Below are 71841 nucleotides of genomic sequence, written 5' to 3'. Positions count from 1 at the left end.
ATCTGGGGTTGAAGCGATGTTAGCCTCGTTCTTCCAAGGGTGGAGTCCTGGTCGGCCCCGCCTCGCACTCCTACAGTCCCACAGGTAGCCAGCTGGGCAGGGCCTGGAAACAAAGTCAGGGAGGCTGAACTCCTGCTCGCCAGTCGCCAGCCAGGAGCCTTGGAGCCGCCACCATGGGTACGTGTGCATGGGCTGCTGGGGCGGGGTCTCCGGGAGCGGGCACACTTCTGTCGCGGGGCGCCAGGGCGAGATTAAGGAGCAGGAGCCACCGGGCGGGATATGACTCCGCACTAGAGGCAGGGAGCTCACTGGCTGGAGGCTGGAAACCTAGGCGTAAAGTTTGAAATTCCCTCCTAGGTGGTCAGACGCCAAGGAATAAACGCAATACCCACCACCGGCCTGGTCTTAGAGACTCCGGTTTTCATTCTCCCGGTGCCAAGTGGCTGTGGCCTTGGGGTTGGGCTGAGTTCTGCCGGTGATGGCAGGAAGGGGCGGTGCTGGGGGGGCCTCGTGGGGGCTTTTGCTCTGCGGTTGCCTCTAGCTGAGAGGGTGACCCTGGAATTCTCAAGGAAATCCCTGGCCCCAGGGTAAGTCAAGCCGCCTCTCTGTGCCTTCTTCAGGTTCTTTCACAGTCCTCAGGTTTAAAAGACTCACAAACCAGTAGCCCATTCTTGAGCAGTCTGGGGGAGTAGGCCTGCCCTGCTTCAAAGTAAGCCGGCTGTGGAAGTGACTAGAACCTCAGACAGGCCCTGAGGCCACCTGTGCCCTTAAAGCTGGCATAATGAGCTGACTCCTCCAAAACCCTGCTCTGATCCGTCAGCCGCTGCTTTTCAGGCTGCAAGGCACAGGCAGCTGAGAACCAGCGTGACCTGCTCACATTGTGTTCATTTTACCTCGCTACCCTTGTCCTGCCTCACTTCCTACCGGACCAAACCAGGAGTGTTAGAAATAGTAGCAAGGGAGTGGGTCATACATTGAACGCCAGCTGCAGCAAAGTTCTGTTCCGGAAAGATTTTTCGTGTCATCTAGATGGAGAGCATCAGACTATGTACGGTACCCAGCTTCTAAGAGGAGCTCCGGACCCCAGTCCTCTTGTAACATTGCTGAGAACTGCCTTGAGCTGCTTATGTTGGACTCTGATGTCGGGTGCCTGGGTTATCACAGGATTCGCGTTGTGTGAGATGTGTTTCGGCCTCCTAACAGATAGCTCCGGTGAGGACAGTTCTCAAAAACCTGGGAGAAAAGAATTTAGAATTGGCTTTAGAAGCATAGTGCTCCAAAGCAATGGGCATTTCCTAGTTTATAAGCTTCCTCAACTGGAGTTTTGCAGCAGGGGTTGGCATAGCATGAGACTAATAACCAGTGATTTATATTCAAACCAGGGTTTGACTTGTAGACATCTCAACTTTTCCATATCAAGAACAAGGAGATGGAAGAGATAGTTATAAAAAGAAAGTGTTGCCCTCTTGAAAATAATTGTTGGCAGTTAGATTGTGTCAAACTATTTCAGGTGCTGTGTGATGGGCCATGACACTAGGAACACTTGGTGAGCGAAATCAAAGAGCAGAGAGTGGTTCTTAGAGAAAAAAGCTGCTCTGAGCCACTGGCTTCTTCCCTGTGTGGTTCAAAGCAGGGTTCACACCAGGGACCCTCCCTCCCCCTGGGAATCCAGGGGTAGCAGTAATGAATGACCAAGAAGGAGGGACGTGTAAATCTGTAACCTCAGACTTGTTTTTAAGCAGAGATCCACAGTCTTTCCTAAGCAGGACCATGGTAGTGACACCTGGGCTCTGTCCTTGGGGTGTAGAAACAGCCGCAGACACTCTGTAAACACGTGGGTGGAGCTGTCCCAATAAAACCAGTTATAAGCACAGACAGTCTAGTTTTGTATGGTTCTCTTTTCCCTTTCAGTTGTCCTTTTTTTTTTAATGTTCCTTTTCAGTTTTCACAGAGTTTTATTTGTTTCTCGTGTATGTGTGTGTGCACACATCTCGTCCACCCTTGTGTGTTTTTGAGATGGAGTCTCCTTCTGTAGCTCACACTGCCCTGGACCTTAGCACTGCAACCAGCAGGGTTAAGCAGCACACTCCTGCTTAAACTCCCAGGTGCTGGGATCACAAGTGTGAGCCAACACACCTTGCCTTTATATAATTTTCTACATACTCACAAAATAGCCTTCAATTTTTTTTTTTTGAATCAGTTAAAAATAATACATCAGGCTTAGCTGGATGCAGCCCTGAGCCCGTGTTTGCTGACGGTTGGCTTAAGGTATACATACTGGAAGAGAGACTGTTTCCATGCTGGCCTCTTCGGGCTGTCTTATGGAGAGAGGTCTCTGGACAACAGAAACTCACACACACACACACACACACACACACACACGGGAGACGCCTCAGGAGATAGCAGCCATATCACCTTTGGGAGGCCGAGGAGACGAGAGACTCGTTCTCTTTCCTGTCGTCACTCTTATGTAAAACTTTGCAGAAGCCTATGCTGGAGCTGATGAGGCTATAAAATGCATTTCACACTTCAGTTCACTCATAAACTGGACTCTGACAATTAGGTACAAGAGTCAAGCTCTAAGAAGGAAGCTCCGGCTACTTGAGAAGTCTGCTTCCTTAGTGAAGCGTGCTCTACCACACGCCTTCCTCAGATCTCAGCCTTGTTTGAGTGGGTGTCTTAGGAGCTTTTCCAAGTCAGCCTCTTGCTTGGGTGTGAAGGGATGAGCCAGCCTTGCCCTCCCTCCCACCTGAGCATTTGAAAGTCCTTCCTCGTTCTGTCCAGCATGAAGGGCCAAAGTGCTGGGGAAGCTGGCATTCTGCTCCAAGCTAGGAGTGAGCCCCTGGCAGCTGAGGTTTCTACTCGTGGATAGCAATCTCTGGCTAGCAGTAAGAAATGAGAGGTGTCAAGCTGGGCTGGTGTATTTCTAATTTTATTCTTACCTTTTTTTTTGAGTGGGGGTCTCGGTTCAAATGCTTTGTACCTGAAAATGGCCTTGAACTTCTAATCCGCCTGCCTCCACTTCCCAAGTGTTGGGACTACAGGTGTGCACCGCCAATTTTATGTGGTGTGCAAGATCAAATCAAAGACTTTGTTCATGATAGGCAGGCAGTCTACCTACTGTGCTCTGTCCCTAGGTGGCTTCCTAGCTTTAGTACATGTGAACTCACCTGCATGGGCACCAATCCTAGGTCCCTGGGTCCGTGGAACTGGGATGGGAGCCAAGGATGGCCTTGTGCACAAGTTCTCGGGATGCCCCTACAGCTGGTCCCAGGACCATACTCTGAGAATGTTGATTTGCAATGACTCTAAGTGATCAGAACTGACCGTGCCCTCTCTTCTCCTTGATTCTTACCCATGTTTAAATGCTGCTATTGTGTCCTAGAAATTAGATTGTGGTAATAATTAGTCTGGCCTGCCCCCTGGGTACGTGTGAGTACATGTCCGATGTGATGGGCAGATTTGTGGCAGTTTGGAAAATGACTGTGGAGGCAGGGAGCAGCAATGTGAGTTGATGGTTCACCAGGGCAGGCAGAGTGGGCCTAAGGTACCTGACTTATACAGATGTTTACTTTCCATGGAAAGCCATAGAACATTCCCTCCTGAAAGTGAATCATATCCGCGGGGCAGGAACCAAAATTCCTAGAAGCCTTTCCGACCTCTGGATTGCTGCTGAGACATTAGAGCAGAGGAAGCTGCAGTGAGGATGGAGTTTATAGAAGACGAAGGCATTGCCATCTTCCTGCTAATCCTTGGCTTTGCTGCCCACACTTCCACAGAGCCTCCTGAGTGGGGAAATCACCCTTCTCATTTTCTCAGGCTTTCTGATTTTTTTCACTTTCCTTTGGCCCTTGAAATTCCTGAGGCATCTGTCGAGGTTCACAGAGATGACTCTGCTTCATCTTGGCTTCAAGTCAGAGAGTTCAAAACTATCCTTACTCTTCCAAGGTTGAAGTCATAAGACCTAAAGGTCTAAGGCATGGCTACTATAGGATGTTTGGTCGTAGCTGTATCTAAATAACAAGAGACTTGCTCTGATCTCTTCCTTGGTGTCTTTACCTGTTGTTTCTCAATCCACACTCCCCCTCTCACGAGTTAATACAGACCTGTCCCACAAAGTGAGGCTGCCAGAGATGGGCTACCACAGATGGCTGCAACAGGCGTCCTGTGAAGAGCAGAGAGCAGATTTAGGTCTTTTGACTGGTCCAGCTTCCAGGGAACTTCCCAGAGAAGAGAATGCTGGCATTCTGTTCTCAAGGGACAGCCACTTGGGACAGAATGACCACATAGCTTGGAATCATGCTTAGAGGCAGGGACTTCTTAGCCCTGCTGTGTTCCCACTCTGGGGCCAGAGCTCCATAGCACAGTGACAAGTGGATTCTATCCCTGGCAAGAGGGAAAGTGGGTAGGTTTCTCAGGTGAGCTGATAAAGACATAAAAACAAGGGTGAGTCCTGAGGGCCATCTGCACATTCCTCCCCGATGAGAGAGACAAGGAAGGAGCAATATTATCAGGAGCCAGTGACAATGATTGACTCAGAAAGCCAATCACTGTAATGCTGAGGTTGCAACACGGAAGCAGAGAATCTCTGTTTTGTAACTGTGCCCCTTTTTTACAAGCACAGCTGCTATAGAGGTGAAGCCCATCTCAGAACTTGGAAAATGCTGTTGCTGGGACTGGGAAGATGGCTCGGCAGTGATGAGCACCTTCTGCTTTTCCAGAGGACCCCAGTTTGGTTCCCAGCATCCACATTAAACACCACCTGTAATTCCAGCTCCAGGGGACTCTACCGCTATCTGTTGGAGTCTGTGGGCACCTGCACTCACATGACATTCATATATTCTCTCTCTCTCTCTCTCTCTCTCTCTCTCTCTCTCTCTCTCTCTCTCTCTCTCTCTCTCTCTCTCTCTCTCTCTCTCACACACACACACACACACACACTTTTGTAAAAACAGAAGAAAATACACTGTTGTCGGGGCTCCAGAGGCGGAAGGTACAGAGGCCTGCAGTTCCTGTACAGTTTACCGGGTTCTCACCGCTGGGAAGGTTTCCATCCACTGAAGAGAGTGTGGGTGGAGCCTATAATGAGTGTGCCCCTTACCTGGCTAGGAGGTTTTGGTTCAAGAATCAGAGTCAGGACCAGAAAGGATACAAAGTATTGTTAGGTAGGAAGATGCAGCCCACTTTAAGGAATCAGAGTCAGGATTAGAAAGGATACAGAGTATTCTTAGGAAGACACAGCCCGCATTCTCAAACCAAACCGTTTAAAATGCCTGCAGTCTGCCCACAGTGACAAACCTCTGTAACAAGCTCTGTTGGAATCCAACAGAGGCTCGTTTGTAAATTTGAGACATTCTTGAGGAAAAGAATCCTCTCTGTTGAACCCAAACCTATGAACTCACGTGGTATGCTCCTTTCCCAGGGCTCCCATAACTGAAGTGTTCTAAAACAACATGAGTGTGTTTCCTCACAGATACGGGAGCTGAGAGTTCAAAGTCAAGGTGTTAGGAGGCAGTGCTCGTCTGAATGCTCTGGGAGTGTCGGGGGAGGGGGCTTTTCTCTTGACTTCTGGTGACACTGAAGCCATTGGCTCAGAGACATTGCTTCAGTATCTAGCTATGGTCACATGGCCATCTTCCTCCTGTCACTCACGTTGGATTAACACTCCACCCTTCTCCCACTGGACCTCACCTAGGTGAATTATCCTGTAGCAAGCCTATTCGCAAAAGGCCATATATTGTGAGATTATGGAAAGCACTGTACACATACAAATTAAGCTGTAATGTGTTAGATTGCAAGCATACGGAATTAAGTTGTAATAGGTATAGCATATAAAGATGTCTGTATTGGGCTCAAAAGCAGCATCCCAGGTGCCATCTTGGATGGCCAGTGATATAGACTTTTGTGTCACAGTCCCAATTAATCCTAAGCAACCCACATAGTAATGAAAAGGTATGGGAAAAATCACCCCATGATATAGGTGACATCATATGACATCAGTGTGGGGTGTCGTGGTGCATACCTTTAATCCCAATACTCAGGAAGTAAAGGTGCACAGATCTCTGTGAGTTCGAGACCAGCCTAATCTACATAGTAAGTTCCAGGACAGCCAGGGCTACAGAGTGAGAGCCTGTCTCAACTCTAGCAGAAATGCATCAGGTAGAAGCAGGAATCACTTAAAGTGATGAGGTAAATGCAGGCAACTTATCTCTTTATACTAAAGCTCAGAGCCTTACTCTATTGACACTGTGTTAGGGGTAGGCTGGCAGGGGTAAAGTCCCCAGGCGTCTATGCATAATGCTCTGTCATTTTTACACTTTTTATCTTCAAAGTAGCCATTTCTTCCACAATTGTTCATCCCCAGATTATAAAACTGGGAACAAAAATTACTTAACACTTACATGGAGCATTACTAGGCAATATGTAACAAGATTTCAAAAGCACACATTTTACCAACATTTACTTCTAGAACATTCTTATCTTTTCATATTAGCAATGAGGCATGTGCAATCTCAATGTCAGTAAGGAAAGCATTTTTATTCTGTCTCGAGCCTTTTGGATTAATTTTGCAGTAGTAAAGTAGATTTTTGTTTTCTAGTCCTGACTTCTCATCTTAAGAAAAGAAAACATTGTGTGTGAAAGTTGTAGTCTCAGTTGTCTTCAAAACAAACTACCCAAAACACCAAAGCTAATTCCTTTTAATTTAGCAATATATAGATGGTGTGGGTCTTGTTCTCCCCTGTGAGAATACACAAGATCACATGTGGATCCAAAAAGTATCCCCACACACATCCTTGCTGTTAGCAGGCAAGTTTCTGTCCCCTGTTGGGAATCTCCCAACTTGAGCTGGACAGGATGTGTTGCCTAGGAGGCTGGCAGCCACCTCTCATGCTTCCCTCCATCTCCCTCCAAAGGTCTCTTCTAAGAAGGGTGTCTTAATCAAGGAATACAGACGTCTCTTCTGTGTCAGCCTCAAGCATTTAAAATAAGCCTTGGGCTAAGTCCTGACCCAAGAGTGTTCTGCAGTAAAATATCCAAGTGGAGATAAAGAAACCAGCTTGGAGATCAAGGATTATGTCAGTTACTTTCTATTGCTGTGACCTAGCACCAATACCAAGGCAACTTATGAAAAACAGCATTTAAGCTGGGTGTTGGTGGTGCTCGCCTTTAGTCTCAGCACTTGGGAGGCAGAGGCAAGTGGATCTCAGTGAGTTGGAGGCCAGCCTGGTCTACAGAACAGGCTCCAAAGCTACAGAGAGAAACCCTGTCTCAAACAAATAAACAACAAACAAACAAACAAACAAACAAACAAAAAACAACATTTATCTGGGATCCACAGTTCCAGAGGGTTAGAGAGGGGAGATTGGTGGTAGGCAGGTAGGTATGGGTCTGAAGTGGTAGGTGAGAGTTTACATCTCCATCCACAGGAGTGAAAAATGGGGGAAGGGATGAAGGGGGAAGGAAAGGAGGGAAAGAGAGAGAGAGAGAAACTAACTGGGATGGTTTGGGCTTTTAAAACCTCAAAGCCCACCCCTAGTGACACCCCTCCTCCTCCAAGGCCACACCTCCTAATCCTTCCCAAACAGTTCCACCAACAGGGTACCAAGCATTCAAATATATGAGCCTGTAGGGGCCACTCTCATTCAGACCATCATAGTTTACCATTGTGGTGCTTAGGGAAACCTGCTTAGCTGAGCACATGGTCCCTGTCTATATCTGGGCAGAATTTAGGACTACTTCCCCGGTTTTGTTTTGTTACATACTAACTCTGACCTGCTGATCTTTCTCTGCAATTTGGGATTGAATGGTCTCTGATCTTGCCCAAAGACAGCTGGATCCTGTGGCCCACCAAGACCCTGGGTGCAGAATCATAACAGAAGGTGTGTTCAGAGAGTCATGCCTGGTTATAAAACAAGACTGTGCATGCAGGCACACAACATGTGTTGATGTCAAGTACCTTTTGTGCTTGTAGTTTTCAGGTTTGTTTATGTGAGACAAGGTATTACTATGTAGCTTTGGAGCCTATTCTGGCACTCACTCTAGAGACCAGGCTGGCCTCAAACTCACAGAGACCCACCTTCCCCTGCCTCTCAAGTGTTGGGATTAAAGGGGTGTACCACAAAGCCTAACAATGTCAAGTGTCTTCACTAATCTCTCTCCACCTTATTGTTTGAAACAGTCTCTCTGTCTCACCAGTTTATCAGACGGCTGGCCAGTGAGCTTCAGAGGTCCCCCGTCTCTGCCTCCTCAGTACCAAGATTTAAGCGCTGTTTGTCATGCCTGGCTTTTCCTTCAAATACTGAACTCAGGTCCTTTAGAAACCATTTTAAAGGGTAGGTGAATGTTGCAACATAAAGTAACAAGTAGTACATAGTAAAGAGCCTGTGGCCCTTATGGACTGGAATGTGTATCCCCAAAGTTCACACACAGAGAAGTCCAGGCCCCCAGTAACCAGAATGTGATGCCTCTAAAGACCAAGGCAGTTGCAAATGTGACTAATTAAGATGAAACCTTTGTGAGAGGGGCAAATGTGGGCATAGATACACACATGAGAAGGACTCTGTGTGGGCACGGAGGTAATAGAAGGCAATGCTTCTATATACTGAGGAACATCGGTTTCTATATACTGAGAAACCCCCAGACAGGCCCAGAACATTCTCCCTCTCAGGCACAGAACACAAAATCTCTGACAACACTTTGATCTGAGACCTCTAGCTTCCAGGACTGTGAAGCAATGGACCTAGGCTGTTTTTGAGCCACCAGCATCATTCAGTACTTTGGATTATAACTCTACGAAATGCATATGCTGTCCAGGAGCTGAGCCCCAAGCCTAAGCTGTGGATGCCAAGTTAAGAAGGCAAAGACCCAGCTATGGAGCATACATGAGACCAAACTTGGCCTGACTGACAGATGAGAATGATGCAAGACCACATTATCACTTAAGCAGGTCACAGGAAGAGTGTCCTGGCATCTGGCCTGCAACACAGATATGTCAGGGGCTGCTGATGGTGTCATGGGAAGTGTGGTAGGCAGCAGCTAAGTGGGTTTATACTCCATGTCTGTCTCCTGAGGACCTGTATGGATACCCATCACACTGTTGAGACGCAGGAGGTGCATGGGGTACGGACTCATCACAGGCCTCTTCTCCTGTGTCCCAAGAGGACCACAGACTCTGCCAGGACTCGGATCAAGTCTTTGGTAAGGTCCCTAGCACTGGGCCAATCCTTTTAGTATTTAGGTTGCTTTCTTTAATCTTGGGGTGTTTGTTTTTGTTTAAGACAAGGTCTCCCTGTATAATACTGGCTGTCCTAGAACTCACTATGGAGACCAGGTTGGCCTTGAACTCACAGAGATCTGCCTGCCCAGTGCTGGGACCACAGTGGCTGACTTCACTTGCTTTGACAGTCAGTGGTACAGAAGGGACGATCCCTGATCCGTCATCATGCCATCTCTTCTTTGTATGGTATATTCGCCCACTGAGTAACTCAAGATACAAGTCCATATTCAAGATATGAAATGATACCAGCAAAGCCCCCTTCTCCATGGACAGAAAGATGCCCAGAGGGTAGGATTCAGGTGTTTTTAGAAGTGGTAGGAAATAGTTCTTTCTCCATCTGAAAGTAGAGGTTCCTTTCTCAGACCTCAGCAAATGCTTTGATCTTCTAAGATCCCAAATCCAACTTCTGGAAGTTCACTGCATGGCCCGAGTGTTTTGAGGCATCTCAGCTAAGGGCCGTATGATTTTCTGACTGTGGATGGAGCCATGCCCACAAGATTGCACTATACTGCAGGCCTGTGATAGGCTGTACCTTCCAGGTTTGTGTAAATACACTCTGTGATGTTTGAACAAGGATGAAAATGTCATCGTGATCCTTGCCATCAATGACAAAATGCATTTCTCAGAACATTTCCCATTGGGCATCCCTCACTGTATTGACTGTTAGGTAACAAAACATCACTTAAGAGATTCTAACCCTTCGTGGTTTAAAATACACTCTGCATAAACCACATGAAATGACCTTGCTGACGACGAAATGCTTCTAAGTGATGGGTCTCACCAGAGCCTCACTCTCCCCCCCCCACCTTCTCTGTCCCTCTACAGCGTCCCAAAGTTAGTAATGACAGAAATGCAGAATAAATACTGACTGTTATTAAATTCTGTCTAAAATTTTTTTAGACAGCAGAAAGTCAAAATCTATTAGACATAATAATAGCCAGTGATTAGACACACTGGCACCACTGAGATTTCTAGATAAGGGAGTCTGGAGTCTAGATGTGGCTGTGATCATGCTTGCATCTCCACGAGCTGTGCCTGAAACATGGAGCACTCCAGCATGCTGACCAAGTATAATAACCAGGACTAAAGTACCACACCATGGACTAAAGTAAACAAGCCTCGCTGAAGCTGAAATCTGAGTTCACATCAAATCAGAACTTGGAGCCCCTGGTTCTGAACTTGGCCTTTCTATTATAGCAGCCCTGTTGACACAGGTACATCCAGATAAGAAACGCTGACTTTGGTGTACGGCCAGCAGATAGCTCTGGATTCTATAAAAAGAGCTGAGTGACCTCTGCCCCGGAATACTGAAGGCAGTTCTTGGGAATGCACACCTTTCAAAACACAAAATGCTTCCCGTAGAATGGCTGGGTCCCACATCTCAGGCTTATGCTTCAGGGAGATTGGACTCTTTCTTTTCCATGATGAAATTCTGGTCAACTAAGGCCTCAGCCAGCTACACATTTCCCTTAACCATATATACATTTTATGAAAATCAGTGCTGTAATAAAACTCACCCTGGCTCTGTGGAGTCTGAGCTGCAGCCCTCCCTTGTCAGAACATCCTGGGCCTCTGTGTCAGTCTCTCTCATCACTCCATGGGGAGGTTTAAGTAGATAGAGCATCAGGGGGCACTGCTATTTCTTCAAGAACACAAGCCGCCCTGCAATAAATCATGGCTGAAGAACTCCCACAGCCTGGTTTGCCTCCTCTGTCCTTGTCCCGGGTCATTAAGACTCATCCTTGTGTAGGGCTGGACAATGACAGTAGAGAGTGTCTGTAGCTAATATATTGTATTATTATGGTTCTGTCAAGAATAAAGTGGCATAGGAGGTAATGTACCCCAAAGACCAGGCAAGGGTGGAAGATGAGAAACCACAGAGCAGGTATCCTTGGGAGACCCCTCAAACACCAAATGTGATGGAGAGGAAGACACCAAAACTTGAGTTATGGAGCTGTGCAGAGGACTGACCTCAGAGCACCAATGACTGTCACTGGAGGCTACAGCTAAACTGGAGTGATACCATAGGGATGGCTTTAGGAAAACTTCCCTCCTCCTCATCTACCTCATCCTTATAGGCCGAGCACAGCCGGAGCTGTCAGGTCCTAGGGGAAACAGATGGAGAATGCTCAGCCAGAAAGTGGACAGTCAGTTAGGGGTGGAGGGTGAGGGGGTGGGGATGAGGGGGTAGGGAGGGAGGGGTTGGGGAGGAGAAGGGGAGTGGGGAGTGTCTCACTGCTGTGACAAAGTACATGAAAAAATAAGCTGAAGGCAGGGAGGGTTTATGCAGGCTGTCTGAGTGTATGGTCCATCGCTGCAGGAAAGTCAGGACAGCAAAATCACAGTCACGTGTCTTCCAGGACAGGAAGTAGACAGAGATGACATCTGGTGCTCAGCTCGGCTTCCCCTTGCTCAATCTAGGACCTATCCAGAGGGTGAGGGTGCCATTCATACTCAGGATGTGTCGAACCTCTCTGCAAACACTCTCTTGGCATGCCCAGGGATTTGTCTCCATAGTGACTGTAAATCCAACCAAGACAGAAGTTAAGATCAACCATCTCCTAGATGATCAGGGTCAGGATCTGAACTCTGTACTTGAAGATTGAGACATGGGACTCTTTGGAGACCTACTCGGTGAATGGTTTCAGGACAGTGCCATTCAAGGTTGAAGATTCCAGGATGGTAGCATCTCTGATTTACTAATGCATGAAGCTGGGAAGAGAAACCTTCATGTAAACTCTTTTTTTTTTTTACACTGTGTATGTATGTGTGTGTGTGTTCATGTGCAAGCATGTTTGTATCAGTCAGAAGAAAACTTGCAGAAGTCCATTCTCCTAACAGATTCTGTGAATTGAACCCAAGTCTTCAGCCTCGGCATCAGTGCTGGCACTGTTTATCTTCAATCCATTATCCCGTTCGTTATCCAGGCTTGCCCAGGCCCCCAGATGCCAGCTGGCAGAACGGAGGTTCAACCTCAGGTCTGACCCCTTGGCTCTCGTTTTATTCACGGCACCTTGAAGCGACCTCTTCCATCAAAGAACTCTTAACTGTGGAAAAACCCTGTTTGTCTATGGTGTGGACTCTTTGGCTCTAGCTTCAACAGAAAGAAGAATTGGGAACTGGAGTCCTAGGGGCTCCGGATGGTGCATTTCCTTCCTTGGAGCAAGGACTTAAATAACATCAATCATACTCTGAAGTGGGCAAAAACGCAAGGCCATCCGGTGTGATGCCTGGAGTCACAGCTGAGCTGGGCAAGTGGAAAGGGCCCAGCTCAGATGACAGGAATGGGGAGAGATGTACCTGCCAGGGGTCGGGGGCTGATTTGGGGAGATCCATACGGTCTAGGTAAAAACAAAAAGTTCCTCTTGCAGAACTGGGGTTTTGCTTATTTCAGGACAGATCTGGGAGTTACTCAGACCGACAGTAAACATGGTAATTCTGGGGAAGAGAGCTGTGAACGGGGAACAAGAGACCGAGGCACAGAGCTGGAGCAGATCAGTACCGGCCCAGCTTCTTTCTGCCTTTGCTTCCTGCCCTGGGTAGCTAGCTGGGCTTCCTGGTTCTCAGGACCAGAGAAGTGGCCATCTTCAAGCGCATATGGAGATCTGTCAGGCAGCAAGATACCAACTTATATGTGCTTCTCAGAGTGTGAAGTCCCTGGACCACAGCATCCATGTCACCTTGGAACTTGTTTGATAGGCAGATCTTGCCTAAGTCTTGATACAAGGCACAATGACAAGTGTGGGTTCCAGCAGAGCTGTCTCCAGAGAGTTCACTTTGCTGCAGGGCAGGGCTCAGGGGGCCACAACCGGGGCTTAACGATTACTCAGGATTCTCCAGTGCAGCGGTTTTCAAAGCATGCCACCCTGCGACTGGATAGAAAATGCAGTCATATGTGTCTGCCAGGCCTACAGAGTCAGCAGCTCTGATTCCCCACCCAGCTGTCTGTCCTCACAAGCCCCTGGAGAGTCTCAGGAACAGTCTAGCTTGTAACTATGACTTCTGAGCCATTGGCTCCTAACAGAGGCAGGGGAGCCTCAGGAGCCCCACAACCAAGAACTCTGAGACCAAGGGGGGCTGGGAAACAGGAAGAAGGTGTGTTCTCTCACCCCTGAAAAGGGACACAGGGGTGACAGGCAGTGATCAGTATGGAGCAATACATAGGTATAGGAAGCAGAAAAGGTCTAGTGAAGACCAGAGACAAAGGTGCAGGATACCCCAAATTCAGAGGTCTCTGTTTCGGAGGCCATGGGACTGAAGGGCACTCCTCAGAATTAGGTGGTAGAAAACTACACTAGGTTTGGATTCTCGTGTTTTGATTTGTACTTGCTGTCTTCTAATTTGTTCTTCTAGCAATAGCTGTGCTCACGGTACCTACTGTACAAGAGACAGGGATGTTAAGATGCGTAGCATGTTTCTTCCATTGAGAGACTCAGTCTAGAGGGGAGGCAGAACATGAGTGACCCATCATCACACCATACTGTGTGAAGGGAATGTCAACACTGATGCTAAAACTTGAGTGGAAAAGGTAGGGCTGCCAGCATCAGGTGGCCATCTCAAGAGAACATACCGTGTATTCAGTGAACAAACAAAACAGTTGGGTATCACGGGGTGGTTGCACGGGGAAGGGCTGGAAGGAAGACACGGTTAGGAACTGGAAAGAGTGGTTGTGTCCTCACCCTGGATTAGGCACCCCAAGGCATGCTACACCTCAATGGTTTGACCCTCACCGGACCCCAGTGAAAAATACACCACAGTGCTTGGGTTTTAGGCAGAGGTAGCCTTTGAAGCATTTGAGGAGGAAATGGTTAGGGCACTGCTTTGTTCTCACCCTGAATGATCACAAGCATTGCCTGAGGACGTTCAGCCCACACTGACCTCCTCAGATGTGAGAGCCCTGGCCTGGGATCCCAGAGGGTGCCAAAGCTAATTGTTAAGGGAAACCAGGGAAGCTGTAACATCCTCCTTCAGAGGAAGACACAACTTTAACATTGGTGTTTTGTTTTTCTTTTAGGGATGTCCAAGTCACGGGTGAGTATCCTTTATCTGTCTCCTGTGCCTTCATCCTGGAAATTATACAATGTTTGGTTACTCAGTGGCCATAAATGCGCTTTATTCTCTTGACACATAATGTGCTTAGGGCATAAGGAATGGTCGGAGGGTCTGTATGAGGTGTCCTTGCCTTAAGAAATGCTGTTTTATTTCCTCTCGTGCTAGTTGATTTATTTCATGGCAGTCTTTATGTAGGAATGACTGACATGGGCTATAAAAACTGCAAAACTCAAGATCCTAGGTCCTAACGGAACTGAGAATTTGTTAAGTGTGTGGGAATCTTTGTCCACTGCTGGTGTGTGGGGTGTGGAGCATGATGAGCGTGTGTGGGGTGTGGACCCACGATGAGCATGTCTGGATATTATTTTCCTTTTCGTCAGAGTTGCTTTGGCTACCCCTTGAGCATCTTCTTTATTGTGGTCAATGAATTCTGTGAGAGATTCTCCTACTATGGGATGCGAGGTAAGTTTCGGGCTCACCCTGCCCTTCTGTGAGAGCGTGTGTTCCCTTAGCCAGCCCTAACTTGGTTCCTCTCTCCTGCCTGCCCCCCCTCGGAAAGCACTCCTGGTCCTGTACTTCAGAAACTTCATTGGCTGGGACGACGATCTGTCCACGGCTATCTATCATACATTCGCTGCCCTGTGCTACCTGACTCCAATTCTCGGAGCCCTGATCGCAGACTCATGGCTGGGGAAGTTCAAGTGAGTGATTGGGACGTGGTCAACCACACGAGCAGAGATGTTCACTGTGAGCTTTGTGGTTTGCAATAATAGACTAGGAGAAGGAAGACTCGAGGAAAAGAAACTTGGACATCCGTGGCCTTGTTTCTGCTTAATATCCTATTCCTAACACTTAGCCCTGTGATTTCAAGAAGGTTCTGGTTTTGTCATGGTTGTTTTGTTTCTTTATGCCTAACCCCAACCAAACTGTATCACTCTGAAATCGTGACAGGGGCATGCTGCCTCTCCCTGGTAAGACTCGGCTTTCAGAGCTGGGAAAACAAAGACTGCCTGTTGCACAAGCCTGGCCGCTGCAGACTCAAGTGGCTTGGTGGATGGGAAGCCACTGTGAGCGTTCACCCAGCCAGGGGACATCTCAAAGTTTCCTGGAACTTTGCAGAGAAGGGGGATGCACAGCACAGGCAAGAGCAAGAGCAGTCATTCCTTTAAAGAAGTTGGTAGAGTTAGTCTCATGTCCACTCCTAGCCAGCCAGTGCTACCGGGCACAAGACTAGAAACTCCCTTTTTTAATTGTTTGAAAATTTCATACATGTATATAACGTGTTTTGATCAAGTTCACCCTGAATTCTCTCCATCTAATTCCTCCCCTACCCCACCATGCATTCTTTCCTGAGGTTGTGTTTGCTTGCTTGCTTGCTTGTTTTAACCCCTGAGTCCACTCAGTGCTGTCAGGATTAGTAAGGCTTATTGTCCAAAGCTATAAATGCTAATTTCTGTGGTAGCAGAGGTGGGGGTGGAGGGAAGGTAGAGGTAGGGCTCCCCCCTTCTATGCTCCTATGCCATCCGTCCTGAGAGTTCATGTTTTGAGAACAGGTGGATGGATCTGTGACTGGACAGTGTGAAGTTTTGCAGGAAGGAAAATGGAAACGGACAACTGTTGGGCAATTAACCAGGTCTCTCTCACCTTTCTGAACACAGGACAATTATTTCATTATCCATCGTCTACACTATCGGACAAGCAGTCATCGCAGTAAGCTCGATTAATGACCTCACAGACCACGACCACAATGGCACTCCTGACAGCCTTCCTGTGCATGTGTGAGTCAATGGCCACTGCTGCCCCGCCCCCTCACCGCTTGCTTACTAGGTGCTCTGATGATTTATCTTGTTCATCGATGTCCCCAAGAGAGAGCCGGGAGGTTTTGCCTCCCTCCTCAGTAACACCGAGAAGGCAGCTCAATGGGCTAAAAGTTGTGTCCTTAGGGTGCTGCCATCCAATTTTAAAAGTCCTGCAGTCCTTAAAAATATAAACTCTTAAAAAAGTTCAGTCTCTATCCAGGTGTGGTGGTGCTCACCTCTAATCTCAGTACTCAGCAGCAGAGGCAGGCAGAGTTCTGCGAGTTCAAAGCCAGCCTGACCTACATAATGAGTTCCAAGACAGCCGGAACTACATAGTGAGATCTTGTCTCAGAAAAGAAAAGAGTTCAAAGCTTCTTTAAAATATCCAAACTTTCTTTCCAAATCCAAAGTCTTTGTAGAACTCCAAAACCTTTTTAAAGGTTTAAAAATTGGTTTTGTGTTCTGTTTGTACTTCAGCTTCTTAATGTGGGAGTAAGCCATCTCGTGGGTTGTAAACACTGACATTTAAGTTAGTAGCTATAATGCCCACGGAAAGTCTCTGACTTTGCGGTTGAACACATTTGTATCCAGAGGACAGTCCTCTGCCTGATGCCCCAAAAGAGCAGTGTTGATGAGGAGACAGTGGGCAGCACAGACTACTAGTCTCAAACAGGCTTCCCCACACAACACCAGGGTCACCTGGGGCGAGCTGTCTTCTCCAAAGCATGGGGGCATCTGGGGCTGGAGAGATGGGTCATAAGATAAAGTACTTGCCATGAAAGCCTGAGAACCTGAGTTCAAATCCCCATAGCCCAAAAGTAGGCATGCAGCATGCATCTGTAACCCCAACCTTGGAGGAGCAGAGACGGACAGACCCTGGGGGCTTACTGGACAGCAGTGTAGCCAACAGGAAGAACCCCAGATTAAAGAGAGACCGTACACATCTCATTTTTAAATGTTTTAAGCAACATTAACAGCCAAGAAGGTAGCTTTTACAAAGCTCCAGATTTATAGTACCTAATTCCTAGCAAAACTCTAAAATCACAAATGCTATGGGTTTTCTCTTTTCCGATAGTTGTTTAGGTCAGCATACAAAGTGATGAGCTCCATGACGGTATCTTCATACAGGTGTCATTATACTTTGTCTTAATTCTCCCTGCTGCCCCATGATTTTTTTTTAATTCAAGAGGTAAAATGCTTGCAGATAACCTGGACAATAGCAAAAATTAAAATAAATAGCCCTTAGTCCCACAACCTAGTCATTATAATATATCATTTGTTTTATTTCTTTCCATCCTTTTCCACATAAGCAGATGGAGATCATAGTTCCTAGCCAGATGTTCTGCTTTGCAATTAAATCATGTTTCCAATGTTGTTAAATGACTATTACAAGTCCATTTCAATTGAGACAAGACTGACGTTTGTTCGACTGGGATGTGTGTGTCTGCGTGTGTGCTGAGAACTAAACTGTGCACACTAAACATTTACTCCACCACTGAGCTATGCCCTGGGCCCCTTAACTAAAATCTCATTCTTTTATTACAAATGATGAGGCTACCCACAATTCCACATGTGAATCTTTGTACAGATTACAGGCTATTTCTAATGTCATGGGTGACAAATGATTAGACGATGATGATGACTGCAGGGCCCATGGTGTTGTTTCCACACAATGCTCAGCCTGTGTTCTTACGTATTAACTTCTCGTTGTAACTGCACCTCTGTGTTGCTGCTGCAGCTCCTCTATGCGACTGCTGCTGCTCCTCTATGTGACTGCTGCAGCTCTCTATGCGACTGCTGCTGCTCCTCTATGCAACTGCTGCAGCTCCTCCATGCGACTGCTGCTGCACCTCTATGCAACTGCTGCAGCTCTCTATGCGACCGCTGCTGCTCCTCTATGCGACTGCTGCTGCTCCTCTATGCGACCGCTGCAGCTCTCTATGCGACCGCTGCAGCTCCTCTATGCGATTGCTGCTGCTCTCTATGCGACTGCTGCTGCTCCTCTATGTGACTGCTGCAGCTCCTCTATGCGACTGCGGCAGCTCCTCTATGCGACCGCTGCAGCTCCTCTATGCGACTGCTGCAGCTCCTCTATGCGACCGCTGCTGCTCTCTACGCGACCGCTGCTGCTCCTCTACGCGACCACTGCAGCTCCTCTATGCGACCGCTGCTGCTCCTCTATGCGACCGCTGCAGCTCCTCTACCCGACCGCTGCTGCTCCTCTACGTGACCGCTGCAGCTCCTCTACGCGACCGCTGCAGCTCCTCTGCTGCAGCTCCTCTATGCGACTGCTGCAGCTCCTCTATGCGACTGCTGCTGCTCCTCGACTGCTGCAGCTCCTCTATGCGACTGCAGCTCCTCTATGCTGCACTGCGCTGCTGCAGCTCCTCTATGCGACTGCGACCGCTGCTGCTCCTCTACGCGACCGCTGCTGCTCCTCTACGCGACCACTGCAGCTCCTCTATGCGACCGCTGCTGCTCCTCTATGCGACCGCTGCAGCTCCTCTGCTGCAGCTCCTCTACGCGACCGCTGCAGCTCCTCTACGCGACCGCTGCAGCTCCTCTATGCGACTGCTGCAGCTCCTCTACGCGACCGCTGCAGCTCCTCTATGAGACCGCTGCAGCTCCTCTACCCGACCGCTGCTGCTCCTCTACGCGACCGCTGCAGCTCCTCTATGCGACCGCTGCAGCTCCTCTACCCGACCGCTGCTGCTCCTCTACGCGACCGCTGCAGCTCCTCTACGCGACCGCTGCAGCTCCTCCGACCGCTGCAGCTCCTCTATGCTGCAGCTCCTCTACGCGACCGCTGCAGCTCCTCGACCGCTGCAGCTCCTCTACCCGACCGCTGCTGCTCCTCTACGCGACCGCTGCAGCTCCTCTATGCGACTGCTGCAGCTCCTCTATGCGACCGCTGCTGCTCCTCTATGCGACCGCTGCAGCTCCTCTATGTGGCGCCGCTGCAGCTCCTCTATGCGACCGCTGCTGCTTCTCTATGCGACTGCTGCAGCTCCTCTATGCGACTGCTGCAGCTCCTCTATGCAACTGCTGCTGCTCCTCTATGCAACTGCTGCTGCTCCTCTATGCGACTGCTGCTTCTCTACGCGACCGCTGCTGCTCCTCTACGCGACCGCTGCTGCTCCTCTATGCGACTGCTGCTGCTCCTCTATGCGACCGCTGCAGCTCCTCTATGTGGCTGCTGCAGCTCCTCTGTGCGATGATTGCTGCTGCACCTCTGTGCGATGATTGCTGCTGCGCCTGGTCCTTGCAGGGAGACTGTGGGGGAGGCTCCTGCCGCTGAGGACCCGCCACCTCCCCTTACACCACTCCTTCCCTCCCGCAGAGCACTGTCCATGATCGGCCTGGTCCTGATAGCCTTTGGAACGGGAGGAATCAAGCCCTGTGTGTCTGCATTTGGTGGTGATCAGTTTGAAGAGGGCCAGGTAAGAACTCCAGCTCTACAGGGGCCCCGTGGTTGACTGACAGCCCTCTAGTGATCAAATCTCGGGAAGGAGTCCCGTCTCTGTCCCATTCTTCTCCAGGATAAAGTAAGATACTAACCAAACTAAGTCAGAAGTGAGTTCAGCTCTGAGCTCCACCATCTCCCAGGGTTCCCAGCCAATTGTCAGACTCTAACTTTGTCCATTCCACGGCAGGAAAAACAGAGAAACCAGTTCTTTTCCATCTTTTACTTGGCCATCAATGCTGGAAGCCTGCTCTCCACGATTATCACTCCCATACTTAGGGGTAAGAACCATCGAGAAGGAACTTGGGTTTCCTCTTTTTAATTATGAGAAAGTCAGGTAAAGAGGCCAAGTCTTCCAGGTGCGGTGGCACACACCTTTAACCACAGCACTGGGGAGGCAGAAGCAGGGGGAGCCCTGTGAGTTGAAGGCTAATCCCGTCTGTACAGAGAGTTCTGGCCCAGCCAGAGCTGCTCAGTAAGACCCTGTCTCAAAACAAAGGCTAAGTCCTTGTCTTGTTGGTTTTGTTTTGTCCCCTTTTCCTCTAATGACCAAGCTGCCACAAGTGTTGGGATATTTGTCAAAATCTAAACTGTGAACTCCCTTGCACATTTTACCTCCCTCCAATCTCTCTTGACTCCCCTATTTATTCTACGACCACTGGAGATGCCAAGTCATCCTTCTCACATGGTGATTCTCTCTCTAACATTTGACGTTTTTCATGGGCAAAGATACCATCCAAAGCTATGTTTGGGAAGACAGATAGGAGGCTATAGTTGACTTTTGGCCCTTTGCTCTTTGTTTCCCTGTGGTGTTTCAGTGAGTTGGGAAGAACTTAGTGGACAAGTTTTGTCCTTTGGTTTCTAAAAGAACTTCCCAGAAGTGTGAGAGGCGTGGCATATGCTTATAATCCAAGCAATTGGAAAGTAGAAGCAGGAGGCTGTGAGTTCAAGGCTAACCTAGGGTGTACAGTGAAACCCTGCCTCACAGAACCAAGGGTGTATAAAAAGAAATACCCCCAAAATACCCAAGAGAAATACCAGAGGCGAATATCAATAGCTCTCTACAATCCACTGAGAGTTGGTGAAGTCTCAAAGCAGAATGGACAAACTAACAAAGCCACAGTGTCTTTGATTGAATTTGATTAAATTGTGAAATTAGGGTCATAGTTTGAAGATGACAGAAAACTAAGCCCCCCCTAATTTGGTTTTTATTCTTTTATTGTGTTTCCTCACCTCGTCTCCCACCTCCAGGTTCTTTGGAAGAATGTGCAATGCATGTTTGAACTATAGACTGTGTCAAGGGAGTGATTTCTTAAAGTAAAATTATGTCTGCACACACATAATAAAGTGAATATGTGAAGGGTTCCTATCACTTCATTAGTGAAGAACTGGGGAGCCACAACCCCTCAAACGAGTATTTGATTGACAGTGCTTGAGGAACAGGGACTTCAGCTTTGTCATGAATGGGAACCACGTGTGCAGTCATGAGCAGGGACATTTAGCCAACCACTAGTTAGCTCTTTTCTCTACGGGATTTATGGGATTCTGAAACCCCTAGTTTAGGGCAAGAGCAAAATTACTGGGAGATCCAGGCCTTCCAGGAGGCACCAACATCTCTCTGAAAGAGATGTGTGGGTCCCCTGTTGCCTTCACAAAGCCTTAATGCTTTTGCTTACCAAACTGAGGATCTCTGATCTCTGCCCTCAGTCAGAGGTGGCAAACTATGGGTCACATCCCGGAACCCGGATATAGCCATCATTTAAATCTGATTGCTTCCCCTATGAAGGCAGAGTTGAGTTATGACCAAAGCCAAATGGACCCTAAAGCCTGAAATAGCTATTGTCTGACCTTTGCCAGCTCACCTGACACATAGCCACCACACTGACAGGACACTTGCAATATCGAATTGGTGGTATTAATTCACTGAGTCCCACATATTCGAGTTAGAGTGTCCAGGTCACAGTTATATCCACTAGTTAGAAAACTCAAGACAAGGGACCAGTGAGGGAGGGAAGCAGGTTAAGGTGCTGACTGTGAGTCCCGGCAACCTGAGTTTGATTCCTAGACCCACATGGTGGAAGGAGAGAATGGAAACCTGCAAGCTGCCCTTTGACCTCTAGATGCACTCCATCTCACACAGAGACAGACAGACAGACAGACAGACAGACAGAATAAATGAATATAAAAATTTGAAAAGAAAACCCACAGAACAAGCTGTGGAGATAGTTGTGGCAATGGCAACATTAAAGCAAACAGCGAAGTCCAGAACATTAAGCAAAAGCAATGTGGTTTAATCAGGGAGGGTTTTTAAGAAATGGGAGCAATATATGCATTAAAAAAACTTGATGCATTTTAATCATTATTTCTCCGCAGTTCAACAATGTGGAATCCACAGTCAGCAAGCTTGTTACCCACTGGCCTTTGGGGTTCCAGCAGCTCTCATGGCTGTCTCCCTAAGTAAGTAGAAGTCTGTTGACCTGACACAAGGCCAGGCCCATGTCAGGCTTCATATTATCATGGCTAAGTTTTTTAAGCCCATGTGCCAAGTTACAAAACAAAAACTATCATGAGGACCTGCATTTAGGAGAAGGAGAAAGTGGGGTGGCTGTATTATATGAGGAAACAGGATCTTAAAGGGTGTGGGAAGAGGGGCCCCCGATGACTTGGACACTAGATTTGGGTCTATGTAAGCATTGGAGCAGAGGTGATGGAGTCAGCTAGCTTAGCCAGCCCAGGATTGAAGGCTTCTACTGTCGCCAATATGTGTCAGCTGCAGCTTGAGTAAAGAAATCTGGTTCACTGGCCACTGAATACTTCTGCTAGGATCTAAGTCCCCATTATTACATCACCCCAAGGGTTTCTACAGGACCCTTTCCTGCTAAAGGATGGTATGTACATAGTGGTTATATTTATTTGCACGTGTGTTTTTATGCCAGCAGCTGTTATTTCTCATTAGATTACTTTTAGCTGGAATGCAGAAGTTTCATTATGACATTCTCATGTATAGTTACCATTGTGTCTTTTTCATGTTCACTTCCTCATTACCTGTCCCAGTCCTTTCTCGTTCTTCTTGCTGCTCCCCTTCCTCCCCAGAAACAGCCCCCTCTGCTTTCAGGAGATGGATGATAGATGAATGGATGGATAGATAGATAGATAGATAGATAGATAGATAGATAGACAGATGATACATGGGTGGATGGACAGATGGATGGATGGATGGATGGATGGATGGATGGACAGAATCTAGATTGCACACATGTGCATTAGTTTTGAGTAGTTCTTTTTTCTTAAGAAATACAAAGCTGGGGTGTTCTGAGTAGAAAGTTGGCATGAGAAAGACCTGGCCAATGGTCTCCTCAAGCCTCCATGGCTTCCTCACTCTTTCTCCGGGGCTTGTCTTCAGGTCTTACCAGTACCAAATAGAACCACTTTTTCACCTCTTTTTCTCATATTGAAACAATTTTGCTTTGTTTTTACCATTACATAAGCGCTGCCCTTGCCCCCTTTTTAACATCTCTTCTCTCCCATAATTCTTCAAAGATGGCCACAGTCTTCTAAAGGGCTAATGTATGCTTTTCCCAATTCTGAATTGAAAAAGGCACTTCAGGTAAAACCTCAATTAATCTGTATAAGTCATTCTTTAAAAGATTCTGTATCTTCCTATGAAGGAATTAAGACCACAGCTTTTCTAGAAATTTCTGTGCTTGAGTTAGGCTTCAGTTTATTAAAAATCAGGTTACAATAGCAGTCAGCAAAGGGAAATGCTGACTCAGCCTGCTGGGACCCTTCACCACCCGTGTTTGTCAGGGCATTGGGCATGAGCATGAGTCAGGGTCGGACAGTTGGCCATGAATGGCATCCATAGAACAGTTACAAACAAGACCCTGAGGGCAAGTAGCTGTCAACACCTGGGGCCTTCACCAGGAGAAGCACGTTGATGCTCTTAAGTTATCCAATAATGCCATGGGGTGATCTGGAAACCTAATGTAGGGTCTCCTGCAGAAGTGCTGTCTTTGAGGGTCATTTTCACAAGATGCCTACTGTTAATAAAATCCACAAAAGAATAATAGCCTCATTGAAAAGGTTCTCTCATGTTTATCAAAGCCACTGCAGAGACAATGAATTTATAGCCGTACTTCTGTACGATAACTGGGGGTGGGGTGGGGATTCCACCATTGATGATTAAGTAAACCTTTCAACAGATTAATCCCTCTCTCCTGAATATTAAGGGCAAGAAGAAAATAAATCTTGCTGTCAAAGCCAAGAATATTAGCACTGTATTTATTGTCTTTGTAAAGTAATGTATTCCTATGGCATGCGAAAGCTCCTGTGCCCTTGATCTCCTTTGGGGGCATTGATAGACGGTGTTAGGATTCGGCGTTCGTGTATTGCAGCATAAGCATCCCGATCCCAGAGGCCCTTGTGGCTTCTAGAATCAGAAGCAGTTCCTCACCTGTGAGGCAGGGAAACAATGCTATACGCAATCCCATACTTCCAGACAAGGGGACGATGCAGGTAGATGAGCACCTTTCAGAGCACAGGGAGCTCTGTCGAACACCGCAGTGACCCCTCCTCTTCTGCCCTGTGCAGTTGTGTTTGTCCTTGGCAGTGGAATGTACAAGAAGTTCCAGCCCCAAGGCAACGTCATGAGCAAAGTGGCCAAGTGCATTGGTGTAAGTGCTCCCTTCCTCCCCTCCTCCCTCTCGTTAAATCCCTCCAGAACTCCCCATCTGCCTTCCTCCTCCTTTAAATCAAAGTTCAATTTTTAAAAAAGGAAGAAAAATTCAACAGAGTTTTGATTTCCCCCCTTTGGGTGATTTTTTGGGGGGTGAGTTTTTTGTTGTTGTTTTCTCTAAACAACCTACCCAAATAGAGGCAGGTGATGGTGGCACGCACCTTTAATCCCAGCAGACATGAAGGATCATGAAGGAGGCAGAGGCAGGCATATGTTTAAATTCAAAGCTAGCCTGATCTACAGAGCGAGTTCCAGGACAGCCAGAACTACAACAGAGAAACCCTGGGGTAGGGGTGGGGGGGCACTTTTACATATTTTGTTTTTACTTGTTAATTGGCTATTGGAAAATTTAAACACAAATGTATTGTTGCATTTCTATTGAACATGCTTTTCTAGACGGGCAAAGGGGTGAAACTCTGACAATGGGACCCCAACACAGGCATCTGGATTAGAAAGGCTGTAGACAAATGGACCCTGTTGTACATTCAGCAAATGGGCCATGCCAGCTAGTATCTGCTAGTTAAAAATGTGTTTTTTTCTCTCTCATGCTTGTCCATTAAAAGGGAATTCATTGAAATGTATTTTTTCTGCTATAGTTGATTCTCTTTTAAAATCTAGTTTTTCTTTCTTCCTTTCAGTTTGCCATCAAAAACAGATTCAGGCATCGAAGTAAGGCATTCCCCAAGAGGGAACACTGGCTGGACTGGGCTAAAGAGAAATACGACGTAAGTCACTGTTCCGGTCACAGTGTCCCTGGCTACTCCAGGAAGCGGGCATGGAAAGAAAGCAGAATGCAGAGTGTTAGCTACATGGACAACACCCTCAGCCGTGTCTGCCTAACACTTAATAGCATGTGGAATACCACTACACACGGCTGCTTTGAAAAGACTTTAAAACAATGGTTATCATTGATCAGGGAGCAGTGTGAGCCTGTCACAGCGGTCCACATGAGTCATCTTCCATTGCTTTCATCAGAGGAGCTGGGGTGGTGGTAACCTTGAGATGGGCATGCAGTAAGCTCTGGCGGCTGTCCTCCTGCCAAACAGCTGCTCTCCTGAGCGTCCTCACTTGCTCAGAACGTCCTGGTTTCCTAAAGACACCTGTGAACATGTTTAGACTGAATAACCCCCACCCCCAGATGCAAATATCCCGACTTTGCGACAGAGCAGCAACTGCTGTTGACTCCAGCCCTGGCTGATTTGTCTTCCCGCAGGAGCGGCTAATCTCACAAATTAAGATGGTCATGAAGGTGATGTTCCTGTACATCCCACTCCCCATGTTCTGGGCCTTGTTTGACCAGCAGGTAACGTCTCTCGTTTCACCAGTAGGTAGTAAGTACTGCTAGTCACCCTGGATGTTCAACTCCTAAAAACATTCCCTTCCAGTTTCTCTTATTATGCTGATTTAATTGTTGCATCATATTGCATTTGTTGGTTAAAACATATCCTAAAAGGTTCCATCCACGTGTCTGTTGTGAATCAATGAAGAAAACGAGGTTCGTTTACACAGAGTAACCCCGGGGAGATTTCCTCAGAGCATCTGGGACCCTTGCCAGTCGGAACTGAGGGCAGTGTTTGTTCTACTGACCCAGTATGGTAGGAAGGTTTGCCTCTGAAGAGATGCGTAGAATGTTGTACATAAAGGGGCTTGTTGCAAATCTCCCACTTAAAAATAGAATAGTGAGCCGTAACAGACTTGTGGCTTTGTTCTTTCTTTTTTAAGAACAGCCGTACACTTACACAGTGTGTTTTGATCATATCCATACACCATTACCTCCTTCCAGCTGCCGCCACCCCAGTCCCTCTCAACTTCATGTCTTCCTCTATTGTTGTGATGATAACCCGGGCCCAGATAACGTTTTCATGTGCACAAGATTGGGTGTGAGGCCATGTGTAGGACGCACACTGGGGACTACACAATCGTGTCAGAAAACCCAGTGCACGGTACTTACTAGTCACACAAGGAGAAGAGACTGAACAGCTATGTGTCACTGTACAGACAGGACTGGTGGAAGGCAGGGTGACCCCTGGAGACCATGTGACCATGACACATCTCGTTGTCCGCAGTGCGAAGTACAGAGCATCCCGGTGGCACAAAGGAACCACTTTGCACAGTGGTGGTGGGAGTCTAACTGGGTTCAGACTTGCGTGAGAAATACAGGCGTCACTGACAGCTGGGTGACTTAGGCTCAGGACTCAGAACTCTTCTGAACACGTTTGTCCTGACCACCCACCTACACTGTGAGGCCCCAACTAGACCTGTATACGAGGTCCTCAGTAACTGGTACATAGTAAGATCTCAAACATGCAAGCTCTGCTGCTTTCCGTGTTGTCTTCACCATGGAGTTGATGGATTCATGTTGATCCATTGAGTTGATCCATTGATGCATTATATTCATCATCACATCCTATAAGAAGCAGATGAACTGCAATTAGGCTGCCCAGATTTTAAGGCCACCGCTGCCTTTGTTGAGAAGCATTTAAACCCCCTCCCTAGCTTGCAAAAGACGGTTCTTTGCAATTGTGATGTTCTAGATATTGACACCAGAATACCTAGAACCCAGTGCCTTGAAGAGCTCACCCTGAGAGGTGGTACCATGTATTCGCACAGCCTTGTGCTTTCGATGATACCCTCTGTCTCAGGTCCTTCATGCAACCCGGGGTGGAGTTAGGGTTGTCGGCATACAACCGGTCTCTGTCTTCATAGTATTGTGACGGAGCTGAGAGGCCAACTGGGTGCTTATGGCAGCCTCAAATCCCATTAGCATTTCGCTCCTGCTTTAGAGGGTTCAGTGGGGAGTCATCACATTCTAAAAAGCCACAGGCCCCCATGACACACGCAATCAATGTGCTCATTTCTCAGGGCTCCAGATGGACACTGCAAGCAACAACCATGAGTGGGAAGATTGTAAGTTTGCCTTTCCTGCTGGTTCTTCTGCTCTGGCCACCACTTCTTCGCTTAGTCCCTTAGCGCCCTTTCTCCTTTCCTTTCGTGGCATTTTTTTTCCAGTAATTTTTGCCTCCTCTTTTTTAGGGAGCTATTGAAATTCAGCCAGACCAGATGCAGGTAGGAGAAAACACCAGGGTCATTTCCCAAGGCCCAAGTGCTTCACTGCAACAGCACTGACAGCCCTCTCCACTTCCTCTGCAGACCGTGAATGCCATCTTGATCGTCATCATGGTCCCCATTATGGATGCTGTGGTGTACCCTCTCATTGCAAAATGCGGCCTCAATTTCACGTAGGTAGCTGCTTGATTTGGATCAGGGTTCCCCAAATGTTGTGCTTCCAGAAGCATCCACCTAGGCCAGCATTTTTCAACCTGTGGGCCGTGACCTCTTTGGGGTGGGAGCCAAACAACCCTCTCACAGGGGTCACCTGAGGCCATCAAAAAACACAGCAATTCTTAGTATGATCCATAACAGTGGCAATATTACAGTTACGAGGTAGCAAGGAAAATAATTTTCTGGTTGGGGGTTACCACCATATGAGGATTGGTATTAAAGGGTGGCGGTGTTAGAAGGTTGAGAACCACTGACCGAGAGGGTGGACGTTTATTTATTTTATGTTTGCAGTACTGGGGATTGAATGGAGGGAATTTCACACATGCTAGACAAATGTTCTTAAACTGATGTAGAACCCCAAGCTTCTCTTTTCCTTTCTATTTTGAGACAAGGCTAGCCTGAAACTCACTCTGCAGCCCGTGTAGGCTCTGAACCTGCAAGCCACCCAAGGGAGTGAGATTATAGGCTGTGCTACAAGGTCTGGCTCGTGGTGAAGGCTTTAAAGAAATCAAGTTAAGCGATTTTGGGGGCCATGGGGGATATCTCACTGGGTAACAGCGCTTGCTGTGCAAGCCTGGAGATCTTGGTTCGGACCCCTAGGACCTGTGTAAAAAGCCAGGCATGGCCATGTGCACCCATAACTTAGGCTGAGACAGGCAGATCCCTGGCGCTCATAGGGTAGCCAGCTTAGCCAAACATGATGAGCTACTGATCTCACCGAGATGTCCTGCCTCATTGAAATAAGATGGGCAGGGTTAGGAGATACCTGACATCCTATGGCTGCCTCGTGTGCACACATGGGCTTGTACATACCCATACTCATTTGCATACGACACACACACATTCGTACACAGCTTTAAAGGAGATGTTCCTATGCAGTGTTTTTGAAAAATCCTCTTAACTATGAATAAAAATGCTCTTAATGAAAGCCTGAAGAAAGCTGGCAGTCAAGGCTCTCATGCGTATATACCTGACAGAAATATCAACTGTGGCCATAGGATTTCTAGAAATTAAATTCGATAACACAAATAAGGGTTGTACTTGCCCTTGATAGTTCCAGCCATGAATAACAGCAGAAAGGGACTCGGAGATGGCTCAGCAGCTAAGAAGCTTGCTTCTCAAGCACACACACTAGAGTACCCACATGAAGCAGCTCACAAATCCCTGTGGCTGCTGCTCCAGGGGATCTGACATCATCTTCTGGCCCTCACGCCCATACTACATACACTCACATACACGTATGCACGCGTGTAAATAAAATTAAAGCCCTAAAACAGTGACAGCCCCAGAAGTGGCCTCCAGGACAGCTGTCTCTGCAGGGAAGCAGCTGGGATGGGAGATGCTGAGGGTTTCCTTTGGGGCTCTCTCTTGGTGAGACAGGCTGATATTTGCTTTCCTCCTGTCCCTGTCAGGTCCCTAAAGAAGATGACCGTTGGGATGTTCCTGGCTTCCATGGCCTTCGTGGCAGCTGCCATTGTGCAGGTGGAAATTGATGTGAGTTTGCTTTCTCTGGGGCTGGGAGGGTTAGAGGAGACCAGGGGGCTCTCCACACACACAGTTGGAATCCCTGCAGTGAAGGGCAGTGGGAAGCTGGGGTGGCACACCGGGTTCCGTCATGGCAGGACACAGGAGGTCTTGGAGCTGAGGGGCAGGTTTCATTAGTTGGAAAGATGGCATGAGCAGCTTCTGCCTATGATACAGTTTCCGTAATAGGGGATGAGTTCATGAATTGTTTTGAACTCTTTGGTGAGAAGAGGCTTACCATTCACAGACAGGCACGTCAGAAATATGTACACTGTCCTCTTCATGGAAAAGCACATTTTGGGTTTTAATATATCTACTAAGGGCTAACCCCTAAACAGATCTAATATCTGCTGGGTGCACTTTTTCTAACCCAGCCCAATGCTCCCTAGTGGAGATAAGACTTTAGTTCTAGAGGCAAGGACTACATGATCCATAAAACTAGAAGAGGAGACTCTGTCTGTCTGTCTGTCTGTCACACACACACACACACACACACACACACACACACACACAAAATTCATGGCAGTGAACATACACAAATACATTTTCCTTTTTTTTTTTTTTTTGAGACAGGGTTTCTCTGTGTAGCTTTGGAGCCTATCCTGGCACTCGCTCTGGAGACCAGGCTGGCCTCGAACTCACAGAGATCTGCCTGCTTCTGCCTCCCAAGTGCTGGGATTAAAGGTGTGCACCACCAACGCCCAGCACATTTTCCCATCTTAACCATTTCTGAGCATGCAGCTCAGCACAGTTCCATTTACTGTGGAGCCCACACCACACATACTTCCAGAAATCATCCACCTTCCCAAATGAAACCTCTGTGACATTCAGAGCTAACTTCCTTATTTGTCTCTCCAAGGCAGGCGCTGTTCTAAAATCTGTCTCTTGATTCTGTGCCAAGCATCACATGATCATAACCATGGAGCATTTTTCCTTTTGTGGTTGGCTTCTTGTATAATGCCCTCAAGGTTCACCCTTTTCAGAGGATATGAAAAGATCACCTTTGGCCGGGCATTGGTGGCACATGCCTTTAATCCCAGCACTCGAGAGGCAGAGGCAGGGGGATCTCTGTGAGTTCGAGGCCAGCCTGGTCTCCAGAGCGAGTGCCAGGATAGGCTCCAAAGCTACACAGAGAAACCCTGTCTCGAAAAATCAAAGAAAGAAAGAAAGAAAGAAAGAAAGAAAGAAAGAAAGGAAGGAAGAAGGAAAGAAAGAAAGGAAGAAAAGATCACCTTTGTTTTGAAGGCTAAATCATGTTTCGTTGCCATGCCGAACGTAACCGGTAGACCAGTAGGCTTATCCAGGTGTTTGTCATGTCTCCCTGGAGGAAGCTATAGACTGTAGAGGGAAGTGTCTCCAGAGCCAGGGTGACCGTGACCACACGTAGAAGTCCTCACTGTTGATTTCCTTTTCTTTTTCCAGAAAACCCTTCCAGTCTTCCCTGGAGGAAATGAAGTTCAAATTAAGGCCTTGAATATAGGGGACAATAATATGACTGTGTATTTTCCTGGATCAAGTGTGACACTTGATCAAATGTCTCAGGTAAGCGAGAGGGAGCACCGCCTCCTGTCTCAGTGACTTACACCACAACTAACACGGCCTCCCGTCTCACCTTCTCACCTGACTTTCACCACAACTAACACGGCCTCCTGTCTCACCTTCTCACCTGACTTTCACCACAACTAACACGGCCTCCTGTCTCATCTTCTCACCTGACTTACACCACAACTAACACGGCCTCCTGTCTCAGTGACTTACACCACAACTAACACGGCCTCCTGTCTCACCTTCTCACCTGACTTTTACACCACAACTAACACGGCCTCCTGTCTCACCTTCTCACCTGACTTACACCACAACTAACACGGCCTCCTGTCTCACCTTCTCACCTGACTTTTACACCACAACTAACACGGCCTCCTGTCTCACCTTCTCACCTGACTTTCACCACAACTAACACGGCCTCCTGTCTCAGCTTCTCACCTGACTTTTACACCACAACTAACACGGCCTCCTGTCTCATCTTCTCACCTGACTTACACCACAACCAACACGGCCTCCTGTCTCAGCTTCTCACCTGACTTACACCACAACTAACACGGCCTCCTGTCTCACCTTCTCACCTGACTTACACCACAACCAACACGGCCTCCTGTCTCACCTTCTCACCTGACTTTTACACCACAACTAACACGGCCTCCTGTCTCATCTTCTCACCTGACTTACACCACAACTCACAGGAGCCATTCTTATGGGTCCTTGTATGAATCCCAAAGCCAGGCTAAGACTGACAGGTGGTGACTCTCTGGACCAGTGGGCCTCTGACTTGAATGTGGGTTACTCATCGCTCTAGTGCCCTGGAGAGTGCAGACTGGATCTGTAGAGCAGAAATACTGCGTCTCTATAGGTCCATGTGCTGCTGCCAAAGGAAACTGCACTTCCAACAGCAGGGAAGGTCCCATGGTGTCCCTGGAGATGTTGAACAGTCTCTACAGATGATTCTCGGTTGTTAGAAACTAAGAGTGTGCCACTGGCATTTCATCAATGGAAGCCAGAGGTGAGGGCACTCAGCCTCCACAGGGAAGTATTATCGGCCCTGGTAAATGCAGTGCTGATGTCAGAAACCCTACTCTGGAGATCACTGTCCCTGAATGCTGGTTCCCAGCCTTGAGTCTGGTCACTTGGAGAACCTTGAGGTCCGGACCCCACTGTGGTGGGTTCATCTATTCTCATTCCTGGTTCACCACCGGCAGAGCAGTGAACTTAGGCCTTGAAGAAGGTGTCAGGAGTTTGGCTCCTGGTTGCCAGGGTGCCCCATATTGATTTTCACCAGAACGGTTGCTTTCCCTCTGGAGGTTTTTTTTGGGGGGGGGTTGTTTTTTTAATGTGTATAGGTGTCTTGCCTACATTATGTGCCTGTTTTCCATGTGTGTGCCTGGTGCCCTCACAGGCCAGAAGAGGGTGTCAAATTCCTTGGAAATGGAATTATAGGTGGTTGCAATCCACCGTATGAACGCTGGGAATCAAACCTAGATCCTCTGGAAGAGCAGCCACTTATCTGTTAAGCCATCTCTCCAGCTCCAGTCCCTGTACTGCTCTTTACAAAGTACTATAGCTGATTTTACAGAATGTGTTTCCCTAGACAAAAAAAAATTAAAGTGTTTGGTGAACAATATGATCCCTGTGGCAATACAGAAAGAACCGTAGGGAAGTGTCCATGGGCATGGGAGGCCAAGGGTTAAATCGCTACAAAGTATTTTGGATGTATGTGAACATGGGATACCATGTATCGTGGCATTACAGTGTTCAAATGCACAGCACTGACTCTGCCTCCCCTCCCCCATCCAGACAAACAATTTCATGACTTTTGATGCAGACAAGCTGACAAGCATAAACATATCTTCTCCTGGGTCTCCTTCGGTCACTACAGTAGTTTACAACTTTGAGACAGGCCATCGCTACACCCTTCTAGTATGGGGCCCCAGTAATTTCTTTGTGGTAAGTAGTTGATACTTACAGCTTTCTATAAGCTGAATGCAATATTAGAGATATGGCTTTTAAAATGTTTAGATTTTATTTTGTGTTTGAGTGTTTTACCCATGTGCACCCCATGGGTACCCAGTGTCTGAGGAGGTCAGAGAAGGCATCAGATCCCCTGTAACTGGAGTTATGGATAATTATAAACCACCATGTAGGTGCTGGGAACAAAACTCAGGTCTCTGCAAGAGCAGCAGAGTCACCTCTCCAGCCTCAGGGCACAGCTGTTTCTTGGTGTGACATTTCTTTATCTATATAGAGTACTATGCTAGGCAATCTTCAGATTCTTCTTTCTTGAGGAACACAGGTTATTTGACCTCCAGTGAAGGTTTGTCTGGTGGATAAGGACGATTGCTATTAATTAAAACTTTTAAAAGAAAACTAGGAGCCAGGTGTGGTGGCCCACACCTATTTCTCCAGCTCTCGGGAGGCAGATGCTAGCCTGGACTGTTAGCAAGGCCCTTCTTAGCTAGGCATAGCATTGCACACCTCTAATCCCAGCAGTCAGGAAGCAGACACAGGAGGCTCTCTTTGAGTTCCAGGCCAGCCAGAAAGACAGAGCAGGACCCTGACTCAAAAAAGCAAAAATAATAAAAATGTAAAGGTAAATAACTAAAAATAAAACTGTTTGTGTTGTGGTGAGTGTGTGCCCATGTGCTCTTTAATGGATGTGTGTGAATCACATGGATACATGGCATACTTCGCAGAGGCCTTTTGAGGTAAATTGCTTAACATAACTTTATTTGTATTAATCTTTTAATATGTAGTTAATTAGAGCAGTCTAACAAAAATATGTCACCTGTATCAAACACAAGGCATACAATGCATATGAAATACTGTTGACAAAATGCAGACGTGTCATTTGGCACACAAAGAGGGAAGGTGTAGGTGAACTGAATGAAGTCAGTCAGTCGGGGGAATCTGAGTAAGAACATATGAAAAAAATCAAAGTCCAATTAATTGGTCATTTGCTTAATTGGGAAGCTGTTGAGTGACTTGTTTTTTCAGGTGTGTCCAGCCTGTGGCAGGAAGGATACACCCCAGAGTAGCTCTGAGCGTGACCCAGCACAAATGTACTTCCTTGAAGCCTTAAAGCGTTATGAGCTCTTATTTTGCAATAATTTTCCCAACTCGTCTGCACGGTCCTCACACATGAACTTTGTGTTGGCACCTCGGTGTTGCAATGTACGAAGGTCGGACGATCTGAATTGTTGGAGAGTCATACTCTTTGGAATCACTGACAATCAGGGATCAATAACAGCAATAACGTGTGTTAGCCTGGAGGGAGAGCAGGGATGAAGAAATGGAGCACTTATCTCCTAGGACAAGGACCAGTATCGTTCACTCAAAGTCTGAAGTGTTAGTGTGAATTGATCCTAATGAGATAAATGTCAGGAAGTTATTTATTTTATTTTGTTCCGTGTGTGTGTGTGTGTGTGTGTGTGTGTGTGTGTGTGTGTGTGTGTGTGTGTGTGTGAGTCTTCCTCTGTCCCACTAGCCAGCTCCCAAATAATGACATGGAGAGACATATGCTAATTATGAAAGCTCAGCCTCTAGCTTAGGTTTGTTTCAGCTTGCTCTTGTGACTTAGATTTATATTAATCTGTATTCTGCTCCAAGGTGTTACTTCTCTATCATCTTACACCTCCTGCTTGTTCTGCATTTCCTCATGTTCCTGCCTTTCTTCTTCCCAGTATACTCTCTGCCCTGAAAATCTGCCTAGCTATTGGCCATTCAGCTTTTTATTAAACCAGAGAGACACGACTTCCCAGTGTACAAAAAGATTGTTCCACAACATTTTCCAAAACCCTTTTTGTCTAAATAAAAATGAAAGGTTTTAAGTATAACATTGTAAAACTATATACAATAAGAACAATTATCAAGTATTGTCTAAATAGAAAGGAAAGGTATTAACTTTAACAAATGAAGCTATATCCAATAAGAACAATTATCAAGTAAGAACTATATTCACAATGTCCAGTCCATTTGTATTTGGCATATTCAGTGAAAAAAACTCTATTATCTATCTTATCTTGATGAATTTAAAGTTTTATACCTAAAACATTTTATTATAAATTGTATTACCATCTTAAAAGTATCTTTTTAGACCTCAAAATGTTTTTTAGGTAAATAATTTAAGCTTTTATGTCTCTCAAACTTATAAACGTTATATCTCCTATGTAAGTTTATTTTCTGAATTTGGTAACAAGGAAAATTGTAAAACTGTAACTATCTAGCCTTCAGCCTCCATCTGAGACCCAAGAAGCACAAAATATTTCCTGAATAAACAGTAAGTGCAGAGCAAACAACTTCCAAAACTATAGAAATGACAGAAACAGCTGGCTGCCCGGACAGTCACCCAAGGTTCCTCTGTAATGTCAGAGCATCTGTCTTTGGGCTACAGCCTAGAATGTCTAAAAATGTTTTTGTGAAGCGGGAATTTTGAAGGACTGTTCTGCCTTGTCTTGACCAAGTTTGGCAGTTGCCTTCTTTTGTGTCCTGGCTGTTCGGTTTGGACAGCAGCCTGTCAGCAGTCAAGGCAAGGGCAGCTTCTCGACCAAATGTACCTTTGCCACATAGAAAGCAAACTCCTTGTGGAAGTTCTTCATGCCCATCATCCTTTTCTGATTGTGTTTCCATCTCACTGTCATGAAAAGCCTAGTTATTAAAATTTTAATTAAATTGTTTAATTCATGTTCTATAGCTCTTTGAAGTGTTTGAAGACCATTTAATTGAAATATATCTGTTTGACTTAAAAACATACCTAACATGACTATAAGTTTGGTTGTTATAGATGACTAACTGCTAAGCTGTATTTTTTATTATCCTAAATAGCTTTCAAGGACTAGAACTTTGCATTGCATTTTTAAATGAGCTACATGGGTGCAATACCTTTCTACAAAAGTAGAAATATGTACACAGTATAACACAAATAACCTTGAATTTGTATCAATATACAAAAATCAATATCAATGTAAAATATTTGAGATTAGTAGTTGTTCAAAAGTAGACTCCACAATCTATTGTTTTATCCCATCATTTCTGTTATATCTGTCTTATCCCCTTCAGAAAGAGATTGCTGAATCTAGTCTCCTTTGCTTAGCCTTTTTCCTAACCATGGCCAATAGCAACTTGTAGCCACCACCCCAAATGATGACAAACATCCATAAACCACTGTAACCATAACCACGAACCACCAAACCCCATCCTTCCCACTTCTTAGGAATGTGGGCATCATGTTCTCTAGACTGCCTCCTGTTGTCTGGGGGCGCTGGCATCTTTAGGGGACTCTGAGAAAATTGGGATAATGATCAAGTCCCGGAAGAAGTATCTGTATTACCTTTTATTTAGTCTCTGTGTGATGGGGAAGGGTAGAGGTTGTCTGAAGTCTTGGCTGGAGTAGTCTGAGGCTGGACCATCTTACCTGGCCATGTTGAAGTTGCTCTAGATGCAGAATTTTGGGGAAACTGCAACAGAGGCATGACGAGAGGCTGGATCACCTGGGTTACTTGTCTTCATTGGTGTCTGCTCCTTTTATATTTCCAAAAACACACAGACTTTCAAAGGTAGCATGTATATCTGTTTTAACCCAAGTATGGAATGTTCAGTGTACACAAGTCATTTAAAGATGATCTTTTTGTTCTATGTTTGAGCAGGTGAAAGGCACCTGCTAACTTTGTTTCTTTGGACTGTATAATCAAACCTCTACCCATGCCATATGAAAGGGTGGCCAACAAGGCTTATCATGTCTCATCCAGTCTCAGAGCTGTTCCCATAGCAGAGGGGTCAGCATATGCACCACCAGTCCTGTAGTCTTTCTTGGCTTTGTCCATCATGTCTGTAGCCAGGATCCTCAGGAAGTCTCCCCCGATCAAACCTGATCTTCATCAATTTTGGAGAGAACCCTAACTTTTTGTTTCCCATAGAAACAAACGCATAACCTCTCTCCCAATGCAACATATTTTCTGACTTCCATTTTTAAGTTAAGACATTCTTAAAATATATAGGTTGGTTTAATCTAGCAGCAGTTTCTGTAATCCAGTGCCTCTCAAGTAGCTATTGTTTTTTATACACTAGCATTTAAGAAATTCAAAGTCAATGAAGCTTCATACAGATCCAGATACCCTGTGTATTTCCCACCTTTATGTGGCTTATTCTTTTTATATTAACTACTCTCTCTTTCAAGAATTTATAATTTTTAAGCTGTTTTTTCTATGACTATATGCATTTTCTTTTCTTTCTTCAGCATCTAAGCACAGTTTAAAACATACTGTACCTTTTTGGAGGCATTCTATGTCTGGCCCTGGCTTTACTGAGAACCTTCAGCATTCTCTGGCTGTGTGAGACAAATCTTAAACTGCCATGTCACTGCCGCTTGGCTCAGCTTAGTGCATGGCACCAACATATGGATGCAGCCCACAGGCAATGTCTGGGAGCTGCATCTCTGTGTGATACCCCAGCCTACCTGAAAGCCTGCAGGATGAGGAATCCTCATCCGACTCCTTGTCCAGAACTTTTCTTAGCTTCCACGGGCCCTATGTTTGGATATTTGAACCTCTATGTTGGATGCCACATGTACCAAGTCATTCTCTGTGCTGCCAGCCAGTTCCCAAATAATGACACAGACTTATACTAATTATGAAAGCTCTGCCCTTATTTGTTTGTTTATTTGTTTGTTTATTGAGACAAGATTTCTCAGTGTAGCGTTGGCTGTCCTAGAAGTCTGTCTCTGTAGACCAGGCTGACCTCAAACTCACAGAGATCCACCTGCCTCTGCCTCCCAAGTGCTGGGATTAACGGAGCGCGCCACCATCACCTGGCAAAAGCTCAGACTTTAGCTTAAGCTTGTCTCAGCTCGTTCTTATAACTTAAATTAACTCATTTATGTTAAGCTGCATTCTGCCACATGGCAGTACCTCACTTTCATCTTGCACTTCCTGCTTGTCCTGTGTCTCCTCCTGTCCCCACCCTGACTTCTTCCCTTCATCCTCTCTGCTTCAAAAATCTGCTTAGCTATGGGCCATTCAGCCTTTTCTTAAAGTGCTCAGGGTTGTTAAACACATCTTCATAGTAAACAAAAAGGTTATTCCGCAAGAGATATGTTTGTGTGTATATGTGTGTGTATGCATGTGTATGTGTGTTTGTGTATATGTGTGTGCATATATCTGTATGTCTGTGTGTTATGTGTGTGTATATATCTGTATGTCTGTGTGTTATGTGTGTGTATATATCTGTATGTCTGTATGTTATGTGTGTGTATAGTGTGTGTATATATCTGTATGTCTGTGTGTTATGTGTGTGTATATCTGTATGTCTGTGTGTTATGTGTGTGTATATATCTGTATGTCTGTGTGTTATGTGTGTGTATATATCTGTATGTCTGTGTGTTATGTGTGTGTATATATCTGTATGTCTGTGTGTTATGTGTGTGTGTATATCTGTATGTCTGTGGTTATGTGTGTGTGTTATGTGTGTATATATCTGTATGTCTGTGTGTTATGTGTGTGTATATCTATATGTCTGTGTGTTATGTGTATGTATGTTATGTGTGTATATCTCTATGTCTATGTGTTATGTGTGTGTGTATATCTGTATGTCTGTGTGTTATGTGTGTGTACATCTGTATGTCTGTGTGTTATGTGTGTGTACATCTGTATGTCTGTGTGTTATGTGTATGTATGTTATGTGTGTATATCTCTGTCTATGTGTTATATGTGTGTGTATATCTGTATGTCTGTGTGTTATGTGTGTGTACATCCGTATGTCTGTGTGTTATGTGTGTGTGTGTTATGTGTATATATATCTATATGTCTGAGTATTATGTGTGTGTGTATGTGCATGTGTACATGATGGGCAAATAAGAGAGCAGAGCATGCATGCCACAGTGTATGTATAAAGGTGAGAAGACAACTGAGAAGTGAGTTCTCTCCTTCCACCTTTCCATGGGTTCCAGGGATTGCCTCAGAGAGACGGGCTTGCACAGCAAGGCCTTTATACACTGAGCTATCTCACTGGCTCGGGAATATTTTTATATTATCTTTTTCTTTCTCTTAGGTAAAAGATGGGCTTAACCAGAAGCCAGAAAAAGGAGAAAATGGAATCAGGTATGGAGATTTCTTTTGTTTGTTTGTTTGTTTTATTTTTCAAGACAGGGTTTCTCTGTGAAATAGTCCTGACTGTCCAAGAACTCATTCAGTAGACCAGGCTGGTCTTGAACTCACAGAGATCCACTTGCCTCTGCCTCCTGAGTGCTGGGATAAAGGCGTGCACAACCACCACTGCCCTACTTTTTTTTTTTTTTTGAGATTTCTTTTGAAACTGTTCTGTCAGCTTCCAACAGAGCTTGACACATCCCCTTAATCAAGTCTGTCTGTAACAAGGGTATGAAAGTGTCACATTTGCACCAAGAATGGAAGGCTGGTTCAGCCAGCACAATTCACCATCTTAATAAACTAGAGAAGAAAGTCCATTTATCACTGATGTAGAAAATAATCTGATAGAATTCAGGATTCATTCATTCATGACACACACAAAAATGTTAGCCTTTACTGGTCACCAAGTCTCTAGCTCTTAGAGTTACAGGGCTCAGGGTGTCATCCCCCTCTCTGGAGCCAGTTTTCCTCGATGTGCCCTGTGACCTAAGGGAAGGGCGTGCTCTGTCCTCCCCCAGACCCTGTCCTCAGAAGAAACTTCCCCACTGGGCCCAGGTGAAGGCCTTCTTTCCTGGACTCCATGGTATCTTTCTCACTGGCCTTTTGGGTTCTAGTCACTAAACTGGGATCTTCTGAAAGAGTGGTACCTAGTCTTAACTGCCAGAAGCTTGGTGAGAAATTGGTTGTGATAAGTGGATGCCCTTAAGCCAGGACCACCAGGGAAGTCTCCAGAACTCTAGGAATGAACCAAACAAAAGAGGACGTGCTGTGCACTGAATAGCTTCTTTTGCTTAGTAAGGTGTGTGGACAGAGGCTACAGAAAAACAAAAGTCAAGCAATTTACAGCTGCCTACAACTCCAGTTCCAAGTTATCTGATGTCCTTTACTGGCCTCTGAGCGCACCTGCATGCAACACACACACACACACACACACACACACACACACACACACACACACTAAATGTTAATGTGGTATCCTTTAAAAATTACTTGTGGCCAGGCAGTGGTGGCATAGCCTTTAATGCCAGCACTCGGGAGGCAGAGGCAGAGGCAGGCAGATCCCTGTGACTCAAGCCAGCCTGGTCTCCAGAGTGAGTTCCAGGACAGCCAGGGCTACGCAGAGAAACCCTGTCTCAAAATTTAAAAAATAATAATATTTGTGTATATATAGACTATTCTGTCAAATAAATATATTCCATGAAGCTGATGAAAGTGGGCCGTATATTTTAGGGGTACAATGGTTAGGTTGTCCTTTACAGCACTTAGATGTCCATTGTTATTGCCTCCTATTCTGCGTATTGAACAATCCACTGTAACTGTCACCTGTGTGTTTGGTGGACAAAACAAACACCTGATCTCCCTTGGGGACAGCAAGATGCTCTTCCCTAGGACAGTATAAGAACCTCAGGGTCTTCTATAGCATAGAGCCTTCAAAGAAACATCTGTAGCCCAACATTCTGTATGGTCCTAGGAAGACAAGCATCTCACCTGCTTCCTCCTGAGGTTTAAACAAGAGGACTTGTCAAGGCTAGAAGCCTTGGGACTTAGGGCTGAGGCTTTTGGTGTCCACTCGAGAGACACAGAGTCCCCTATCTGAAGGCAGTCACTTAGGAAAGCCTCTTCTTATTGGATTAGCTAACTTTTTCCTCTCCGATCTTGCATCCCACCCCCGCCCCAGGCTCTCAGAAGTAACTGAAATGTCAGGCTCTCCACCTCCAGAGGGAGCCCTGCTTGGGGCTGTCATCCAGCAACGTTTTTATTGTTTTTGGCCCTTCACCTGTTAAACTCTGAAACTCTCCACACAAGCAGCACAAACAAAGCTTAGCTGCCTTCTAAAAAGAAAAGGAGTTGGTCCCTGTTTCCATGCCTCGTTAACTAATGCCCCTCAATGTCAGTAAGCTAAACAGTTCCCGGTGTACACACAGTTAGGTGAATTCTTTTGAGGGTGTTCTCATGAATGGGTGGACAGGAACAACCGTAAGATAGCTAACTGCCTGCCTCTAGACCCCAGGAATTTTCTGTATGCATCTTAAATTCCTTCACAAGGGATATGACCTAACATTGGTGCCCGACCTGTGATGGAGGACACATTATTCCATGGCTTGGTTACAAGACAGACGGTTTTCTTTTCCAGATTTGTCAACACCCTCAATGAGATGCTTAGCATCACGATGAGTGGGAAAGTGTTTGAAAACATCCCCACTAACAATGCCAGCAGTTATCAGTTTTTTCCTTCTGGCGTGTAAGTACCTTTTCTGGGCAACTCACTCCTAAATTCAAGATTGTCTGGTATTTTTATTTAAAAAAAATGGAGATTTTAATACCCAAGAGCTGTAACCACTGTTGTTCTTTCTTTTAATAGAAAGGACTTCACAATAAATGGCACAGAGATCGGGCCAAACTGTCCACGTGACTTTAAATCTTCCAACCTCGACTTTGGCAGTGCGTACACCTACGTGATCAGAAGGATGGTCAGTAGCTCATTCCACCCCAGCAGACAGCCCATTTGACCTCGGCTGGCATGAGTCCTCACAGACACTTAGGATATGCTCATGATTAACTAGAGGGGCTAGGCTTTCCAAATGGGCTTAGAACTAATTCACCTCACCACTAATTCCTTTTTCTTTTTCTTAATTGTGCAAGAGCACATGCACGCACGTGTGTGTGTGTGTGTGTGTGTGTGTGTGTGTGTGTGTGTGTGTGTGTGTAATTAGGTAAAACCTATAGGAGTCCATCCTCTCTTTCCACCGTGTGGGTCACAGAGTTCAAACTCAGGTTGTTAGGGTTGACGGCAAGCCCCTTTCCCCACTGAGCCATCTCACTGGCCCATCACGGATTCATTCTCTCTAACTTATTGTTGACTTATATTGACTGTAGAATAAAACCCAGGAGACTCAGCCACACGCTAGTTAAACATTGCTGTTGAGCAGTGTTTGATGCTTCCTTACAGACTGTTGACGTTAGGATTTAATGTTTAAAGGGTGCAGGGTTTTAACTAACAGGCTTCCAACATTGCACAGCTACATTTAAAATGGGCACTGACTTTGTAAGTTGCCTGATTTAGCCTTAGAACGTCAACTCAGTCTGTCTGTATGAGCAGTTGTTATTCTAAAAGGTATCTCTGCCTCCTTCTCAACCTCCTGCCTGTTGCTTTGATGGTCTAGAGTAATGGCTGCCTGGAAGTGAAGGAATTTGAAGACATCCCACCCAACACGGTGAACATGGCGCTGCAGATTCCACAGTATTTCCTTCTCACCTGTGGCGAAGTGGTCTTCTCTGTCACGGGACTGGAGTTCTCATATTCCCAGGTCTCTTGTTTCTTCCTCCCATCTGCTCCCTGTAGTCCTCAGAAAAGTGCTGAGGGAACTTGGTTTGAATCAGGGATGCCCATACGCTTAGAGTCTCTTCTGTCTTGCTGGTTGTGTTAAGACAGGTCTTAGTATGAAGCCCAGGCTATCCTCCGGCCTCTGGCTTTCAAGCACTGGAGTAGTAGACACACACCACCACTTATGGCTTGTTTATAGCATAATGTATCATTATGGTGCTCTGTCTGTTCTTTCTGTGAAACTGTTGTGTTATGTTAGTGACTCTTTCTTGCTGTGATGAGATACCAGGACTAACAGCAACTTACAGAAAGAAGGGTTTACAGGGCTGTGGTTGTGATCAGTGTAAATCATGGTAGCACTAGGCAGGTGCACAGTAGCCAAGGCAGGAAGCTGAGAGCTCACATCTTGAATTGCAAGCACAAAGCAGTGAGAGAGGTATGAGGTTTTAAACGCTCAAAGCCCACCTCCAGCAAGGCCATACCTCCCCTGAGCAGCCACTCAGGCCACGTATAAATGCCCGATATTACATGGGGTGTTTCTCATTCAGACAACCGCAGGTGTCTGGCACAGAGCAAGGACTATAAGGTCAACAAGATCTTTACTCCGTGGCAATGCTGTCCTGTCAGGTTTTAGGAGCCATATATAATATCCAAAAGGCACAAGCTGTGCACAGAAGTACTTGTCTATAGGTCTGTGTTCTGGTTGCATTCAAGGTCCAGTTGACATCTCTCTGTCATTCCCGGTGATTACACCAAATCAGATCTACTGCTAAGAACAAGTATAACACCTTTACTCTCATTTGATCAGATGCTTGTCTAGCATGCATGCAGCCATGGTTTCAATGTCCAGCACTGTCTGAAAACAGGTGTGGTGGTGCACTCCTCTAGTCCTTCCCTGGGGAAGCACAGGCAAGGAAGGTCAGAAGTTCAAGACAATCCTTGCAACACACTAAGTCTGAGGTCAGCAGTTAGGGTTTCTATTGTTGTAGAGAGACACCATGGCCACGAAGCTCTTATAAAGAAAACATTTAGTTGAGGTGGTGGTTTTCAGTTTCAGAGGTTCAGCCCATTATCATCACAGCAGGGAGCATGCAGCTGGGAGAATGGCAGCTCACAGGCAGACATGGTGCTGGGGAAGGAGCTGAGAGTTCCACATCTTGATCCAAAGGCAACAGGAAGTGAACTGAGTCACATTGAGCATAGCTTGAGCAAAAGAGACCTCAAAGCCTAACCCCACAGTGACACACTTCCTCCAACAAGGCCACACCTCCTAGTAGTGTCACTCCCTATGAGCTTATAGGGGTCAATTTCTTTCAAACCACCACAGCTAATTAGACAAATTTTATTGGGACCCCAATTAGAGCTTGATGTCTAAGCATTTGGCAGAGCCACAGTTAAAGCCAGTGCACCTTGGCATATTTTCCTTCAGTATCTGTGATGGTCAGCATGGGTGGGTCACCGCTGTCTGTGGTGACCACACTGTCTGACAAACACCATGGCTGTGACATAGGTGGTCAGAGCTTGAGGAAGGACATGGCAGGAAAGCTACAGAAGGGTAAGTTTGCAGCCCAGAGCTTTGGGGAGAACATGCCCCAGATGGCTTTGCCTAGAAGCTTGTGAGCAAAGTCCATCTGCCTGTAGATCTGCAACGGTTACTAAGGCAACACTCGTAAGTGTAAGTCTGCATCAGGAGGGTTTGTAGGTCTCCTCACAAAAGTGATGCCCTCCTTATATTGTACATGACCTGACATTTTTGTTTTTTATTTGCCTATGTACTTGTTTATATTTAGAGCAGGGTTGTGTTGCGGCCAAGCGTGTCCTCAAACTTGAGGTCTCTGTGCTCAGCCTCCCAAACGCTGGGATTATAGGTGTAAGATACCACACCTGACTAAACCCGACCTCTGATCTGCACGTCCACGGTGCTTGGTGCATTGAGCGGTGGGTGGTGCTCTCCTGGCTGAAGCGGGAATCTCGTTGTGACCCATTCTGCTTTGCTTCCACAGGCTCCGTCTAACATGAAGTCGGTGCTTCAGGCAGGCTGGCTTTTGACAGTGGCCGTTGGCAACATTATCGTTCTCATTGTGGCAGGGGCGGGCCACTTTGAGAAACAGGTAGGAGGGGAAAGGAGGTCGGATACGCCTATTTTTTTTCCTGTACTTTTTTGAGACAGGGTCTTATGTAGCTTCAACCCTACATTGTAGCTAAGAATGAGTTTGAATGTCTAACCTTCCTGGTTATTAATGGTAATCACCATGACCCTCCCTAGCTACCTATAAGTATGTATCCATTTGAGTCAATGGCTACCCACCAGCTGGAACTGCCACAGTGGTGCAGGGCAGAGTCTCTCCTGGCTCTTATTGCTTGGAAACCAACACCAGACTAACCACACCGAGTTAAAGTTCCTACACCCAATGGGGTCTACTGTCAAAGGAAACATCTGTCATCCATCCATTCTGTGAGTTCAGCTCAAGAGCCCCAAACTAGACATGTGGGCAGGGGTATGGCTCCACAGTAGAGCCCTTGCCATTCATGCACAAGGCTCTGGGTTCTAGTACCAGCATGGGAAGGAGGAAAAAGAAAAGAAAACCAGATTCCTTGTGCAGAAACTTCACAACAGCTTAAAGACATTCTTTAAATGGCTGTAGCTTTCCGTTTAAAGTAAAACAAAACCCTAGCTTGTCTAATGCTCACAGTTTTTGCTCAGCCTTGTTGCACACAAGGACAACTTGATAGCTTCCTCTCACTACAGCAGTTAGGTTGTTTCCTGTGTCAGGAATGGCCTGAGGGCTTCATGCTCCCAAGCTCAGGTACTGTCAAGAGATATATATGTATGAGTATGTATATGTGTGTATGCATATGTATTATAATTACGTATATGTATATACATATGTGTAACTAAGTATGTGTGTATATACATGTGTGTGCGTATGTGTATATATATGCATATATGTGAGTGTATGTATGTGTACCCTGTACCTGCAGCTGCCCATGGAAGCCAGAAGAGCACTGGGTCCCCTGGGCTGGAGTTTTGGGGTTTGTGGGTGTTCTGAGAACCCAACCAGATGCCTCTGGCAGACGCTCAGAAGCTCGACACCATCTCTCCTGCCCATGTTCAGCACTCTGTCCTGCAAGGTTACTGCTTGGGCTTTGCAGTTTCTCATCCTTCTAGCACCAGCCATAAACCTTAAGAATTTTAGAAATGCACTGGGCGGTGGTGATGCATGCCTTCCAGCACTTGGGAGACAGAGGCAGGCAGATCTCTCTGAGTTTCAGGCCAGCCTGGTCTTCAGAGTGAGAGCCAGGACAGCCAGAACCACACCAAGAAACTCTGCCTAAAAAAAAAAAAAAAAAATCAGAAAATTTCCCTCATTTTCCCAAAAGCCTTGTGTTTCCACACCCCATATTAGTAAGAGAATGTCACCTGTTCCTTGGACGTTTGAGAAGAGCCAGTGTGTGTCTCTATTGGGTGCCCCACATTCCCCACTCCAGAGTGCCGTCTGCCTAGAAGTAGCAAGAAGACATGCGTGCAATATTATGCCAATGTGACCTGTGGTTCTTTTGTTTGTTTTCTTGCTCCAACTCCGACCCTCCCAAGTGGGCTGAGTACATTCTGTTCGCCTCGTTGCTTCTGGTGGTCTGTGTGATATTCGCCATCATGGCTCGATTCTACACCTATGTCAACCCAGCAGAGGTTGAAGCACAGTTTGATGAGGACGAGAAGAAAAAGAACTTAGAAAAGGACAATCCGTATGCCACCTTGGAACCTGTCAAGCAGACAAATATGTGAGGGTCTGGAGGCCAACCTCCACCCCCAGGGCCAGGAGGGTGTACTGCATAGCCTTGATGGAGAAGGCTTCAGCATTGTGAACCAAAACAATAACAAAGCTGTTTTCTATGCTGCCAGCTGTGAATCTGGAACTCTAGTCGGAGCCTTTTAATTTTTTTATGGGGGGGTTGGGTTTCAAGACAGAGTTTCTCTGTGTAGCGATGGCTACACAAACACTCACTCTGTAGTCCAGGCTGGCCTTGAACTCAGAGATCCGCCTGCCTCTGCCTCCCAGGTGAGTGCCAGAATAAAGGTGTGCACCACCACTGCCCGGCTTTGTTCAAAGCCCACATTTTCTTTTTAACACTGGGCCATGTCTTGCATTTCTGCCACAGAAGTGAACTTAGTTCAGACTAACTTAATTTTGAAAAGGTAACTACTGTTTTTTTTTTCTAATGCTTTTATGAAACCAATGTTGAATTTACAGAGGGCTTTTTTAAAAAATGGTATGTAATGAATATCAGCTAGTTTAAGCTGATAACTTTACTTGGGTTGTTTGTTTCTCTGTTTTTTTTTCCCTGCCTTTTTAAATTATGTGTAACTCAAAAGACCATCAAGTGAAAGCCAGTCATGAGCTGCGAAGTGTCACTGCTGTGAAATAAATTCTTGTTCTGAAGAGTGTACTTATGTGTCTTTGGGTAGAGTGAGAAACCTCACTGTGCTATCTGGTTATTAAATACATGCTCATTAAGATGTCTTCAGAAGTTAATAAACACATTAGCAAAACCAATATCCACATAGGGGGAAATCAGGGACATGAAACACCAGCTTATTTCTTCCTAGTCCTTCTCCCCCCCCCCCAGGGAAATAAAAAAAAACTATCTTTTACTACTAACATCTTTCTATGCGCACATATATGTACATCTCATTTTGTTTTTTCTTGACTTGTTGAATATTCTCTACTTGAAATTGAGGTTCCTTCTAAAATATTATAAATACTTATTGCCTAATTCATCCTACAGATATCCTGTGCGGTATTTGTTTTGTTTTGCTTCGTTTCTCGAGACAGGGTTTCTCTGTGTAGCCATGGCTATACTGGAACTCACTTTGTAGTCCAGGAACTCACAGAGGTCTGCCTGCTTCTGCCTCCCAAGTGAGCGCTGAGATTAAAGGTGTGCGCCACCACTGCCCAGCTTGTTTGTTTTAAACTTTCACTCTCTTCTTTATGGGTACCTCTCTTTTATTAGTATGTGTGTTTGTCATCTGTGTGTGTGTGTGTGTGTGTGTCTGCCGTGTGTATCTGTTGTGAGTGGTAATACACACAAATTTACCATTTGTTAGAGCTTGCCTGAGGATTCAGAAAGCAAGGTGTTGGTACACACCTTTAATCCCACCACTTGGGAGGTAGAGGTACACAGATCTCTGTTAGTTCAAGGCCACACTGAGCTACAAGAAATCAAGTCCTAAAGAGAAACAGCTCACACAAAGATGACCTCAGCACCTGGGCTCACACGCCTTTATCCAAGGACTCATGGGAGGTATTTAAGACAGGAACAGGGTCTCAAAGCTGGAGTTTATTCTCCAGGAACACTGAAGAGAGGAAGACATTGAAGTCTCAGGATTCCCGGCTACACTGAGGAGAGGAGAGGCAACAGTCTGAGGTTTGGGAGAGCTAGGATCACCTTTCAGTCTGAGCTGGGGATGAGAGCTAGTGGCCGGCTGCTTTGCTTTTCTGATCTTCAGCTTAAAGCTTGAACCCCAATGTCAGTCTCTGGGTCATTTTTCATGCTACATGTTTCTGTGTCTGCTGTGTGTGTGTCTGTGTCTGTCTGTCTGTCTGTTTGCCTGTCTGTCTTCTGCAGATTCTGTCAGCCTGTACACTGAAGATGAATACCCAACATTGCAGAGGAACTTTGGGCAACTGTCCAGGCAGCCAGATGTCTCTGTTGTTAGATAATGTTACATCCTTCTGGGGTCTTTGATGGAGTTAAAGACTAAATAGAGTTATAATTTTCCTTAATTAGGCATAAAACTTTAGAATCACTAAGATAACAGTACTTTCTCTAAATTTGCTAAATACAGATGGACTGAGTATTGTAAATGTGATTCTTGATATTTGCTTTTGTTGTATATAGTTTCACTATGTTAAAGTTAAAACATCTCCTTTTTATTTATACAAAAAGGAGGAAATGTTGTAGACTCTTAGTTGTAAGATGTGTTATGTTTGTTTACGCTGTGGAACATTTGTTTAATGATGCAAAGATGTGTTACATTCTTCCTTTTTGTTGCATTTGCTTAACTCTGTGAAGCTGTGTTGCTTTGCCTGGTGGTCTAATAAGGAGCTGAGCAGCCAATAGCGAGGCAGGAGAGAGGATAGGCAGGGCTGGCAGACAGAGAGAATAAATAGAAGGAGCAATCTGAGAAGATAGAGAGGAGGACATGAGGACATCAGGGGTCAGCCACCCAGCTACACAGCAAGCCACAGATAAGTAAAGAAAGGTATACAGAATAGAGAAAGATAAAAGCCCAGAGGCAAAGGGTAGATAGAATAATTTAAGGAAAGCTGGCTAGGAATAAGCCAAGCTAAGGCCGGGTATTCATAAGAAAAAATAAGACTGTGTGTTTACTTGGGAGCTGGGTGGCGGGCCCCCCAAAGAGTGAAGAGAAAAAACAACTCCACATTACAGCCCTCTTCCTTCATTTCTCTCCACTCCCTGCAGGAGTTTGGCTGATATCGCTCCCTCACACATCAGGTGCCATTGCCTCTCTGAGTTCCCAAAATGCCAGAGGGTTCCCAGTTGTCTCTCTCAGCTCTGGGAGCATCATCTTGTTCACCATCTCCCCACGTGCTGATCCTCTGCTGAGTAAATGCTTTTGACTTCTCAGGCCTCGTTCTTGCCGCTACTGCCTTGTTCCTTGGACTTAAACTGTGCCTGACGACGACTCTAGTGTAAAAGCCTAGGCCTGAGGGGACGCTAACTCTGCTGCTTTGCCTTCACCTGGCTTTTCCCTCTCCCCACCTGCCTCCTGCCTTTCTCTAAATTCCATGCCTGTATCCCAAACAATGCACTGCCCAACTGTGTAAGTGCTGTTCTACATGGAGAGAGAGACGCTAGAACAAACTTCACACCTTAACCCAAAATCCAGAACACTGTCAGTAGTTTTCACAGCATGGGATGCTATGATGCTTTGGTCTAGTGCTGGCTGCACAAGACCCATGTGTGCTTTTTGTTTGTTTTCATTCTGCAGGTGAAATTTGTGTCTAAGTAAAGTGTTTATCTTTAAGTCAGTTTTAAACTTTAAAAATACTTGAGAAAATTTTCAAGTTTGACTATTGGCTATTTTAACCATTATGGATTCTACAAAAAAAAATTATATTCTCACATTTTGTGATAACCAACTGAACACTGGGAGCATACAGACAGTGGGGCTCAGCAGTCTTCTGAATTACCTACAAGTGTGTGATCCAGCAACCATCCGGTAGTGCGGTTACTATTATTCTGCTCATGGGAGACAAAGGAAAATCGAGTAACCCACTCAAGACCATCCCCACATCTGCCACCTACTGCAAGGAGTGCATCAGCCTTAATCCTATAGCAACAAGAAAGGTTCCATGACCTTCATTTTGGAGACAGGAAACCTGAGGAGAGGCCTGGAAAGAAGCCAGCCACTTAGATCTTTTGCTGCTCTGGCAGAGGACCCAGGTTTGATTCCCAGTAGCTCACAGCATCTGTAACTCCAGTTCCAGGTGATCTGGCGCCCTCTTCTGGCCTCTGTGGGCTGGTCACATATGCACATGCAGGCAAAAAACTCGCACATGTAAAGTAAAATAAATCTAAATCTTAAAGGAAAAATAACAAAACAAAAACATTGTTTTAAACTGAGGAAGAGGAAACTTGAATAACTTGCCTCAGCCACATTCCTGGTGACTGAGCAAGATTTGAACCCAAGTATAACTGAGTCTTTTCCCAGGAGGCTGCAGTACCTGACGCTCACCACAGCCTGCCTGACCTTGAAATTGTAGCAGCTGTCACGTAACACAGTAAAACTGATGGTCAAGGTCATGGGAAGGGAACCAGGGCAAGGCCTGTGGATGATGGAGCCTTAGAGACCAGGGCTCACCAGCACCTGGGACGGACACCCATCTTGGCCTAGATAGGGACCGTGACTAGAAGGACAAACCAAGGAAACAGAACTACCTTTACCATCTCAGAGGGGGCTGGGGCTCTCGCCAGACAGCCCTGCTGACACTTTTACTTCCTCTGGACAAACCTGACTGGAGACATCCCCACTGCCAAGAGAGGTCATGGAGGAAAACTCTGATCTCACCAGGAAGAAGGCAGAGGCAGGGATGTGGGGAGCAGGGACAGAGAGGTGGGACCCTGGACCAGTGAGACCACAGGAGGAGAACAGTCGGTGGCAGTCCTGAAGAACAGTGTGGCCAGATCCCGTGCCCACCAGGATGGACAGCAGGACACTTCATTTATCTAATTGCTAAGTTGTCGTAGAGTAACAGGAAGGGCACAGAACCTTGGCATCAACACTACTGTGCAGCTACCTCTTCTGTGAGTCTTCAAGATACCTGTAAGCCCTGCAGAACTGAAAATCTGCGTCCATTGAACAATAGCCCCCGATTCCCTCTTCCAGGCCACCAGAGCGAAGAAACTCAAAGACCAATCTCCTGTGGCTTCTACTTCCACTCGCCTGCACCCCGTGACACTGACCTTGGGCAGCTTTCTGGAGAGTCCTAGTGTCAGGGCTTCTGTGTCAATCCTAACCAGTGTCCACTGCAAGCAGGGACCATCCTGTGGGGGCTGGCAATTTCAGAGCCACGTGAGTTTTCATTTGATTTAATGCCTGGCTTGTCTAATAAGACTTCTTGGCTCCGCAGTTTAAAGGCTCAAACGGAACAGGAACTGAGTGTGGCAGGCTGCTATTCTGGTGCCTGGAGCAAAGCTCACTTTCTAGGGCTGAGTGTCCTGAGAGAAACAAGGGTACCCTAAAAGCTGTCTGCTTAGTGGGAACCTAAGACAGGCCTGTGTACTGGGGGGGAGGGGGAGGGGTTGACGTTCTAGGCCATCCTTAGCACTGAGCCTAGTGCTTAGGCCCTGGTCTCCATGCTCACAGAAAGGCCAGGCGGCTCAGAACCTGGGCTGACAGACTACACAATGACCAGCAGAGGGAGCCAACAGTCCCACATTGTGCCTGTGAGCAGAAGTAACTTTGTTGTTTTGTTTTACTTTGTTTTGGCTTTTGGTTGTTTTTGTTTGTTTGGTTTGGTTTTTTTTTGTTTTGTTTTGCTATTTTGAGAGGGGGTTTCTCTGTGTATCCCTGGCTGTCCTGGATTGCACTGTAGACCAGGCTGGCATTGAACTCATAAATTCTCCTGCCTTGGTCTCCCAAGTGCTGGGATTAAAGGCGTGCACTTCCACTGCCCAGTTTGGTTTTATTTGTTCAGTTGGTTGATTGGTTTTGTTTTTGGTTTTTGGTTTTTGTTTTTGTGTTTTTGATTCAGGGTCTGGCTATATAGCCTTGGCTGGTCTGGAATTCACTAAATAGACCAACCTCGAACTCACAGAGCTCTTCCTGCCTCTCTGCCACCTGAGATCATAGGTGTGAGGTACCATGCCTGAAGAGAAGTGACTCCCAAATTCAGCAGCCCCTGTCACAGCTGACTATCAGTGGCCCAAACAAACTTCAGTAAGTCATGAAAAGTTTTACCAGGGTTCTTGATACAGTTTATAAACCTAAGCAGAATTCAGGACAGGTCCCAAAACAACAACCCGTGTGTATTCAATAATTAGTTAACTAAGAACCACTCGGGCTCCAGGAGAGAGTGGGGTGAAAGCCAGCTGGATAGTAAACAGTGAGGTGGATGAGGAGAGAGGGAGAGAGAGAGAGAGAGAGAGAGAGAGAGAGAGAGAGAGAGAGAGAGAGAGTCCAATTGTTCAGTGTCCCAAAAGAGCTCATAAGAAAGATGAGATAATGTAAGCAGAAGCTCTAGGTCAGAAAAGGAAAAGGTTGTACAGCAGAGGCCATCCACCCCGGAGCAAAGCGGGGACCATCAGACTCTCGCAGAACATGGAGGAGGCTTCCCCCAAGTGAGTAGAGTATTCTGACCAAAACACAACCAGTCTGAGGATATCTTGTCTATGGGTTTGGATGCTCTGGGGAGGCTGTGGATGTGCTGTAGAATATGGGAAACTCACACACACACACACACACACACACACACACTCACACACACTCACACACACACATACACACACACACACACCACACACACACACACACACATACACACACACACACACACACACACACACATACACACACACACACACACACACACAACACACACACACACACACACACACATACACACACACACACACACACCACACACACACACACACACATACACACACATACCACACACACACACACACACACACACACAGAGACACACACACACGCACACGCACACGCACACGCACACGTGCACAAGCACTCAAGGCTGGGCAGTCGCCCTCCAAGGGATGCATCAGGGAGTAAGAATTGTAAATCTGATCCCTTGTTCGCTCCATGCTCTCGCAGAGACAATGCTATCTCGTGTAAAATAGAGTGATGGTCCCTCCAGGCTGCTGTGAAGAAACCAGTTGAGTTCATTCTTGGTTCTGTTTGTTAAATCGTTGCTTACAGATTACCCACCCCAAACCAACTCGGCCTACACACTCGGGTACATCCAGTGATTAAAAGATCCAAGCCATTGTGGCAGCAATGACAATCTGATCAGCAAGGAACCCGTGGGCAGGGGTATGATCCTGGGGAAGGTGGTGAGGATTTAAAGACTTGCAGCAGCTAGAGATGTAGCTCAGCTGGTAGGGTGTGTGCCTCCCGAGTTTGAAGGCCTAGATTCCGTAAAAATAATAAAGATACCACAGGTGGGTAGAAAGGAGCTGAGATTAATTGCCCTTCGGGGAAGCTTTGTTGGAATAGTTGGAGCCGTCTGACGGGCAGCCTAAAGGGGCACAGCCTGCAGTTCCAAAGGGCAACGGGAATTCTTTGTTTTTGTTTCCAGAAGGGGTGGTGGTGAAAATTCAATACCATGTGGCTTAGCCCATATACCAGGAGTCATCAGGCCCAAAGACACTAAATAAAAGCTTGGGGCTGGGAGAGGCTGGGCTTTCCGCTGTAAGAGGGAGAGAGCACGCAAGGCCACACAGGTGCTCCTCAGTCTTGAGAGCTGGAGGGGTTTGTGAGGGGGAGAGAGCAGGCAGTTGGAGTGAAAGACCCCTGTCCCTTAGCCCTTTCTTTCTCAAGTTTGTCTCCTCTTCCCCCTGTCGGCGGCTTCCCCGATCCCCACCCCCGGCGGCCTTCCCCCGCCACCCGCCGCACGCCCGGCCCGAGAACAAGCACCGGGTGGGCCGGCCCGAGAATGAGCACCAGGTGGGCCAGCCCGAGAACGAGCACCGGGTGGGCCGGCACGAGGGCGAGCACCAGGTGGGTCGGCACGAGAACAAACACCGAGTGAGCCGGCCTGGAGCCCTGCCCCTGAGCCCCCGCCCGAAGAGAAACACTCCGTCCCAAGGTCTCCGCCCCCAAGGTCAGCCATCAGGAAGGGGGGGGGAATTGAGTCTGCTGTACCAGACACCAGACACCAGACCTTGAGAATATGCTGATCTGGAATGGCTCTGTGTCTCATTTGAACCATCCAATAGAAATAATTCTGTATTTCGCCTCATTTGAAAGACTCTATGTTTCACCTCATTTGAATAACTCTGTACTTTGCCTCATTTGAATAACCCTGTATAGCGCCTCATATACATTGACCAATGGGAATAGCTCTGTACAATGCCTCATTAGAATTATCCAATAGAATCCCTGCTCCTAGCTTGCGCCTTTTTCCCTATATAAGGACCCCTTTCCCTTGGCTCGGGGCGCTTAGCCACACAGAAGCTAAGTCGCCCCGGGTACCCGCGTCTCCAACAAAGCCTCTTGTTTTTGCATCCAAGTTCGTGGCCTCGCTGATTCCTGGGTGTGGGTCTCCCTCTACGAAAGTACCTCTTCGGGGGGTCTTTCAGGAGGTTTTGTGATCTAACAGGTTGGATCCCCCTTCACAGTAAAACCATGAATGGTGGCTCATGCCTGTAATCCCAGTGCTTGGAGGTGGAGGCAGGGGGTCAGGAGTTCAAGTTATCTCAGAATATCATCAGCTGCATGGAGAGTTAAGACCAGCCAGGAGACAAGAAAGAATGGCTGGAAAGCATAAACCACCCTGGGGGTGAGGAAGCTGCTGTACAGGACTGTCCTCTGAGCCAAGCCACGGCCATCCTCAGGAGCTCATCCCGGCCTGTCCACAGCAGCTCAGCTTCTGACTGCTAATGGTCCCGTCCAAAGGAGGGCATGGTGAGGATCATGGGCCCTGCACCTGACCACCCAGCTGCTCCTCCATCCAGTTGTGTGCAGTTCTGTCCCTAATTACACATAGCCCCCGGGTCTCTGGGAAAGGCCAGAGGATGTAGGTGGGGAAGGATTAGGGAGAACACCCTACCTACACAGGCACTGGAAAGTCATAAGGCATGCCAGGTGCCAACCTCCTGTGTGTCCTGGCTGTAACCTTGAACCCATTGCTCTGTAAGAGAACCTAATAAACTCTTTGGTTCCTCAAAATGAACCCCAGGGTAATCACTCTTGGTCATCAGTAGGCTGTAGAAGGAGGAGGTGGCGGGGAGGGTGTTTCCTTCTCCCCAAGAGGAGGTATTTTAGCAACAGAAGTCATTGCCATCATAGCTGGGGGCAGAGAGGCAGGACAGAGGGGACAACTGTAGGAATGGGTCTTTGAGAAGTTGCCGGAGGCCGTCACCACACAGGGCTGAGAGCAAGGGAAGTGGTTAAGGGTGGGGACAAAGTGACTGTATGTTCAGTCACAGCTTGATATGACATGGTGAAGACACCAGCTTCTCATAGAAAAGTCCCCTACACTGGCCAGTGCTGAGGTGGGATTCCTCCAGCTGAAGAACCAGCAGACAGACACAAGTCAAGCATCGAATTTCGATCCCTCCAGACAAATGGAAGGGTGATTCAGACCAGAGAGGTGGTGAACAGGGGCTGCTGGGGACACTTAGGAGGTGGATAAGGCCAAAGGATTCTCTGATGGACCGGATACAGGAGACAAGAGAAAGACGTTGGGACTTTCGGAATGGCTCATCCTAATGGCTCTGCGTGTTCCGTCAGCATCCGCCGGCCGCCCCTGAGGAGGCTGAGGCAGCTAAGCAAGGAGTGTGAGGGACCATGTTTGCTCCCACAGAGATGTTCTATCTCCCCTCTTCTGCTCCCCCTCCCCCCTCTTTCTTCTTCTTTCTCCACCATCATTATTCAGTTATTTGCTTAACAAATTTCTTCAGAAAGGACAAGAAGATACTTCCAGTTCCCTTTGCACCTTCACAGTCAAGAGACCAGATAAGAACCTACAAGACCTTTGGCCAGAAGGAGCCATGTCTATGCTCCAGGGACAGTGTAGAGATGTGGCCACAGTTTATACGGCAGGAGTCCACTCAGGTCCATTTGCTTCTTATGAGCTGTGTTCTCTGCCTCACTGGACTGCACACCAGAACTGTGAGCCCTAACCCTCTGAAGTTTGTCTTGTCAGGTCAGAACAACCAGGAAAGTAATTAACACAGGGAGCAAGTGATTGCTGTTCTGAAGCTCAGTTTTCTCATCAGAAATATGGGTTACCCGGTAGTGTTGCCCTCAGAGAGATGCTGCAAAATTTTAAATCACAAGGACCAACCGTCCCCATCTGTCCAGGACTGAGGGGTTCCCTGGACAGGGATGAGATGGTTACTTGAATGAAATGAAACAGGACGTAGAAAGTACATTGTTCTTGCACATAGTAGGTACTCTATACAACAGTGTTGCATTGTTTTGTTTCTTCACCAACAAATGCTTAGCAAGAACCTGCTTTATACTAAATGTGGTTTAGTACAAGGGGGTGAAGAATGGGCGCATCCTTGCCTGCTTTGATAGAGTTGAAGGCATCTGATGAGCCCTCAGACCAACTCCTTGGGATTCGACCATGACTGAGTGAATAGTGGGGACTGTCGGGCTGGGTGCTGGAGAGGTGGCCTTAGGCATTCTTTTTCATCTGTCCCCCTGCAGATGCCACCAAACAAAATAGTCGCTTTGGTGGCTTCCCACCGCTGTATAAAGGGAGTCTAAGAGGCTGAGCAGCCCCAGAGACTGGGCAGTGGCCAGAGCAACCCTAGTTGCCCTTAAGTTTTGCCTGAGGTTACCCTCAAATGTTCATCTGGAGTGTCCCCTCGTGGCCACAAGATGGCGGAAGAGTACACTTGTGGGTAACAGTAACAACATTTTTTTTTGTATTGTCAGACCTATCAGGAATTTTTTGTGTTTACACATCAGAAGGCATTGTTAGACTCTAAGGATTTATATTTCTAGACGTTTGGATCTTAAGAAGTGTACTTAGCTTCTCCAGGGATTCCAGCAAGGGTCGCATTGCTCTTCACAGGACTCCAAGGGACACAGGACAGCCATGGGGTTTGCTGGCTTGGGGGGTACCAAGGAAAAACACTCTCAGTTGTAAAGCGTTTCCCAGGTCAGGTTCTGCATCATTTCATTGGGGTCTCACCCATCCATTCACCACGTATCGCTGTTTTCCGGCATTGATGTAGGCCCGGTGAACTGGCAAATACGGAAACAATGGTTGTTAATAAATGCTAACAAAAGTAAGCCGAGCAAGAGATTAGAGAATATCGAGGAACTGCAATTACATTACTATTATACATTATCTACCAAAAAAATGTTCTGTTGGTTTCAATACATTGAAGTTTTTTCCAGAACCTTCTACAAGATGCCAATCTAGGAACATAATTTCAGAGTCCCAAAGAAACCCTTTAGAAACAATCTTGGTATTTCCTTTGCTTTTCTGGTCTGAATCCTATTTTTGCCTTTTGTCCCCCTTGGGTCTTCCAAGTCTAAAAATAGGTTTAGATTCCTCTTCCATTTGACGATTAGCTGGGTACAGAATTCCAGTTGGAGGTGATTCTCTGCTGGGAATTTTGAGAGCTTCCTTCCTTGTCTTTCAGCTGTCAAAAGCCCATGCCAGCCTCAGCATTCAGTATTTTATATGGTGTGTTAGTTACTCGTTGCTTCAACAAAACACTTGACACAAGGCCACATATATGAAGAAGGGTTCATTTTGGCCCGCAGTTTGAAACAACAGCCCACCGTGACGGGAGAGCACAGCAGCAAGAGTCTCAGGAGGCTGCTCACATTGCAACTACAGTCAGGTTGAAGAGATGAACCCTGATGCTCAGGTAGCTTTTTCCTTTTAATCCCCACACCCCCCCCTTAGTTCAGCATTAGTGCTTCCTGAGGCTCTTAAACTGCATCATGGCCTTCTAGCTCCCCTGTTCCGATTTGCTCTGAGATTACCTCAACTGTGCTTCAGGCTTCCTCATTGATGTTTTTGTTTCTGCCATCATGTCTTTAAAGGGTCTTCTAAATTCTGACCTGAAAGCCAGATGTGGTGTGGCTCACCCATAATGCCAGCCCTTGAAAGGCAGCAGCAAGAGGTTCAGAAACCTGATGCCATATTCATCTATATATCTAGCTTGCGGCTAGCCTGGCCTATAAAACCCCAGATAAATGGATGGGTAGACAGACGATACATAGACAGGCAAGCAGACAGATAAGAAGGGGTAATTTAGGTATTTGGGAGACAGAGGCAAGAAGATCTTCTCAAGTTCAAGGCCAGCCTTGGCTACAAAGTGAGTTCCAGACCAACTCCAGGTGATACATCAGGATCCTGTCTTTAAAAGAAAAAGAAAAACAAACCACACACAATAAATTAATCTGAATTGTTATTTGTTACAACACCCATTGATATTTAATAATTTCAACATCTTATAACATAATATTTTTTTACATCTTTCTTCCTGTATAGGTTGTTTTCTCCAAACTGCTTTTTTTTTTTATATATCTTTTCTGATGTGCTTGTTCCTAGTATATTTTCCAAACAGCATATTTTATCAAATGTCTGAGACTATTGTCTGCCTGCTTGTATTTAGGAGTCAATGCCAAGAGCACTAGGTACCAACTCCTATCTTCATTAGGGGATGTGAAGGGATGAACTCCTTGAAGGGCACTGTTGGCGTTGTGGGAGTCCCTGACCTTAACAAGGCTCACACATGTGGAGTGTACGTACGGTGTGATGGCTGCTCTTGGTTGTAAACTTGATTACACTAAAAATTAACTAAAACCCAAACTGCTGGGTACATCTGTGAGGGATTTATCTTGATTGGAGCATTGGAAGTGGGAAGGTCCACCTTTAATTTGGGTCACACCTTCTGGTGGCAGCCATATAAAGGACATGGAAGACATGTCTCTCTCTCTCTCTCTTTCTCTCTCTTTCTGCCTGCTTGCCCTCTCTGTCCCTGGCAAGTCCATGCCTTCGCTGGCATCACAGTCTACTTCTTTGGGATTCTGGTTTATATTGAAGACCAGCTCAGACATCCAGCCTTATGATCAAGTAGCTATTGGACGCTTGGATTTTCTCTTGGAAGACAAGAAGCTGGACTCGGTGGATCACAGCCTGTAAGCCACCCCAATAAATCCCTGCAATTTTGGTTTCTTTATAGAAGAAGTTCTATCAGTTCTGTTTCTCTACAGAACCCCGATTAATACGTAATGGAGTTAGGTTTATTCACAGATAGAGAGCAGCTGATGCTACAGGTGTTGTCTTTAGTGAAGGCAAATGGCTAACTAGAGGCAACGTGGAAAGGGGAATCCACCGCTGAGGGTCTTCTCCTCCTGTCTCCCATTAGCCGATGTCAGCAGTAAGAGAACAAGGGGCTGCTTGGTCAGTCAGGTAGAGCAGCCTCCTTGTGATGGGAGATGTCCTTCTGTTTATGTTTCTCTTATTGGTTGATGAATAAAACACTGTTTGGCCAACAAGGTAGGAAGATAGGTGAGACTAGGAGATGAGGAGAATTCTGGGAAAGGTAGGCAGGAGCCCACCAGAGACAGACACCATGTAGACCACAAAAGAGTAACAGATCCAAGCATTTTCCAGTAAGCCAAGACCATGTAAAAATACATAGATTAGTAGTTATGGGTTAACAAGAGAGAGCCAGCCAATAAGAAGCCCTAGCCATTGGCCAACAGTTTGATGATATAAGTCTTTGTGCGCTAATTTGTGGCAAAGAAGTTATGGGAACTGGTGGGAAAGAACCGCTGCTATATCCTCAGACAGAAGCCAGCCAGCTGAGACGGGTGGGTGAACCGAGAAAGGCCACGAGAAGTGCAGAGCCAGGCACCAGCAGGGAATGTGGCTTTGCTGCAACAAGCAGGGAGAGCAGGATGGTGCAGGAAGGCAAGGAGCCAACAAGCCAGTCGACGCTGGAGGATGCAGGAGCTAAGTTAGCCACGGAGCCACTTGTCTACTGGAGCAGAGTTCACCTGAGCGTCGTAGTTTCTGACTCTCCAAACAGCCACAAGGGTGTAGAACTAATGACAGCAAAAGTGGTGAGGACAATGCTGAGAAGTGGGGACCATGACATCACCATGGATGCAACCTTGACAGATACGACGGTAGCCCAAGCTTTCTCCCAGGGTCTCAGATCACGCACTGTCCTAGGACCACTTCCCTTTCAGAGAACACTGTTCAGGCTTCTCACCTGCTAAGCGGTTGAAGTTAGAGCTCTTGTTTCCTGGGCTAGAAGTTATCTTTGTTTCCCTTACAATAATCTTTTATTTTAATTAGAATATAATTACATCATTTCTCCCCTTCCCTTTCCTCCCTCCAACCCCTCCCAGGTCCTCTCCCTTTAAACCCCTCCTGTGCCTGTGTCTTAGTCTGGGTTACTTCGCTGTAAAGAGACAGACACTATGACCACAGCAACCCTTATAAAGGGAAGCACTTAACTGGGGCCAGCTTACAGTTCAGAGATTCAATCCATTACCATCATGGCGGGAAGCATGCTTTCACACGGGCAGACACGGTGCTGGAGGGGTAGGGGGGGTTCTACATCGGATGGGCAGGCCGCAGGAAGAGAAAGACACTGGGCCTGGCTTGAGCATTTGAAACAACAAAGCCCACTCCCCCTGCCTCACCCCCTTCCCTGTGACACACTTCCTCCAACAAGGCCACACTTCCTAATCCCTGTCAAGTAGCACCACTCTCTAATGACCAATCATTCAGATTTGTGAGCCTATGGGGGCCTCTCCTATTCAAACCACAGCAGCCCCCTTGACTTACTCAAAAATCCATGACCTCTTTTTCATAGATTATTATTGCATATGCATAAATAAGTAAATACAGCCTGCTGCATCCATTTACTGTTGCTTATACATGGTGATTTCAGGGCAGACCACTTGGTATTGGTTAACCAATTAGGGGGCTCACACTGGTCATTGGCACGCCTTTAATCCCAGAACTTGGGAGGCAGAGGCAGGCAGATCTCTGTGAGTTTGAGGCCAGCCTGATCTACAGAGTGGGTTCCAGGACAGGCTCCAAAGCTACACAGAGAAACCCTGTCTCGAAACAAACAAACAAAAACAAAAACCAATTAGGGGGCTCATCCCTGGTGAAGACGAATCCTTCCTGCCTCTGCAGGATTAGTTGGCTGTGGTTCTTTGTCTAAGTTTGGGGTCCTTTGAGACCACCTAGTCCACATTACCATGCTTACTGGTTGTCCTTGTGTCTGGTTCAGGCAGCCATGTTGTTGACACATCATGAGTGAAGCTTCCCTGTCCTTTCTAGAAGGCACAAGCTCACAGAAGACTCTGGCTCCTAAAGTGTTTCCACCCCAGCACCTCTAAGTTCCCTGAGCCTTAGGTATAGGAGTTGCCCTGTCGATGTATCCATTGGCACTGGATATAGGATCAGTTGTCTTCGATGTGACCAGTTATGGCTTTCTGTAATTGTTTCTGTCTGCTGCAAATAGAGACTTCTTTGATGAAAGGTGAGAGGTGTGAATATGAAATAGAATGCAGTTAGGTGTTACACTGTGCCCTTAGAACAATACTTTTGTTATTGTTTTGAGACAGGGTCTCACTATGTAGCTCTGGCTGTCCTGAAACTCACAGTGTAGAACAACCTTGAGGAGCCACAATAGAAACTGTTTTCTTTGGATGTTCTGACCTGAGAGAGGACGTGGATTTAGATTGGGAGACCATGGCTTCTCTCTGAGGACCAGCCATTGCCTTTGTTCTTGTCTCTGGTTACCCTGCCAAATGGCCTCTTAGCACCAGAGATCTTTCTGTGATCTGGATGTTGGCTTTGAAAACAAACAACCCTGTGGAGGGTGACATACTTCTGCAATCTTAGCATTCCAGAGGCCGAGGTGGGAAGATTGTTGTGATTCCCAGGCTAGCCTGGACTACTACACAGCAAGACCTTGTCCCAGTCAATAGCTAGATGACAGACAGACAGACAGACAGACAGACAAAAGTGGTCCAATGAGATGGCTCAGGGAGTAGAGGTGCTTGTCTTTAAACTTGACAACCTGAACCTGGCCCGCAGAATCCCCACAGTGGAGAGGACTGACTCCCAGAAACCGTCCTCTGACCTCCACATACAACACATACACACATACACACATGCACAAATATGTGGAATATTAAAATGAAGGCTAGCATATTGCCATAACAATCATTTAAACACTTTATTTGTGTGACTAAATCACAAGATGTTTAGTATTAAAATGAGAGAGACTGAGAATTGGAAAAAAAAAACTTACAATAAAACAAATAGCTGATTTCCAGCAACACTGAGGAACTGCAGCAGCCTCCCCAGCTTTAATCTCTGCAGCAAACACTTCAAGGACAGAGGACATGGAATTATCATAATAGTTCTGATCTGACAAAACCATCCATTCTGGTCTCTTTCTGAATAATCGGGGCGGCTTTTGTTCTCATTCTATCATAAAATGATAATGAAAATAATAATAATAATTAGGTAGTGACCTCTGCAAGAAATGTAAAAAGAGTTTTCAATTAAAAGATAAATTTGAGGGCAAGGACTATTTATAGATGATAATAACCACATTAGTCAAATTAATGAACTCACGTTCAGTAGGTGTCTGTGAATTATATCTCTGTAATATAAGAATTGTCTCTGGTTTCCCACAAATTAGGGTGCTTGAAATTTGGGATTTTGAAAACCAGCTGAGGTGAAGGCTTACTATCACACAAAAGAGGATCGTGACGCCAGTGGCTACCAGCATTGAGCACACCTTACAGCCCCACTTGAGTTGGCTGCTACCCGGGTTTACTGATGGAGCTCAGACGTGGCGTTTCCGGCATTTTCTCTACACCCTAAAATCTCAAAGGGTTTTCCTCCACATTTATTTAAAGCAAATCTAAAGTGTGCTTTTAGGAAGGGCTGTAGCTCAAGTGCAACTCAAGAAGGACCTAGATTTTAAAATTAAAGAAAATTTTCACAAGAAAGAAGATGGAGCCTCCCTACATTGGTGCCTAAAGTTAGCACAGGCGGGAAAATGTCTTGCAGGGCTTTCTCGATTTGCTGAAGGACTTTTAGAACAGAGACTTCTAAAACACATAAAATACGAGGAAAGCTCCTAATAAGAAGAGCACCAAGGGCTGGAGAAAGGGTGCAGTGGTTGAGAGCATGCTGTTTTTGCAGAGGACCAGGGTCTGGTCCCTAGACCCCCCACACCCAAGTAGGTGGCTCACAGAGCCTCTCACTCTGCCCCGTGGGGTCTGGCACCCACTTCTGGAATGCATAGGCACTGCACTCACAAAAGGTCTTTCTATATAATCCTAGATATACTGGAGCTCACAGTGTAGACCAGGCTGGCCTAGAACTCATGAGAGATCTACCTGCCTCTGCCACCAGAATTCGGGGACTAAAAGTGTTATCCACCATGCCTGGTTACTACACATTGTTTTAAAATAATAATAAATCGCCGGGCGTTGGTGGCGCACGCCTATAATCCCAGCACTCGGGAGGCAGAGGCAGGCAGATCTCTGTGAGTTCGAGGCCAGCCTGGTCTCCAGAGCGAGTGCCAGGATAGGCTCTAAAGCTATACAGAGAAACCCTGTCTCGAAAAACCAAAAAAAGAAAAAAATAATAATAAATCTTTTTCAGTAAAGAAAAAGAATACTGAGGAAAGAGTATTCTGTAAGGTCAAGGGCCACGAGGAATTGGGGTCTTTATCTTCCTTGAGGGCTAGGTTAGCCAGCCCCGTTTTCACAATGCTGGTGAGATACACTGAAGATGCCAGGGCAGCATTGACAGAGAAGCCTGAGGTCAGGAACCCAGATCTTCCTGAATGAGCATGTGCACTGTGCCAGCTCATTGAAGCAGGGAGGCCACCTCTGTCTTTAAGGCTGTTTGCTGTATCTTCCTTTAAAAAAATAGTCTGGAGCCGGGCGTTGGTGGCGCAGGCCTGTGATCACAGCACTGGGAGGCTGAGGATGTTCAGTTTGAGGCTAGCCTGGGCTACATGTTGAGATCTTCCTGGGAGGGAGATAGGAGAAGGAGGACCTAGTTACACGGGTGTTTAAAGTGTAATAAAGCCACTCTCAAACCAACTGGACAGAACATGGACTGCTAGACTTTTCAAGAAATGGTGATAGGAAAATAGAGCAACTCTGTATAGAAAAATTAAGTTGGATTCAAATGTTACTCAGAATGAGTTCCAAATGAAGCAAAGATTTCAATATTTTGGAAAATAAAGCAATGTGAAATTATACACATCAAAGTAGTAATTATATACCCAGTGCCACTGGGAAACAGTAGGAGGACAGTTTAGCTTGATAAAAGATTTTTACTTTTTCCATTTTTTGATGTGTGTGTGTGTGTGTGTGTGTGTGTGTGTGTGTGTGTGTATGTATTCCACGTTTGTGTGCACCTGTGTGTAAGGCTGAAAGACCCGCTCGAAATGCCCCTGAGCCCCCTGCCCCGAAGCTGCCGGGGCCTCCCAAGCCTTCAACCCGGCAGGGCTCGCGCCCCCGGCCCGCCCCGCCTGGCACCGCGCCTCGGGGCTGGGGCCGAGCAACGAGCACCAGGTGGGCAGGCCCGAGAACGAGAACACCAAGTGAGCCGGCCTGGAGCCCTGCCCCTGAGCCCCGCCCGATGAGAAACACTCCGTCCCAAGGTCTCCGCCCCCAAGGTCAGCCATCTGGACGCGGAGGGGGGGGGAATTGAGTCTGTTGTACCAGACACCAGACCTTGAGAATATGCTGATCTGGAATGGCTCTGTGTCTCATTTGAACCATCCAATGGAAATGATTCTGTATTTCGCCTCATTTGAAAGACTCTATGTTTCACCTCATTTGAATAACTCTGTACTTTGCCTCATTTGAATAACCCTGTATAGCGCCTCATATACATTGACCAATGGGAATAGCTCTGTACAATGCCTCATTAGAATTATCCAATAGAATCCCTGCTCCTAGCTTGCGCCTTTTTCCCTATATAAGGACCCCTTTCCCTTGGCTCGGGGCGCTTAGCCACACAGAAGCTAAGTCGCCCCGGGTACCCGCGTCTCCAATAAAGCCTCTTGTTTTTGCATCCAGTTCGTGGCCTCGCTGATTCCTGGGTGTGGGTCTCCCTCTACGAAAGTACCTCTTCGGGGGGGTCTTTCAAGGCCTACTGCACATGTCAGGAATCTTCCTCAATCATCAATCTACTTTATTCACAGAGGCAGGGTCTCGCAATCAAACCCAGAGCTCACTGATAGGGCCAGTCTTGATAGCCAGCTTGGTCTGAAATCCCCTGTGTATTAGTTACTTTTCTGCTGCTGTGATAACACACAGTGACCATAAACAACTTACAGGAGGAAAAGTTTATTTGGGTTTGTGGTTCAGGAAGGATAAGAGCCCATCATGGCAGAGGTGAATGGCAGCAAGTCCCAGGTCTGGCGGGAGCAGCAAGAGAGCCTACATCTTCAGATGCAGGCATAATGAAGAAAGCAAACGGGAAGTGGTGCCAGCCTTTAAACTCTCAAATACAGCCCCAGCAGGGCTGCACCTCCCTGACAAGTCCCCAAACAGCACCACCAACCGGGGACCAAGTGTTAAATGCCTGAGCCTGTGGAGGATATTTTTCATGCAAACAAAAACCCCTGTTTCAGCCTTCCACTCAGCTTTTCCATGGGTTCTGGGGATTTGAACTCTGGCTCTCATGGTGTATGGCAAGCACTCTAACCACCAACCCATCTTCCCAGCCCTGAAATGCCCCTGAGAGCTAACAGAGCTATGAATAACAGAACCAGAATCCTTCCCATTCTGAGCCATCAGGACACAGATTGAAAAGGGCTAAAAGGATGGGCAGATGCTGAGACCACTGGTGGCAGCTTTGCAGATGTGATGGTTAACCTTTAAACTGGTGTGGTTTAAATCATATCTGCCTTCAGGGGATTGGAGGGAGGAGATGGGGGGAGGGGCTCATCCAGAGAGCTGGATGCCTTAAAGACAGGAATCTCCCAAGGAAAAGAACTCTACCCCTAGTAGACTAATTCACTTTTTGTTTGTTTGAGACTGGCCCAGGCTGGCCTCAGACTTGTGGCGATTCTCCTGCCACAAGCAACCACACTGTGGTGGTTTGAATGAGAATGGACCCCATAGGCTCATAGATTTGAATGCTTGGTCACCAGGTGTGTCACTAGGGGTGGGCTTTGAGGCTACAAAAGCCCATCCCAGGTCCAGTGTCTCTCTTTCTCTACCTATGATCAGGATGTAGCTCTCAAGTTACTTCTGCAGGAACTGCCGGCATGCCACCAAGCTTTCCACTGTGATGATAATGGACTAAACCTCTGACACTGTAAACAAATTCCCAATTACATGCTTTCTTTTATTATGAGTTGTCATGGTCATGGTGTCTGTCTTAGTTAAGGTATCTATTGTTATTGAGAGACACCATGACCATGACAACTCTGTCTGCCTGTCTGCCTGTCTGCCTGTCTGTCTGTCTGTCTGTCTGTCTGTCTGGTTTATTGAGACAGGGTTACTCTGTATTGTTTTGGAGCCTGTCCTGGCTCTCACTGTGTAGACCAGGCTGGCCTCGAACTCACAGCGATCTGCCTGCCTCTGCTTCCCAAGTGCTGGGATTAAAGGCATGCGCCACCATACCCGACCACAGTAATTCTTATAAAGGAAAACACTTCATTGGAGCTGGTTTACAGTTCAGAGGTTTAGTCCATTATCATCATAGCAGGAAGTATGGAGGCACTGTGCAGGCAGACACGGTGCTGGAGAGGCAGCTGAGAGTTCATCTGGACCCACAAGCAGCAGGAAGAGACTGCCTCACTGGGCCTGGTTTGACCTCAAAGCCCAATGAAGGGACCAGCTTCCCTTTTTGCAGCCATAACGGCCAAAAACGTGCTTCTATGACCTTGTCCTAGACACTAGAAAGTCAGATGCCTGTCTCATTGACAAGGAACCAATCAGAAGTTAGCTGGTGGTGCTATGCTTTACGACCCTGGGTGTGCTTTACGGACAAGCGCACAGCAATGACGCACAAAGTATAGCAACCACCCTGGGAGGGCCTATGGGCCATAACAACCAGTTGACCAATCAACACAGGGCAAGCCCTCCAAGCCTGGAGGCACACCAATCCTGAGCCTGTGCGTACCCCTAGCCACTCCCCTTACGCTGTCCTATAAGATCTCTTGGGAGGCCCTAGGAGCCGTCTTTGGTAGCCATCCACCATGGTGGGTGGGTGAAAGACCCAAGCTAACATGGGGTTAGCTCGTTAAACTACAATAAAGCCTCATGCAATTTGCATCAAGCTTTCGCCTCCATTCTGTGATTGGGGTGGCCGAGGTCCTGGGCTAAGATTCTGGAAGCCTCAGCTTTTCGAGGGTCTAAGACCAACAAGGCCACACCTCCTAATAGTATTTGGCCTGGGGGGTTGCATTTTTATTCAAACCACAATACTGTCTCTTCATAGCAATAGAGCATTCACTAAGACACATACCCAGCCTTTTTTTTTTTTTTTAAGACTTTTTTATGGTCTTACTATAAAGCCTGTCTCTATCTCATGGCAATCCTCCTATCTCAACCTCCTGAGATTACAGAAATACATCAACACATTAGCTTCAAAATTGCTGGTGCCAGGTGGTGGTAGCTCATGTGTCTAATCCCAGCACTTGAGAGGCAGAGGCAGGTGGATCACTGTGAGTTCAAGACTAACCTGGTCTACAGAGCTAGTTCTAGGACAGCCAGAGCCTTTACACAGAGAATCCTGGTTTGAAAAACAAAACAAAACAAAACAAAACAAAAGCACAAGGATCACTGACTGTGTTCTTTTTATTACTTACCACCTCTTTTGTGATGGTGGAACTTGAACCCAGGGCCCTTGGCCTGCTAACACTCTAACACTGAGCTACATCCCAGTGTGGATTAACTTCAGACTCAGCCCCACCCCTCACTCTTGTTCTTTCCTCTCTTGCTCTCTCATTCCCCTGATGAATTCTTAAAGTTGTCCTGGCAACACATTAATTGAATAGAGAGAAAAGGGAACTCTATAGAGGGGAGACCCTGGGGGCACCCGATTAACAGAGCAGCAGCCATGGGACAGGCCTATTGCCTCCTGGTGGCAGGCCCTGCTAAGGCAGTGGTGTCATGTGGGCAGAAATCATGCCACATGTGAGCAACCCAGTTCCAGTCGACGGATTGCCATCATGAGAGACAGAGCCAAGTCTCCCCGAGACACTTTGAAAGCTACGGCCTATATTCCCTGAAAATACCAGTGGCATTAAAGGAAAAAGAAAAGTCAGGCTGACAAACTGGTCCTAATGAAGGGAAAATAAAGGGACATTGTCAACTAAATGCAAGACCAGATTCTGAATCAAGGGAAGATAATTATAAATAACATCAATGGAAAATTAGTTAGGGACCAACATACCATCGTTATCATAAAATCCTCTAACTTCTGCTATAGTTAAGAAAATGTCCTTGTTCAGGGAGGGGGGCAGATTCTCTTCTAGTGACAAATGACAAAAATACAGATGTGTTCAAATGTAGAGCACGTCTGTAACCTTGACACTCAAAAAGAAGGGTTATGAGGTAAAGGCCAGCCTGGGCCACTTAGTAAGTTCAAGGCCAACCCAAGGCTATAAACTAGGCTGGAGGACAGCCTGATTACCTAGCAAGACCATGACACACACACACACTCACACTCACACACACAAGCACACGTACACACACACACACACACACTCTTTACCTCCTGAACTGAAAGATAAGATAGCCAGTGAGGATGTCAGGTCATTAACAAAACTCAAGAAGCAAGACCACGTTGTGTGGTTACAGAACACATTCTGAAGAGTTTTCATTACATTCATCCCTTGATCTGGAATATCTATTCTTGTCTTGAACTTCGGCTAGACACAGTAAGTCTGCGCAGTACACTCGCAGTTCACGGAGACATATGTGCATGAAGTCCACAGGGATAATGCAGTCGACTGTTTGAGTGTCCAAAGGAAGCCTGACTTCGAAGCTGACTCACAGACACTGGCCAGTCTCCAAGGTCTCCCGGGACTGCCCTGTGGTTTATCTGTTACTGGCTGTTTGCAGGAAGACAGGGAGTAGCAGGAGTCAGACCTCCTCCAGGTGACATCTGAGTCCTTTGGATTCCTAGATTCACACCTGACACTCAGTCCCCACGGCAAGGTCACAGAGGAACAGTCTGTCCTATGCCAGCCCCATAGACATCTGGCCCCTAGTAAAAAATCTCATGTCTGAATGAACTTCAGTAGATTGGGGTCCCGTTGATGTTTGGTCATGGGCAGTCATAAAGACATCTGCAGTGCCATCTCTCTCCCTCTCTCTCTCTCTCTCTCTCTCTCTCTCTCTCTCTCTCTCTCTCTCTCTCTCCCCTCTGTGTGCGTATGTACACTTGTGTGCTCCACATACAGGTAGAGACTGGAACAACCTCAAGTGTAGCTTGTTTTCAGACACAGACCTTTCACTGGGACATGGAACTCACTGATCAGGCTGCGCTGGCTGGCCAGGAAATCCCTGGGATCGGCCTGTGTCTGTCTTCCTGACCCTGGGATTACAAGTACATGCTGCCATGCTCAGGATTTTATGTAGGTGCTGGGATCAAACCCAAGTTCTCATGTAGAGATATCTTCCCCAGAGTATACTTCCTTTATGAGGCAGGAACTCATGTAACCCAGGTTAGCCTCAGTATTCCCACCTCCACCTCCCAAATGCCGAGATTACAACCGTGAGCTGCCATGCTCCACACCCAGAGAGAGAGGGGCATAATCTGCAATCAGTTGATCTAAGAGCCTCCCTCCCTCCCTCCCCCTCCCTCCTTCCTGTCTTTTATTCTGAGACAGTCTCACTATACAACCCTGACTGCCCTAAAACTTGCTATGTGGACCAGGATGGCTTCAAACTCAGAGACCCACCTGCCTCCGCCAGCGGAGTTCTGGGATTAAAGGTGTGAGCCAACAAGCCGAAGCTTAAGAACCTTTTAAAGGGTTTTGGGATGGCACAGGCTTCCAGGAATACCTTAGCAGAGGGCTGGACTGGATTCCCAGGAGAGGACATCTGCCTGTGACCCTCCGCCCCTCCTGCAGTGGCTCCCTGTCCTCTGTTGAATGTCACCCTGGAGAGCAGCTGCTACCAGACCGCCCAGCACTCTGTTCTGAGTCACCCTCTGACGTATGGCTTTGCTCTTGTTTTCCGTTAGAGCAACTATCTGGTGAGTCAGGACAGCGTGGAGGGGCTGCACGGCAGCTCTGAGGGAAGAGGCAAAGGCAGACAAAGGCCTTCAGACCTTCCCTGTCTCCACCTAGTAGGCGACTCCGGCAAGGAGCCATCCTGAGAACCCTGGGCTATAGAGGGATGAAGCAAGGTCATTTGAAGGGGAAGCTGGCTCACTCTCCTTCCCCAGGAGCATCCGCACCCGGCTTGCCACTCTGACAGATTTCCAACTGAGCATCTGAGTCCTCCTGAGGCTCCAGTCAGGTCAAATGAAGGGACGCAGCAACAAGAAGAGGCCAAGGAGGTGACAAGATGGCTCAGTAGGTGAAGGGACCTGCCACCAATCCCAATCCCCAGGACTACATGGGGGAAGGGGGAACTAACTCCTGACTGAGTGACACACACACACTCACTCGTGCTAAACAATAAAGTAACAACAACAACAACAACAACAAAGACGTGTGATTCCTTTGATTGAAAGGAGGGGAAGATTCCTAGACTCAGGGGTCGGAGATGAGAGATGGGCGAGAGAAAGAGCGGTTTTCTCCACTCTTCCCAAACACACAGGCATCCTTCTGGTGATTAAATAAGACACTGTCAGGAGCCACCTCTTTACAGTAGGATCATCCAGAAGCCCTGTCGATCTGTCCACAGTTTCCTGGGAAGAGAAGGGCCTGGCTCCACACAGGGAAGCCCTCCTGGTGTGATGGCTCCTCCTCTGGCAGGCTGCCCTGTGCTCAGCACATTCCAGATTAGGAGAAGCCTATCCGCTCACTGATCACATCTTTCTCTCTATCCTGAGAGTGGAAAGGTTTTCCTGTCTTGGGAGTAGAGTCTCTCATCTCTGTCTCTCGCTCTCTCCCTCCCTCCCTCCCTCCTTCCCTCCCTCTCTCTGTCTGTGTGTGTATGTGTGTGTGTGTGTGTGTGTGTGTGTGTGTGTGTGTGTGTGTGTATGTATGTGTGTGTGTATGTATGTGTGCACACATTAGGGTCATCTGAGAGGAAGGAGGGAACCTCAATTGAGAAATTGCCTCCCTAAGATCAGGCTGAAGGCGAGCCTGTAGGACATTTTCTTAGCAATTGATGAGGGAAGAGCCCCGGACACTGTGGGCTGTGCTACCCCTGGGCTGGTGTCCTGGGTGCTATAAGGAAGCAGGCTGAGCAAGCCATGGTCAGCAAGCAGCACCCCTCATGGCCTCTGCATCAGTTCCTGCTCCCAGTTCCTGCCCTTTTGAGTTCCTGTGCTGACTTCCTTCAGTGATGAACAGTGACATGGAGCCTTTTCCTCCCCATATAGCTTTCAGACACAGTGCTTCATCACAGCCTGGGTTACCCTAAAACAAGCTTGCTCGTGTAAGCACAAGTGTGTGTGTGTGTGTGTGTGTGTGTGTGTGTGTGTGTGTGTGTACAACACTGGGTACTGTTCCTCAGACACTACCCTTTTAGGCAGCATCTCCGGCTGGCCTGGAACTGATCAGATTAGGCAGCCTGACCAGCGAGCCCCAGGGATCCACCAGACTCTGCCTCCCCGTCTTTAATCTTACTTCCCACGATGCTTTATAGGCAGCATTGCATGGACTCATGTCAAGGCTGAGAGGAAGATGCTGAGCAGATAGATCCACCACCCTGTAACTTCCAGGTCCCCAGTCACAGAAATTTCACTAGGGACTTTCTACTGAGGAAGAACATGGCCTATGAGCTTGAAAACACACAAAAACGCAGAGCTTCCTAAATCACCAAGGACAGCTGTTGCTAGCCCACACGCTTGCTTTTGTCTCCAACCCGTAAAGCCAAGTAGATGGAAAAATTCCTGACAACTGTGCCACTCTGGGTGGCATTATACCCATGAGGTTTTTGTCCTGTCACGCGGAAAGCCTTGAGACTCCGCCATCACTCTCCACAGAACACCAGAAATCTTTCCTTCCACCCTGCCCAGGACATTCCCTGAGCCAAAACTCTGCTGAGTGAAAACTCTCTCACCTTCTGCAGGCTCCAGTGGCAGGGAAGGTGCCGCAAGCTCACTCCAACCTCCACTGTTTGCTCTGCACAGCCCTCACCACGACTTCCTGTCTGAGCTCAGGCCTCTGGAAAGAGAAGCTGATAGCTGAAGAATGGTGAAGGAAGAAGTCACCCTGAGGAAGAACAGTCAGCGGTACAGACCCTGGAGGGAGGTGCATTCTGCGGCAAGGTCACCAGCATGCAGGGACACAGCCCACCCAG

General features: G+C 46.8%; 1 protein-coding gene across 1 annotated transcript; it reads left to right on the top strand.

The window, feature by feature from the left end:
• Positions 1-14293: 14293 nt before the first annotated feature.
• On the top strand, positions 14294-45933 carry Slc15a1 (solute carrier family 15 member 1). Its single transcript, XM_035453476.1, has 22 exons — positions 14294-14308; positions 14710-14791; positions 14889-15030; positions 15988-16107; positions 19469-19568; positions 19782-19872; positions 21965-22048; positions 24182-24264; positions 24965-25051; positions 25540-25611; positions 27189-27233; positions 27360-27392; positions 27477-27565; positions 29021-29102; positions 30555-30674; positions 32481-32630; positions 38724-38773; positions 40956-41063; positions 41184-41292; positions 41986-42129; positions 44150-44257; positions 45742-45933. Exons 1-22 carry the CDS (start codon positions 14294-14296, stop codon positions 45931-45933), a joined length of 2106 nt encoding a protein of 701 aa, XP_035309367.1.
• Positions 45934-71841: the final 25908 nt, after the last annotated feature.

Source organism: Cricetulus griseus, assembly GCF_003668045.3.
Source record: "Cricetulus griseus strain 17A/GY chromosome 1 unlocalized genomic scaffold, alternate assembly CriGri-PICRH-1.0 chr1_1, whole genome shotgun sequence".
Lineage (NCBI taxonomy): Eukaryota > Metazoa > Chordata > Mammalia > Rodentia > Cricetidae > Cricetulus > Cricetulus griseus.
This window is presented reverse-complemented; position numbering and strand designations above follow the sequence as displayed.

What these genes read in the sequence shown, in the direction of transcription:
- Slc15a1 (XM_035453476.1), top strand. An exon ending in GGGCTAAAGAGAAATACGAC is followed by an intron (nt 25,052 to 25,539) that starts GTAAGTCACTGT and finishes GTCTTCCCGCAG; the next exon opens with GAGCGGCTAATCTCACAAAT. An exon ending in TTGTGCAGGTGGAAATTGAT is followed by an intron (nt 29,103 to 30,554) that starts GTGAGTTTGCTT and finishes TTCTTTTTCCAG; the next exon opens with AAAACCCTTCCAGTCTTCCC.